General features: G+C 33.1%; 3 protein-coding genes and 1 long non-coding RNA gene across 6 annotated transcripts; 2 read left to right on the forward strand and 2 right to left on the reverse strand.

The window, feature by feature from the left end:
• Window positions 1-12,020: 12,020 nt before the first annotated feature.
• Window positions 12,021-14,706, forward strand: LOC145101481 (Prefoldin chaperone subunit family protein). Of its 2 annotated transcripts, none has more exons than XM_079038686.1 (9): window positions 12,021-12,201; window positions 12,810-13,052; window positions 13,145-13,204; window positions 13,273-13,440; window positions 13,503-13,736; window positions 13,950-13,983; window positions 14,094-14,221; window positions 14,314-14,343; window positions 14,412-14,706. In XM_079038686.1, exons 2-9 carry the CDS (start codon window positions 12,849-12,851, stop codon window positions 14,523-14,525), a joined length of 972 nt encoding a protein of 323 aa, XP_078894812.1. In that variant the 5' UTR covers window positions 12,021-12,201; window positions 12,810-12,848; the 3' UTR covers window positions 14,526-14,706. The 2 variants fall into 2 exon arrangements, with proteins under 2 accessions (XP_078894812.1, XP_078894813.1); XM_079038687.1 differs by having other exon boundaries at window positions 14,100-14,221.
• Window positions 14,707-23,639: 8,933 nt separating this feature from the next.
• Window positions 23,640-24,338, forward strand: LOC145098323 (uncharacterized). The gene is made up of 2 exons (XM_079035960.1): window positions 23,640-23,776; window positions 23,885-24,338. The coding sequence occupies exons 1-2, from the start codon at window positions 23,640-23,642 to the stop codon at window positions 24,336-24,338; spliced, it is 591 nt and encodes a 196-aa protein (XP_078892086.1).
• Window positions 24,339-29,304: 4,966 nt separating this feature from the next.
• LOC145100098 (F-box/FBD/LRR-repeat protein At4g26340-like) lies at window positions 29,305-31,102 on the reverse strand. The gene is made up of 4 exons (XM_079037493.1): window positions 30,942-31,102; window positions 30,215-30,865; window positions 29,952-30,092; window positions 29,305-29,841 (listed from the first exon to the last, which is right to left on the reverse strand). Exons 1-4 carry the CDS (start codon window positions 30,957-30,959, stop codon window positions 29,557-29,559), a joined length of 1,095 nt encoding a protein of 364 aa, XP_078893619.1. The 5' UTR covers window positions 30,960-31,102; the 3' UTR covers window positions 29,305-29,556.
• Window positions 31,103-45,325: 14,223 nt separating this feature from the next.
• On the reverse strand, window positions 45,326-60,088 carry LOC145100099 (uncharacterized). Of its 2 annotated transcripts, XR_013704818.1 has the most exons (8): window positions 59,514-60,088; window positions 59,222-59,296; window positions 58,948-59,012; window positions 58,754-58,824; window positions 55,613-55,646; window positions 54,808-54,864; window positions 54,636-54,706; window positions 45,326-45,486 (listed from the first exon to the last, which is right to left on the reverse strand). It is a non-coding gene; the product is annotated as an uncharacterized LOC145100099 (long non-coding RNA). The 2 variants fall into 2 exon arrangements; XR_013704819.1 differs by lacking the exon at window positions 45,326-45,486 and having other exon boundaries at window positions 54,430-54,706.
• Between the last annotated feature and the right edge of the window lie 860 nt (window positions 60,089-60,948).

Below are 60,948 nucleotides of genomic sequence, written 5' to 3' on the forward strand. Positions count from 1 at the left end.
CATGATTAGAATCGTTAGATTTAATTGTGTATATACCTGTGAAAGACGGCTTGATCTTTCCTTCCTTGATGGCTTGCAGGTACTCTGGGCAGCTTCTCTTCCAATGTCCTATCTTATGGCAGTGGTGACACTCTGCCTCCTTAGGGTTAGGGCAGGGCTTAGCAGGATCAACTTTGGTCCCACTAGAAGAGGCACCATCTCGGGCTTTAACCTTGCGATAGTTCTTTGACAAAGCCTTCCTCTTCTTTCCCTTTCCTTGACCAATAGCCAAGACAGGAGCAGCGGGTGGATTGGGAGTTGGTGCAACAGACTTGTCTTTGAAGTTGCTCTCAGCAACCCTCAAGAGACCTTGGAGTTTGCTTAGGGTGACCTCCTCTTTGTTCATGTGGTAGGTCATCCTAAATTGATTGTACATCGGAGGCAAAGAGTGAAGCACCACATCGATCGCCAAGTCTTCCCCAAAGTCAACATTTAACTTGCGAAGGCGGTCGACATACCTTTGCATCTTTTGCAGGTGCACGGTAAGAGATTCTCCATGACCCATCTTAGCGGAAATCATGTTAGTGAAAATCTCATAACGCTCTTGTCTTGTGTTATGGTGGTATCTCTCCAATAAGTCTTGATGCATCTCGTACGGGTACATGTCCTCATAGGACTTTTGGAATTCGGAGTTCATGGTGGCTATCATGATGCAATGTACCTTCGTTGCATCGCGCTCATGGGTTTCAAAAGCGGTAATTTCAGCCGGAGTAGCGATTTCTGGGTTGATTTTCTCGAGCTTCTCATCGAGGACATACTCCTTATCCTCATAGCGAGCAATGGTGCGAATGTATCTTATCCATTCGCTAAAGTTCGTTCCATCGAAGGTGACCTTTTGGCAAAGGCTCATCAATGTGAAGGAACTGGCAGCAGCGTTGTTTGCGTTCGACATCTACAAATAGAAAGGACAAAGATAGATTAGAATATGAATCCCTAATTATCACCCAATAAGAAAAATTAGGGCTATGATCCAACAACAATATTTACATATTAGAAAAGGGATGCCGTAATCCAACATGCAAATAATATGAAGGTAAGTGAATGACGATTCACTAATTCTCCACCATAAAACCTAACTATTGGTCCTAAAAGTATTGAGAATTCCTAGGTTCGGATGAGATTCATTGAAACTATTCAATGGCATGTTTAAATCTCGATATGCCCCTCTTGTTTGTGACTGGGATACCGAGGATCACAAAGCGGGTGTGAATTACCATGCAAATTCACATGGTGCCTTCATTGTAACGATCACCTATTCGATGTGCCGGTAAACCACACACACTCCATCGAACTATGATAAACAATGAATCACCCTTTGCCACCTTTGCTTAGAACCAATTAGTGTGCCGGTAAACCACACACGCTCCACTAACTTCTTAGCAAGGGTGCAAAGTGTAATTTCGTGGGGTTGCATCAATTCACTTTTCCTAAAGTAACTAAGATTGGGAAATTTAAAAATGTGTAGTTACTTTGTATTACTTTTAATGAGAGGATGAGGTTGCCCTATCCTACCCGTTCGACTAACGACCATCCACCGATCAAGCAAGCGGTGGGTGTGAGTGTACACCCATTAAGCGCCATTTTATAGGCCGCAACCTTATACCCACCTTATAGATTGGCTTCGTGAATGAGGCCTACTAACGGTAAGACTAGCATATTTAGTCATACACACATATATATATATATATATATATATATATATATATATATATATATAATTCTTGTAATATTATATTAGTATAGGGTTGTATTTTAAACTTTTTAAAATCTAGGGTTTGAAATTTAAATTGTCTAAATAAAAACTTTTAATCACAAAATGTAAATTTTAAAACTTGAGGACAAGTTTTAAACATTTAAAACATGGAGGGTCAAATAACAAATAATTTTAATTAACAATTAATTCCCTAATTATCTATATTTGATTTATTCAAGATTTCATGCAAGATAATTACCAAATTAATCAAAATAATTAATTAATTATCATATAAGGAAATTAAATATTTTATTAGTTAATAAATATCTTTAATTAGATCAAGATTATAGTCATATATATATCAAAAAATCGGATTAGGGTTGATCTAATATGATTAAGGTAAGTTTCCATAAGATAATCATGAAAAAATCCCGAATCTGGCCATTCCTGACGTTTGGACTCGCCGAGTGCACCAAGGGACTCGCCGAGTCAGGCCAACTCGCCGAGTCCACTATGGAACTCGCCGAGTCCATGACTCAGAAACACAAAAATCGAATTTTGCAGTTAAGTTTCAAACAAACAAGCAACAATTTAATAGAAACCAAGCTAGGCTCTGATACCACTGATGGGTTTTAGCCATAAGAACTTTCCTATATGCGCATGCAAAACCCTAATGCTTGGATCTAGGCTTTCTAATTAAACATGCTTTGAATCCAAGACTTCTAATGACTAATTAGGAATAATAACAATACTAAATCAGATCTAGAATCATACCTTTGAATCTCTTGTTTGATCTTGTTGTCTTGGAGCTCTAGAGTCACAATTGTCACTCCTCTAATGGCTTACAAACACCAAATAGCAAGGAGGATGATTTGGGAGAGAGGAAAGGGGAGGGAATTCGGCCAGGGGTTCTCTACTTTAGATCAAGTGCCGATTTCCCTTTGCCATAGGGTCTATTTATACTTGTAGACTCCTTAAGGGTTACATCTTAAACCCTAATTGGATAATCTTCTCTTAAAGCTATCCAAATCCATTCCTTAGATAGCCTTGGACGATTTGAAGCTATCCATAGCTTGTAGAATCCGTCCACTATCTATCCAATATGGATTTACAATCTAAAGTTTAACTATCAAACAATTGACAGTTTATACCCTCTTATTTAATTAACCTCTTTAAGTCACCAAATTAATACTAATTAATTTATGACTTATATTAATCAAATAACAATATTATTATTCTTTATATTATTCTCATAATATATTAATAATATTTATTCTCTCTTAATAAATCATCTTATCATGTTGCTATGGTGAAGGCAACCCAAAAGGACCATGCACAACCGGGTCAAATACTTGCCTAATATAGTTGCAGCCTTAGACACTATTCCAACAATCTCGTCTCGTGCGGCTTCAGTTGCCACGATGCGTAGGTTATCACCCGTCCTCTCTGTATGAGGACCGCTCCCATTCTTGTGATGGATGCATCACAGAATACTACAAAACCTCAACTCCCTCTGGGAGAGTCGAGACTGGAGCCTCGCAAAGTCACTGTCTGAGGGTCTCAAATTCCCTCTGCTGCTCAGGGCCCCACCGGAAATCCACCCCTTCCTCGTCAGATGAGTGAGGGGTACTGCAATCTTGGAGAAATCTTGTATAAATCTTTGGTAGTACCATGCGAATCCCATGAAGCTCCTGATATCAGAGGGAGATTTCAGAATTTCCCACTGCATAACCGCCTCGATTTTGGCTAGATCGACCAAAATCCCCTCCTAGTTAACGAGATGTCCAAGGAACTAAACCTTTCGTAACAAAAACTCGCACTTCTTGACATATAGCCGTTCTCGCCTCAAAACTCCCAATAGCTCCCGAAGATGCTCCTCATGCTGCTCTCGGGTCTTGGAGTACACCAAGATATCGTCTATGAATACAATGACTGAACGATCAAGCATTGGTCTGCAGACCTGATTCATCAGATCCATAAACACCGTCGATACATTGTTGAGCCCAAACGGCATCACCACGAACTCGTAATGTCCATAACGAGTTCGGAATGCGGTATTCTTTACGTCTTCCTCCCTAACCCTGACCTGATGATAACCGGATCTCAGGTTTATCTTGGAGAACCCATGTGCCTCCTGCAACTGATCGAAAAGATCATTTATCCTCCGGAGTGGATAACGGTTCTTCACCGTCAACTTGTTTAACTCGTGGTAGTCAATGCACATCCGGTGTGAACCATGCTTCTTCCTGACGAAGAGGATCGGTTCTCCCTACGGAGAACTTCTCAGACGGATGAACTACTTGCCTAGCAGTTCTTGAAGGATCAGCAAAGATCTTATATCCGAAGGCCATATGAACCTTAGCCGAGGAGCAGTTGTCCATAGAGTATTTCTTCAAAAGTTCAGTGGTGTATTTCTCTTGATGAATGAATATTCCTTGCTGAATTTGTTTGACTTAAAGACCTATAGAGAAATTAATCTCTCTATTCATGCTTATTTGAAATTTGTTTGTCATGAGCTTAGCAAATTCATCCACCATTCCTTGATCAGTCGATCCGAACATGATATCATCCACGTATATTTGTACAAGCATAAGGTGAATACCATTTGATTTTCTAAATAGTGTGGGATCAATCACTCCTCTTTTGTAGCCTGAAGAGGCTAGGAATTCAGAAAGAGTCTCATACCAAGCTCTAGGGGCTTGCTTCAGACCGTAGACTGCTTTTTGAAGCTTGTAACAGTGATCAGGGAACTCGATACATTCAACGCCGGAAGGTTGTTGAAGATAAACCTCTTCTTTCAATTCCCCATTGAGAAAAGCGCTCTTAACATCCATTTGGTGTACCTTGATGTTTTTGTGGGAAGCATATGCTAAGAAGATTCGGATTGCTTCCATTCTAGCCACCGGAGCATATGTTTCATCGTAGTCAACGCCTTCCAGTTGACTATAGCCCTTAGCAACTAGTCTTGCCTTATTTCTAATAACTGCACCAGATTCATCTAACTTGTTCTTGAACACCCATCTTGTACCAACAATAGTATGGCCTTGTGGAATGGGAACAAGTTGCCACACTTTGTTTCTTTTAAATTCTTCCAGTTCTTCTTGCACTGCAGAAATCCAATCTGGTTCCAATAATGCTTCTTTGATAGATCGAGGCTCGACTAGGGACATAAATGCTGCATAGTGACAATAATCAGATAAATTCTTGGCAGATCGAGTTTGGATACCTGTGGATGGGTTGCCAATAATTTGACCTGGTGGGTGATCCTTCGTCCATACATGTAGACGAGGCATCAGATGATCAGCAACTATGGTAGAAGGAATGTTTTCAATATCAGAGGTTGCTTCAGATGAGGATGGTAGTTCCCCCTGGATTTGAGAACAGCCTGCAGAATCATCTTGGCTTGTTGGAGCAATAATGACATTTTCTCGAGTAGTTTGGAGAGGTTCCCCCTGGATTGTTGAGGGAATTCCTCTGGAACCTGAGAAGGTTCCCCCTGGACTGCTGATGGGAGAGTAATGATCCTTGAGTCGGTTCGAGTGTCAATATTCTCTATAATTTCATCATCCGAATCCGAAGATACGTTTGATGGTAATAATTTTCTGAGAATGGGAACTTGAGCATCATCAAGTACTGGAACCTCGATGGTTGTTGTTTGAACCGGAGTAGAGCTTTCCCCCTCAACCGGAGAGGTGAAAGTATTGAGAGATGCTACTTCGGATAGAGATGGACCAGAAACATCAGCATGTTGTTGTTGAGCAATTGGTGATACAAAAACTTCGGATAGTTTTTCCGTTTCAACAGGGTCGAAAAGATCATCATAATTAACTTCAACCAGGTTTAGAGGACCTGAAGAAACATGAATGTCACTTTCCATGATGGCAGTGGTTTCCGTAGATGGAGGGGTGTTGTGGATGTAAGAGTCATCGAACTTCACATCGAAACTTTCAATGATTAGCCTCGTTCGTCTGATGAGAACCTGATAAGCAACCTTATTTGTGGAGTAACCAAGAAAGATGCCTTCATCAGACTTTGGTGCAAATTTGTTGAGCTGATCTTTGTTGTTGATCACAAAACATCTACATCCAAAGATGTGAAAGAAACGAACATTTGGCTTTCGGTTGTTGAGGCCCTCATACGGTGTCTTGTTTAGGCCCTCATACGATGTCTTGTTGAGGCGTTTGCACACAATGCTTTAGTTCTGAACAAAGCATGTTGTTGCTACAGCTTTAGCCCAGAAGTAGAGAGGAAGATGTGCGAAGTTGAGCATGGATCTGGCTGCTTCGACAAGAGTTTGGTTCCTTCGCTCTACACCATTTTGTTGAGGTGTATACAGAGCTGAAAAGTTATGAGAGATACCTTTTGACACCAAGAAGTTGTTGAGAGGATGATTAGTGAATTCAGTGTCATTATCACTGCGGATGCGTCTTACAGGAAGCTTGATCTGGAGTTCTATTTCTTTGATGAAGTTTATTAGAATCTGCGGTGTTTCGGATTTAAGTCTGAGGAAGATACCCAAGTGAAGCGAGTGAAATCATCAACTATAACCAGTATATATTTTTTATGATGGAGACTGGTTACGGTTGATGGACCGCAAAGATCAATGTAGAGTAGTTCAAGTGGTTCAGATATAGAAGATTCAATCACCATAGGGTGACTTACTTTTGACTGCTTACCACATTCACAAGCAGGACATAGAGTGTCATTGTTGAACTTGACAATGGGTAGTCCTCTGACCAGTTCTTTAGTGACCAAGGTGTTGACGTATTTGAAGTTAAGATGAGCGAGCTTGCAGTGCCATAACCAGCTAACTTCGGATACAACTTTGGAGAGAAAGCACAACTGTGGTTTTCCAATCATGAGAGAGACATCCAGAGGATACATGGTGCCTTCGGATCGTGACTTGATTAAGCAGGTGCTTCTATCACTCGTCATGATGTAACAGAATTGATCATCAAACTCCACTCGATGGCCTGCCTTACATAGTTGGCCAACACTGATGAGATTGTGTTTAAGGCTTTCTACATAAGCAACCTTCTGAATTGAGAAGTTCCCCGTAGTGAGTACACCGTAACCTCGGATGATTCCATTCGCATTGTTGACGAATGTAACATTTCCACCATTGCATATAGGCCTGAAATCCCGAAGGTATTCTAACCTTCCGGTCATGTGAAAGGAGCAGGCACTGTCGATCAACCATTCTTCTTCTTAATCCTCCTTGCACAAAGCCTACAGAAGTTAAGTGGTTAATTTGGGCACCCAAGCGAGTTTGGAGCCCGGAGTCACATACGATGTTTCAATCGATGCATGATGAGAGGTTGTAGGGACAAGTTTTAAGTCAACTTTCAAGCTTAGTCCTGGGTGTTTGAGATTTTTTGATGTTTTGTGAGATTGTGGATAGTTACGAGTCTTTTGAAAACGATGAGAGTTGTCATGAGAGATCTTTTGACACTGACATTGACACGTGAACTTTTTATCATTTTCCCTGACATTTGGCTTGGTTTGTGGTTTTGAGGAAAAAGTATGCTTTTGTCCAGTCCGAGGATTGTAAGATTTGACCTTTTTGTTTGTGTGTTTTAAAAAGGTGTTTTTGTAGGTCTTGCAGGTGTGTAGACACGTGCAGGCCTTTTGTGAGGTGATTTCTTAAACTCTTGAGGTGACCTTTTGAGTGCCGGAGTTGGCAAAATTCCTTTCTATTTTTGATTTTTTGAAAGTGACTTTGGAAGGGTCGGAGTAGGTAGAATACCTTTCCATTTTGGATTGTCTAAAGAATAGACCTGAAAACCATTTGATCGAAAAGACTTATCCTTAGAGTCAGATGATTTCTGAGCAGTGTCAGAAACAGTGAAGTCCTTCCTTTTTGTTTTCTTGGAAACAGTTGATTTGAAGTGATAATTTGAGAAACCAAGTTTTTCTGGACTCTTTGACTTGGGACATTAAACAAATTTCTTTTGTTTTGAATGAATTTCCCGTTGCTTTCCATGGGAACGAAATTCTTCTTTAAAAGCTCTTTTTGCTTCGGTCTTAGGAGAACCGCAGTCAGTGACATTTAATTGTGGTTTCCTTAAATCTTTTGGAGATTTTGAAAAACAGGGACTTGATTCATCCGAACTTGAGAAGTCATGACTTTGAGAACATTGACCAAATTCAAAATTTTCGATTGGTAATTCATGATTAATTGGTTCAATAGTCATAGAACTTTTGACTATGGTCTGCGGTGTAGTGCTTTGAACAACCGCATAGTAAGTTTTGGTGGACATTTTAGTGGGACATTTGATACTGGGTAATGGAACAGATTGCAGTTCATGACTGCGGTTAGAAACACTGCAGTCAGACTGCAGAGATGGGAAGTCCAATGCGACTTCAGGACTTTCTACAACAATTTCCTCATCAACTACGGATGATGTTTGAGAATCTGAATGAATTATGTTATCAACATTATTAGAAAATTCAGGGAGAATTTCCTCGATAACACAGTTATTACTCAGATCATGGAGTTTACCGAAATGAGCTTGGATATCCTCAGGAAATGTTTTGTCATTGACTGGAAACAAAAAGTTGCGGTCTGGAGGGACGTAGGGACGTTCCGGGGTGAACCGGGGTGAGGAGTCTGGTACGGTTGGGTACCCATTGGACCAACCCCAATTGAAAGTGTTATCAACATTCCCATTATTAACTAGATTCTCAATGGCTTCACTTTCATTAAAAAGCTTTTCGATTAAAAGATTTAAGCGAACAATTTCTCTCTGTGCTAAATCTCTCTGATTTTAAAGCTATCTCTAGTTGTGTTTCACTTAACATTCTAGCATCAAGTCCTTCTCTAACATTGCCATTTTGAGTCTCTTATTGTCCAAACGTCCTCTAACGTGGAACATCTCCTGCGATGCGATGTTCTTCTCATCTAAGGTTTTATTGTAGTCTGTAAGGACGGCAGCACATGTGTCATTGAGTGTGTCTATGAAAGGTTGGCAGTCATGCATGTTGTAATTTAAAGTTTGAATCATAAGTTTTACCTATTCCACATTGCTGAGAGTTCCATCTTTTGCCATATAGCAATGGTTCTTCTTTAGTTTGGTTGAGCCGTCTTCATCAGCAGTTGCTACCATACAGATCTTGCCTTTTCCTTTACTGTGATCGTCTTCATCTTCATCTCCTGATGACCACACTTGATGATTCCTTTTCACTTGAGCAACATAAGCTTTTCCCTTTTCTTTGTCCTCCAGTTCTTGAGCCATTATGAGATAGAAAGCTTTGTCTTTTACTACGTTTGCCTTGCAATCCTTGGCAAAATGGTTTTCTTTGTTGCACTTGTGACATATAACAATGTCACTTTTGTCTTCTAAAGGAGTACCGGAGTCAGTTGATTGAGACTGCGGTGGTACGTCTTTAGACTGTGTCTGCTGAGGCTGCGGTGGAGGGAGAGGATTCTTGGTGGAACGAAAGTGATTATTTTGAAAGTTGCGGTTAAAAGGTGGTCGGTTGTACTGTTGGTTTTTACGAAATGAAGGTGGTAAGCGATTGAATTTTTGACTGATAAGGGCGATGACATTCTGAAACTCTTCTTCATTGTCATATTCTGAGTCAGCTTCATATGACTGTGGTGGTGAGTCATACGAGGTGGGATATGTTTGATTGTGAGGTGATTGTGCTACAAGAGCAAGTGGACCTCCGAAGTCTGAACAGTCCTTGAGTACAGTGGACTCTTGAGCTTGCAATTCTCCATAGAGCTTATAAAGAGACAAAAAGTGAATCTTCCTATCTCCTTGAACAATCATTTTGGCTGTTGTCTAATGTCTTCCCAAGCCATTAAGAAACTGTAGATTTGTTTCATGATTGTTGCGGACGGTGCCCGCATTGGATAGTTTTGTGACAATCAAGTTGAATCTCTTAAAGGAGCCTTCCAAACTTTCACCGGTGTGAGCTTTGAAGTTGTTGAACTCATTGAGTGTCGTCGTGAGCTTCTTGTCTTGAGCTTGCTCTGAACCTTCATACAGATTTTTGAGAACATCCCAGATCTCTTTTGCTGATTTGCAGTTTATGATAATGTCGAAGTTGTCAGGAGCAACTCCACAAGAGATTTCATAAAAGGCAATAGCATCATCTTCCATATTATCGAGATCATCTTTGGTGGGACGGTTCAAAGCTGGTTGACCTCCTCCTAGCCTTGTTGTGGCTCCGTCAGTTTGGACTGGTGTAAGGACTGGGACATGTGGTCCTTCTTCTATAGATCACCAAACATCTCTACCAAGTCTTCTAAGATATCTTTCCATCCTTTGTGACCAGTGATGATATTCATTCGCAACCAGTATTGGGGCTTGATTAGAACCACCAACACTGTTGGAGACATTCAGTGATAACGATTGTGCCATTTTTGAAGATTTTTTTTGAGTTTTAGAAATGAGCTTCAGTGGTATAGAAAGCTCTTCGAAAAATCAGAGTTCCGATTTTCAAAAAGCAACCACTGTGGCTCTGATACCAATTGTTGAGAGAAAAACTTTGAGACACACTTGAACAAACGTTAGAACAAGTATATAGCGGAATAGTTAATCTCGAAGGATCTGTTAGCTCAACAATAATATTAAGAGTTAGAAGTTAGTGAGTTAGATGCGGAAAAGTAAAAGAATGTAAATGACAACAATTGTTATTTCAAGTAAACACTTAAGCTGATTCATAACGAGGAATGCATTCAAACCAAGTTAGTAAGTGAGATCAAACTTAGTGATTAAGTCACAAGTGACTTGCTCCGAAGAGAGATGGTGATTGATTATGAGAGGAAGAAGATTGAGCAAGTAATATAGAATGAGAACTTTTGAGATATATAGTAGAATTAGATGAGTGATTCTCTTCATACTGATTACACAAGAAATGAGTTCTATTTATAGAGACTCATAAAGAAAACAAGTTTACAACTCTAAGTGTAGCCATGCAAGGCATATTGAACATTAGAGTGTTTTACAATAAAGACAAAGTAAACTAAATGAAGATTGCGGTACTAAAGACTTCGGATGTTGATAGTTGAGGAGATTGCTTGACTGTGGTGGCTTTGTGGCTGCGGTAACTGAAGTTTAAGAAAGTCACTTTTTTGATTCAACAATAACTCCAAGGCTTGTACCTACCGCCAAGTTTTACCAAAACGCCGTCTTAACTCATATATGTATATAAAATAGAAAAATATTTGAAAATACATATAAAAATATTAATTATATACAAAATTGCCGCCTTAAGTCACACCTTACAAACGAACATGGCTTGCCAAGGTTAAAAAAAATGCTTGATGCTTACATTGCCCATATTATTAGAACGTGGCTTGCCAAGGTTAAAAAAAATGCTTGATGCTTACCATTGCCCATATTATTTAGGGAAATGGACTTAATAAGGTAATTAACTTTTCGGTTTGTTCACATCTGGGTAACTATCTTTTTTTTGTACACATTTAGGTAACAAACTTTTTGTAAGTGTTCACATATGACCATTATGACCGGCTGTAGCAGGTTATATCTGGTCATAACCAGTCATAATGGTCATATGTGAACACTTCTAAAAAGTTCGTTACCTAGATGCGTTCAAAAAAAGATAGTTACCCAGATGTGAACAAACCGAAAAGGTAACAGTAAAATACGCGAATGGTCCCTGTAGTTTGGGTAATTTGTGCGTTTGGTCCATAACTTATTTTTTAACTTAGATGATCCTTACTATTTATTTTTGTTGTGTATTTGGTCCCTGTGCTACCTCAAAAGATTATTGTGGAACCCAATTTAAATTTCTCAAATGTGGTTTCAGATTTAGGGTGAAGAGATGCAGATATATGAGGTCTATTAATTTTTTTTAATATATAAAAAATAAATACATAAATAAGAAAAAAAATAAAAAGGGCACAATAGTCTTTTGAGGTAGGACAGGGACCAAATGCACAACAAAAATAAATAGTAGAGATCATCTAAGTTTAAAAAATAAGTTATGGACCAAACACACAAATTACCCAAACTACAGAGATCATTCGTGTATTTTACTGTTACCTTTTCGGTTTGTTCACATCTGGGTAACTATCTTTTTTTGTACACATCTAGGTAACGAACTTTTTGAAAATGTTCACATATGACCATTATGACTGGTTATGACCGGATATAACCTGCTACAGCCAGTCATAATGGTCATATGTGAACACTTCCAAAAAGTTCATTACCTAGATGTGTACAAAAAAAAGATAGTTACCCAGATATGAACAAACTGAAAAGTTAATTACCTTGTTAAGTCCATTTCCCTATTATTTAGAACAAAAATACCTCAATTTCCTTTTCTCATTTTCACTTCGACAGCCCCTTTCTCTTCTTCTCAGTTCTCGACGTCGACAGCTTCTCCCACTTCCGACGTTTCTCTTGGCGCCGGCTCCTTCCGCCCCGCCGTCCAGCGCTTTCCAGCGACACCCTGCCGGTGGAGCCCCTCCTCTCCGACAGAGAACGACACCTCCGGTAAATCTATCAGCGATTCTGTTATCGATTTGGATTTTTTTGCTTGTTTAGAACCTCCATCATCGGCGCCACTGCATTTTTTTCCATTAGGGTTTATCCAATTTTATTTTATAGTCTATAATCTCTAGTTTTTATTGAAGTCTTGGGAGATATGGAGTCAAGAAAAGTGAAATCAAACGAGCTCTGTTTAAATTTTTGGGCGAATTTACAGGGAAACATGATTGTGTGCTTGCACTGATTTCTATTGAATTGAATTTGTTGTGGGTTGAAGGAATTCCAGATTAGAATTGCACCCCCTTACGAATATGATGGCTGCTCATAGTATTATATATGGAATAAGTTAGGATTCAAATGTATTTTTATAGATGTGTACTTAGTGAAAAGAATATGGTTTTGGAAGCATTAATGGTTTCAAGAGTTGTTATAAATAGGTATGAGAAAGAAAGAAACAAACAAGTACATTACATTACCCTTTTGTTGATTCTTTTACAAATTAAAGATGGAGCTTGTTCAAATGTTGTACATTACCCTCTTATTGATTCCATTACTGATTTTTAATATTCGTTTAAAAAATGACCATATTACCTTTTTATTGATTCTTTTACAAGATTGGACACAATATTCAGAGGGAACAGGGTGGGTGGGCCATGGGAGAACCTGTGAAGGGAACAGTGACATCCTTATCTTCAATATACTCACCTGAGGATGCCCAAAAAGCATCAGTACGTGTCCAAGAACAAATATCTGAATATCAAAAACAGGTTCAACAGCTCCAAGGCTTCCTCAATGACAACACAAACCTTGTCAATCTTGTTAAGAAGCTCCCTGATCAATTGCACCATGATATAATGGCAAGTCTTCTACACCAATAATCAATTTCTCATTTCATTCATAGTAATTTCAGTGTTTGTGAAAATGTAGATATTTGTGGCATGTTTTTCAGGTTCCTTTTGGGAAGGCAGCATTCTTTCCTGGAAAATTGATACATACTAATGAATTCCTGGTAATTTTATAATTGTGGTGTTCATCAATTCTCTCTCTTTACAATTCATAATTATAAGCCATATACAGGTTCTATTAGGAGAAGGTTACTATGCTGATAGAACATCAAAACAAACAATTGAGATTCTGAAAAGAAGAGGAAAGGATCTAGAGTCACAAATTGAAAACCTTAATGCTGTAATAAAGGATCTCAAGTATGAGGCCTCCTTTTTTGATGAAACAGCTACTGAGGCTGCAGTAAGTCTATATTTATTTTTCTAATATAAATCTTGATACACAGTTATTAATTATATAAACAGGAGGGTGTTGTAGAAATAAGAGAAGACTATGTTGATGAAGTTTCTGATGAAGAAGAAAAGGACACACCAACACCAGGTGAAGATGATTTTGCGCGTATCTTATCCCGGATTGATGAACTTGAAAAAGAAGAAATGGAATCAGAAATGGCTGAGGAAGCTGAAGATGAAGATAAACCTGATTTAAGTCACCTTTTAAGTCATACACATATTGAACCTGAGGTTATACATTCAGAGGTTAGATCTTGAGTTATTAAATAATAAGTAAAGTTGAGTAGCTAATCTTTCCTCATATTTTCTTATTATGTTTGAATGATTTTAATTCCATTTTTATTACAAGTGGCAATTCCAGTCTATTTACATGAAAAAATGTCAATTTGGTTTGTGTTTACTTGATATGGGTTAAAAGTCAGCTAGTTATTAATTACTCCATTTACTTGAAAACTGCAGCCAAAAGAGTCATCAGCTCTTCCTGTATCCAAAAGTGAGTCTGTTTTCTTTAACATCTATGGTTGTATTGTATATTTTGACCCATTTGTCTGTTTGAATTTCATTATTTTTCAAGATCATTGTGCTCAAAAGTTGTTTGTTCAGATTCAGATTTAGATTTATCTTCAAATATAAAAGCTCCAACATCCAGTGCATCCAACAACACTCTTCCAAGAGCTGTAGAGCAAAAGAAATTGGAGAGTTTGCCCAATACACCTGTGTCCAAAAACGAGGTATAGTAAAGAATATTTGATTTGTTTGCATCATGATGATGATGATGATGTTATTAATTATGATGACAACTGGCATATGATATGTTTTGCAGGTTTTGAGCACTAGAAATGATAGTAGCAAGGTAAGTTTTGTGGAAATTCAAGCATATTTAGTTTGTTTAATGAAAATATGAAAATGTATGGTTTGTAGGCATTTACGGGTTCTATTGTGGAGCACACTCATAACACGGAGAAAAGTCAAACCGGTCAACCACCTGCTCCTGCATCCAAACCAGTATCCAGATTCAAGATGCGAAAAAAGTAGTCACAAAAAGGATTTTGTTTATTTTCATGTGTAAGTTAAACTAAAAGATTCTATTTACTGCTAATTCATTTAATGATGTACATTTTCTTTGTTAAGCATTAGATTAGATGAATTGAATTGATTAGTGCAATGGAGTATGTTTCTTTTTTACAAGTAAAGATAGATACATGATAATCCTAAACTGTTTGTTCATTGCATCCTACTTTTCTAACAATGTCATCCATATACAAATTAATTTCATTCTACTTTGAAATTATATCATATCGTAGCAATGCCAACCAACCAAATACAAAGTATGAAAAACAAATAATAACAGCACAAAGTACAAACAAAAACATGAACAGATGTTGAAAAAGAAGATTCCTTCGATTCCAAACTGCTTCATTAATCCACTTTGACAAGTCTGACCTTTGCACTAAAAGACGAGAAAGACCTAACAGGAATGATTTAAGTTGTGATGTTTTGCAACGCTCCATTACTCGATCCACAAATTTTGAGAAGCATTTCAAATCATATCCAGGGTTATAATCATTGAAGTCAAGGTTTGTGACCAATGTCAACTGTATTTCCATCTTGTGGATAAATGCTTGTTTGCACAGCAAAATTATTAGGCATCAAAGAGAGTATATGTGAAAGAACATCTTCAGGCAAAGAACTAATCCTATCGTATAACCTAAGAAAAATGGCTGAAGAAATAAATCGGCCGAATAAAGTAATTTTTGTCTTAGTTCCATACATTTTGTGTTTACTGAAAAGTTCTTTTTGCTTACTCATGCTCGAATGTAGTTAAAAAACATTGAACGTGTTTGTCATTTTGGACATTGAGAAATTGAGTTCTCATTTTCATTTTGTTTAGTCATTAGGTTTATAAATTTGCTTCCAATATATTTTATATGTTTGTATCTTGTTGTATTTTTTTATATTCATTTTAAATGTATTGGGTATGTATCTATTTTGTTGTACATTTGAACTATGTGTATATATTTCCATCATTTTGAAAGTTTTGCATATTTAGCATTGCTTCATGTTTTACTTTTGTTTGTTTGCTTAGAAATACATTAAATGTTTCAAATGTTTTTGAGAGAAACGACCCTGTAATGTTGCCGAACTTCCTAGAACTTGATAAAAGGATACGCCGGCCATATGCTTCTAAAAAAAACCCCGTAATGCTATGGAGACAAGGGATAACAACTTATAAAGGCTTGAGATCAAATGAAGTGAATTAAAAGACAAATACAAGGATTGATCTTCCTGACTTTAATCAAAGGTAAATTCTTTCTACTCTTGATGATTCCTTGCTTTGGTGGTTAAGATGATTCCCTGCTTTGGTGGTTAAATTGAAAGCGGGTTGTGAAACCGAGTTTTAATGTGTTCTTGAATGATGAGAATTATATTAGACCGGGCGGCTCAACCAGTTTCGGGGCTCTAAGCGAGCCAAAAATTGGGGCCCTTGGGTCTTTACTATATTAATGTTATAAACCCAACTCTTTTATGTAGGCTTGAGACCCGTAATAATAAACCAAAAAGTTTCTAAAGTTAAACCGGAAGTAATGGATTGTCAGATTATGGATTAATGGAATACCTGAGAATACAAGATAATTGAAAACTCAAAAGTGAAAACTCAAGTTTATTACTGGCATGTTCCAACCATGAAGGCCTAACCTCGACGCCTTGATTCTATAGTATATATTCAGTAATCAAAAATGATAAAAGAGTACATGAGAATTAACCTACAAATCAAAATAAAAATCTAAATTAGGTTTCTTATGAATCAAAATCCTTAACAAATTTTCAACCTGGTTGGTTTCCCTCTTCTTAGTTGATGCTTCAAAGCCAACCGAGCACACAATGACACACATATATATATATATATATATATATATATATATATATATATATATATATATATATATATATATATATAGATTCAACACACATATTGACAATTTAACATAGATTATACACACCTGTAATGGTGATTGGTGAGCTCAGGACAAGCAAATAGCTGCTATATTCGGAAAAAAAATTAGTACAAGATAGTGACTAGTTAGGTACCTTAAATCCTCTATCAGAATGATGCCAAGAACAACCGGTAAAAAAGAGGGAGGAGAAGGAGTGTGTTGATGGTCGTCCTACACCAATGACCAATCTAGAGTACACTCAAAAAAGTTCTAATAACAAAAAAGGATTAAAAAAGTAGAATCTACAATCAGAAAAATAATTATTTCATAAAAATAAACCTAAATTTATGAAGGGTTAAGCAATACCAATAGAGATGGTGATGATGATCGAAATCAAGAATCAGAGAAGGGCAAGAAGGCAAAACCGCAGAAGGCTACCGTGCGTTGGTTGCGTTTCAATACTTAGTCTACCACCGAGACATTGATTGAATCAGACAATCGAAATCTAGAATGAAAGAATGGAGAAGGTAGAATCGAGAAGGGATTGAAGGAAGAAGAACACTAGAAAAAAAAGTTGTGTTTTGTGAAAATCGATCGCGTTTTGTGGAAATTGAAGTATCGTCGGTTCCACTGATTTTTGAAAACAGGGGCCTTTACAATTGGGGGCCCTAAGCCCTTGCTTAATTTTTTATAATATAAGGCCAGCCATGTTTATTACATGTTTGGTTGCTTAAAACCTTCAAAATAAAGCATGTAAATCTTATTGTGAAGATTTGAAATTTGGTGAATCAAACCCTAATTTGGGTAAATTACTTGAAACTTCGAAGTAAGATTTTACGCTTACAAATTGATATGAATAAAAGCTATAACGGATGAGAAAAAAATAAATACAAAATTGCAAAAATGGTCCCCTATTAGGGATGAAAGTAGTTCCAAACCCGGACCAGTAGACCCGGATCCGGAAAACCTGAGAACCGGTTAACGAGATTTTATAGGACCAGAAACCAAACCGGTATATAGGAACCGGTTCCGGTTCGGTTCTGGGTAAAGTGGGTCTAGAACCAGAAAACCCGGAAATATCAAAGTGGGTCAGATGGAACCGGGTAAAGTAGGTTTAGAAAACCCGAGAAAACCAAATTTTTTTGATAATTACTTAGTGGTTGAACTTTGAAAATTTTCAACTTTGATATCCCAAATTCGGAGGACTGTAATTCATTGAATATTAAACTAAAAATGACAAAATTGTAGTCTAAAATCATGTATAAACTCTATAATACAAGTTGGAAAAAACCTCATGATAATTCGACTTCAAACGAATTGGATATACATGTTTTAAAATTTCGCAGAATACAAAAATAAAGCTGAAAAAAAAAATCGCAGCTTTGATAGCCCTAGTTTGGGAGACTATAAATCAATAAATATGAAACCAAAAATTACAAAATTATAGTCTAAAATCATGTACAAAATCTATACTACACTTTGGAAAAAACCGCATGTTATTTCGACTTCAAACAAATTAGATATGCATGTTTTAAAACTATTAAAGAATACAAAGAAAGCTGAAAAACATAAAATTTCCAGCTTTGATATCCCGACTTTGAGAGACTATAAGTCAATGAATATAAACTCAAAAATAACAAAGCTATAGTCTAAAATCATGTACAAACTATAACCTGAACTTTGGAAAAAAAACCTCATGCCAATACGACTTCAAACGACTGAGATATGCATGTTTTAAAACTATCACATAATACACAAAAGCTGAAAAACATAAAATTTCCAACTTTAATATCCTGACTTTGAGAGACTGTAACTCAATGAATATAAACCCAAAAATGACAAAATTATAGTCTAAAATCATGTATAAATTATAGTCTAATCCGACTTCAAACGGATGAGATATGCATATTTTAAACTTTTCATAGAAACCGGTTCCGGTTCTTAAACCCGATTTACCTGGAACCGAAGGACCTGAAACCCGGATTACCCAAAACCCGGATAGAACCATTCTTTAAACCCGGGACACGGACCGATTTTACATATTTCGGTTCTAACGGTTCCGATTTTGGTCCGGTTTTCCGGTTCTGAATCTTATCCCTAGTCCCCGTGGTATGTCAAAAATTGCAATTTTGGTCCAAAACGTTTTGGAGTTGCACCACTGATCCAAAATAATTTTTTGTTGCGAGTTTGGTCTACTTTGTTTTTATTTTAAATGACAGCTTTTCCCTTTTTTATTTTCACTTTTTTTCTATATTACAATAACTATAAAAAAAAGAGAGAAAATGTAAACACCCCCTCCCCCCCCTATTTGTCTTTTTTGTTTTTGTAAACACCCCTTTTATCACTTATCACAACAACATTGGTCAACAACACAAGCACCATTACAAATTTGTACCTTTAATATAGGGGTGAGCATAATAACCGAAAAACCGAACCAAAACCAAATTAACCGATATAACCGAACCATTTTAAAAACCGTTGGTTCGGTTTCTAATTTTTATTAACCGATAACTAACAGTCCGGTTATGGTTTTATAGGTTAACCGAACCAATATTAACCGAACCGCTAACTTTATATTTTAATTTATAAAAATTATAGATTATATATAAAATAATATCGTCAAACTTATTTAAGATCCATTAAAATTTTGAAAATATAATCTATTAATCCTCACTTATCAGGAAACGAACGAGCAATCAAACCATCAAAAATTGATTACGCAGACACACATAATCTTCCAATCATGCATTGAGTTAGATTATTGATTAATGTTGTAATTACTAATCGGCTAACTCTACAATTTGTCAACATTATTCACAATTAGTTTAATCTTCGCACTCATAATCTTAATTGAAGACTTCTCACACCGTTAATCCTAATCAAAGATTGTTTTGACTTTATAGTCCTATTTGAAGTATTTTTTTGACTTTATAATCAAAACTTCTAGGTAAGTTAAGTTTTTGGTTCTTCTTGACACTGTGATATATTATGAATGTATTTTTTTTTTGGCTTTTTTTTATTTACTGTTTTTTACTTTATCACATTGAATATATATGAGTGATTGACTTTTTTATCCAATAACACATAATATGAATGTTTAGCTATTTTATTTTATAATTTTTTATTTAATCGTATTAAACATGTATGAATGTTTAGCTTTATTTTAATATTAACATCATTTATCAATATATGAAATTATAAATGTCAAAATTTTTAATGTTTTATATTTTTGTGGAATGTTTTTTTTATTTTGAATGTGACTATGTGTTATCTCACTCTAAGTATTAAAGGTACAAATTTTATTTTGTTACTATAAGCTAGGTTACAAACATTGGCGTCGATGAATTTTTGGTATTATATTTTCATTTTTTATGCCAATATATACTTTCGCCATTTATATTATTTTGAACATTATGGTTAACCAATACTAACCATTAACCAAAACCGTTAACCGATAAAAACCATTAATCATAACCAATATTAATCATATCCAATGGCTACAAAAATGCATTAACCAATCATAATGGTTATGATTCTATTTTAACCAAAAACCAAACCACACCGCCCCATACATACCCCTAACTACAAGAAGTCGTCATTGGTAGCACAACCAGCACCACCTGAAGCCGTCGTTAGTAGGAGGGAGACGAAGAGATACACTCGGAACTACGAAAACGAAGAGAGACATGAGAGACTTCTCCGTCCATCCACAGACGAAGATCGGAGTTCTTCGTCCACTACCAAAGTTCTACAGAGGCGACAACGATGAAAACTCGAGCCACAGACAAGTTGGTCGTTGTCGAATCCTCAAATCCAAACACCTCTACAAACCCTAGCTCGGGTCTGCAAAACCTCGACATGTGGCGACACTGAAACCTTGACGAAGACGTTGGAAACTCGATCACAAACTTCGGCGCCGCTACAACGGTCCTAGCTAAAGCCTTATCGTCGGTGATGAACAACTATGGTGGCACAGGCGAAGTCGTTGACATCTTTGGTTTTCATATCTACATGGTTGCCGTCGGTTTTAAAATCTATGAAAATCAATGGAGCACCACCCACCAGTTGGTCGTTGTCGGAGATCATCTAGCATTGTTTACCCTTCGATTTATCTTTGTCGGGAAATCGATGGTGGTGGTGGTTTTGACATGTAGTGGTGGTATAGATCGGCGATGGTGGCGGTGGCGTTCATAAGTTCCGACGAGTGGTATTATATTTTCATTTTTTATGCCAATATATACTTTCGCCATTTATATTATTTTGAACATTATGGTTAACCAATATTAACCATTAACCAAAACCGTTAACCGATAAAAACCATTAATCATAACCAATATTAATCATATCCAATAGCTACAAAAATGCATTAACCAATCATAATGGTTATGATTCTATTTTAACCAAAAACCAAACCACACCGCCCCATACATACCCCTAACTACAAGAAGTCGTCATTGGTAGCACAACCAGCACCACCTGAAGCCGTCGTTAGTAGGAGGGAGACGAAGAGATACACTCGGAACTACGAAAACGAAGAGAGACATGAGAGACTTCTCCGTCCATCCACAGACGAAGATCGGAGTTCTTCGTCCACTACCAAAGTTCTACAGAGGCGACAACGATGAAAACTCGAGCCACAGACAAGTTGGTTGTTGTCGAATCCTCAAATCCAAACACCTCTACAAACCCTAGCTCGGGTCTGCAAAACCTCGACATGTGGCGACACTGAAACCTTGACGAAGACGTTGGAAACTCGATCACAAACTTCGGCGCCGCTACAACGGTCCTAGCTAAAGCCTTATCGTCGGTGATGAACAACTCTGGTGGCACAGGCGAAGTCGTTGACATCTTCGGTTTTCATATCTACATGGTTGTCGTCGGTTTTAAAATCTATGAAAATCAATGGAGCACCGCCCACCAGTTGGTCGTTGTCGAAGATCATCCACCACTATTTACCCTTCGATTTATCTTTGTCGGGAAATCGATGGTGGTGGTGGTTTTGACATGTAGTGGTGGTATAGACCGACGATGGTGGCGGTGGCGCTCATAAGTTCCGACGAGTGGTGGCAGTGACCAATGACCTTTAGCAGAGAGTCGGAGGTCCGGTGATGACGAATATTTGTGTTTGCAGGTTTGGGTTTGAGTGTATGTAATGCAGGTAGGATTTTTATTTTTTATTTTCTTATAAATATAGAAATTAAAAAGAAAAAGGAAAAAAAATGAAAAGATAAAGGTACAATTGTCATTTTAAAAAAGATTAAAGTCAAAACCTTTTGGACCAGTGGTGCAACGCCAAAACATTTTGGACCAAAGTCCCAACTTTTGACAAACCATAGGGACCAAATTTGCAATTTTGTCAAAAATAAATAAATAAAGTGCTTTGCTATAATTGAGTGCTTTCATATGTGTTAATTACAACATTCCAATTTTATTTTTATTTTGTCAGATTTCAATATTACATTTTTGAAAAATGACCTCATTTTATAACAATTAATGTCATCTAGATATAATTTTTCATTGCTATAAGAAAAATTCAAAGTACAATGTTGTAATTTAGTAGATTTTCACTATTATGATGTATTTGTATGAAAAACAAATAATAGCAGCATAAAGCACAAACAAAAACATAAACAGTTGTAAGAAAAGTACATTGCAATTTTTTGCATTTAGCCCATTCCTCAAAGCAAAAACACAAACAGTTGTAAGAAATCAAGGGAAAAAGTAACCAGGTAAAAGTGGAATGCAAAGCACAAACAAAATAGTAAGCATGATATATATATATATATATATATATATATATATATATATATATATATATATATATATATATATATATATATATATATATATATATTCTTCTAGTTACCCCGTAGAAGAATTAAGCCATTTCCCAACAAAATGAATCTCACAAAACCTAGAAGCTCTTGAAAATGTTGGGGTAAAACATGGGTAGATGCAATAGGTGATGTGTGATAAAATGATGAGAGGCCTCGATGTTGATGTTGTTGATTCTGTCATCTAGCGGAGTATGGATGACGACCACGGACTCTTCTAGACAGTCCAGTGGAACACTAGCAGGCTCGCAACTTGTAGATGTTTGTGAATGATATGTTCACCGGTGTACTCCATCCCCCACATGGTTGCCTTTAGGACATTTATTGCTGAGGAATCCCCTTAGCAGTAGTGTCCGTCCCGATGATGATCCTTAGGCTAGGTCCCTTATGATAGGTGTTTAGGGACGTAAAGTGAGGATAACGGGAACGGGTAATCGGGTTATTGTTGATCGATGAAATTAATAAACTTATTTATTGTGGGTTGAAAACCCTATGTGCTCACCAGGCTCCCAAGCCTGACCCACTCAGTTTTATGTATTACAGGTAGTGGCGCATGAGCATAGGTGTGATGTTTTGGACGAGGGATTACGGATATAGGCCTGTAGATATGAAATAATGTAGTAAGGCTTATATTGTACTGTTTATGCTTTTGATCTGTACGAACATGACATCCCGAGTCTTTTAATGAAATACATTTCTATGGAAATGCTTTTGATAAATCTTTATCATATTTTTGTTTTGGGACAAATTCCGCAACACTTTCATTTAAAATGTAACTCTGATTTTTAAACAAAGCATAAACAAACCGGTCTTTTCTGGCCGTGATAAATCTTTATCATATTTTTGTTTTGGGACAAACGGGTCGATGTGTTCGACGGGGACGTCGAACCCTATAATGGGGGGTGAAAGTGGGTTAGATCTGATCCCACATCGGCTGGGAAGGAGAACTAAGCATTCCTTATAAGGGGTGTGGATACCTTCCCTATCACAACGCGTTTTAAAGCCGTGAGGGCAGCAGATCCCATAAGAACTCTGCAGTTAAGCGTGCTCGGGCGGGAGTAGTACCAGGATGGGTGACCCCCTGGGAAGTCCTCGTGCCGAGTGGCCCAAAGCGGACAATATTGTGATACATGCCAGAGGGGGGTGTTACAATTTTACACTCCTTGTGGTTGCCATTCTCTCAATCTAACATTATGTGATATGGCTAACAAATGTGTTAAAGGAAAAAACTTTTTTGGATTCATCCAACGCATTATACTATCTTTGCAAATTCTATTAAGAGGTGGGAAATTTTGAAAGATAATGTTAAATTTTGGAGTCTTAAGTCATTATGTCAAACTCGTTGGGAAAGTCGGGCTGAGAGTGTAAAGGCTATTAAAATGCAACTTGTGGATGTCAGGGAAGCTTTACTTCAAGTTGGAGAAAATGATAATGATGCTGCAATTGCAAGTGAAACAACTTCACTAGCAGAAAAAGAACTTAGTGACTTTGAATTTTTGGTATTAACTGTTATTTGGTATGAAGTACTAAACCATGTGAATATTGTAAGTAAGAAGTTAAAATGAAAGGATATGCATCTTGATAATGCTATTACAGAAATAAACAAATTGATTGGGTACTTTAGGGATTATAGAGAAACTGATTATTCAAAAGCGATTGTTGAAGCTAAGGAGATTGCTATTGAAATGGGTATTAATCCAATATTTCCACAAAAACGTTTGATTGAAAGGAAAAAAAGATTTGATGAGAGTTCAAGTATGGAAGAAGTTTCATTTACACCTAAAGAGAATTTCAGAGTCAATTATTTCTTGTACATTGTTGATCAAGCCATTTCTTCTCTTGAGACAAGAGTTGAACAATTCAAAGAATTTGACAAAGTATTTGGTTTTTTATTTCCACATAATTTGAGAGGAATTGAAGATAAATATTGTCATCGTCTTGAAAATGCACTCAAGTTTGAAGAAAGATCGGATATTAATGTCGATGAACTTTATACGGAATTGAAATTATTTGAGACATTGGAAACCAATGAATTTAGCAACCTTATAGATGTTTTGAAGTTTTTGGAAAGAACTTGATTATTTCCCAAATGCATGCATTGCATATAGAATATTGTTGACTATTCCAGTAACGGTCGCATCTGCAGAAAGAAGTTTTTCAAAATTGAAGTTTGTGAAATCTTACTTATGCTCCACAATGACCCAAGAAAGACTTAGCGGTTTGGCGATGATATCTATCGAGAACGAACTCTTAGAGAGTATAGACTACGAAGATTTGATCAACCAATTTGCAATCAAGAATGCTAGAAGAGCTTCACGGATAGTTGGTTAGCTGTTACGATATGTAATTACTTATTAAAATACTGTGATTTTGCTATGTTTATTGATATAAGTTTATTGTCCTTTTAATAAAAAATTAGTTTATGAAATTTAATTCGTTACATGTTAAGGCCTAAGGGCCTTTTTTATTCGCCTCGTCCTGGGCATTTGAATCCTCAGGAACGACCCTGCTCCTTATTGTGTTATCTCTCTTCTCTGAGCTTCTTTTGTTCGAATCTTCTCAACGAGAACGGAGATGAAGATTTTTTGGATCATGTAACCGTCGGCTCGAATCAGGAGCTGAAGTAAAGGCTCTTCAAGCAACAAAAGAAATATGAATATTATTAACATGGGTTCCTTGACTTTCTAGACTATACATCGCCATTGTCAAAGCCTGTAAAGCAGGAAGGGACAGAAACACCGGTTTATAACCAGGATCTTTCACATCCATCAACGACCGTGATGCACAATTGCAATTCACCAAGATTGTCGAACTTCGATAGTTATGATTATCCAAATCAAAGGTAATTTTTTTGTGCATCGTCTTTCAGAGCTTCAGATTCAATTAGTTCAAATCTCATCAGGCAGAATAACACTCCAGTTGGATATAACCTCCTTGTTAATTTCATTCTTTTTTTTTTCAACTTGCTGTGGATTTATTATCTTAAATAGTTGATATATGTATTGGAAATTGACATTTACTAGGAAATTTTAGTTGACATGTTTGAACTTAAACTCGCTCCCAATCTATATTATGTGAAATCATTGTTTCTTGGTTAGTTATTTGAGTCATTGAAGAACGTCATTGCTTCAAAGCAGGATTTATGCAGGGGAGGTAGGAATCGAGGGGCTTATGCTTCACAATTTGATCAATTACATGATGATATGATGATGATAACTACAATACACAAGGTAATGGGTCTATTGATGACTGGCGGAGGTCAGGATGGTTCAGGCAGATCTGCATAGGGTGGTTCAAACTAGAATACAAGATGATGTACCTGTTTTCGTTTTCCTTGTTATATTTTGTATAAAGCCCTTTTATATCTTTGGATTTTTTATAACTGAAAACTATTTGTATCATTCAGGCAACAGTTGCGTATTATCTGCTCTTTGATAACCAGTCTCGTGTTGTTGGTGGGTATCTTGGAGTTGAACTTGCAGAGAATCTGGTGCGTCATTTTCATTTTTCTGCTTACAAATTTGTAATATATTTTATGTATATAAAAAAATAAAGGAGCTTTGTGTCTGTATTGATGACAATGGCAAAAGGGTAATTTTAAAGATTAAATGCAATAAATAAAAAACAGGGCAAAAAGGTAGATGGTTAGTTAGTGTCATAATTCTTTAAGCTAGATTTTTTTTACTTAACCCCTTTAACTCATTATGTCCAGATTAAGTAAGAAAGAAACACACCCCAAGAAGAGTCTTGAAAGTGTAATGTTCTATTAAGAAAGAAAGTTAAAGTAGAATGTTATAATCTAGTGCAGGAGGGTGATCTTGCTACCATGCATCTAGACAACATACCAGAGCTACAATGAAATAACTTTGTCAGGCCTACCTTACCCTGGCAAGTTGGAATGCAGGTGTTTTGGTTGATTTTTGAAAATTCCAGCAAATCCACGGGAGATAATGACACGGGTTCTTGAAATCCTGAGAGATTAAACGTCTGCTGGAAAAAGATTGGGCTTTATTTAATATTTTTTAAATGAACGATTTGATTAGAGGGTATAAGTGTCATTTTACCAATATAAACATCATTTTAGCCTGAAAATTTCTCCATTTTTTCCTTTTCTTTGACAGTTACAACAGAGGAGCTTACTTGTTTCTATCATCCTATATAATGTACACGCATAGCACTAAACAACAATGTGATGTAATAAAAAAGAACACCAAAGAAGCAATTGTAACTTGTCTTTTGGGGTTTGTAATAAATTTATAAAATTCCTTTTTCTTTTCTAAATTCATTTTCTGATTTTCATTTTTATATACATTGCAGGTACTTAATACACTTGATGCCAAAAAATGGAGGGTAGTTTTTGGTGTTATAGACAAAATTTGGGTTAGTGGAGAAGTCTAGCTGACTTAGTTGATCGTCATGATGTAAGTTTTTTTATAAATATATATTTTTCATTAAAGATACTAAAAGTTTTATAAATTCTATGATTTGGGTTTATTTAGGGTGGATGTTTGAAAGGTAATATTATCACTTTTTTGTCCTAAAACAGTCGGTATTTGATATTTAAGAGTCAAATATGTAACTTTATAAAAATTTACCAAACTTGCTCCATATAGATGTTGCTAAGCATGAAGAAGTTTTTGAACCCAGGCTCTTTTCACACTATTGATTAAATTGTAAAACAGTATATGTCACGTATGTACTAAAATATCCATATATATCTTGCAACCTGGATATCATCAAAATTACGGTAATATGCTAGTGAAATTATATTTTTTTTTGACATTTTCATTTTTGTATTTGCCCGATAATTGCTAGTGTTGGTTCTATATGAGGTTATTAAAAATAACATGAAGTTTGAGAATAAATTCAACTGCAATGAAGTTAAAAAAAGTTGTTTGTTTAGTTGTTTTTTATATTTAGTGTCTATGTACTAGTAGTTCTATATTTAAATTAATTTGACATTGATGTATAACAATGAAATTTTTATTATTTTTCATGTATTATAATTTATTAGTTTTTTTATTATTATTAGTTTATAACCAAAAGAGTTGTTGATCTTAGTAGTATAATTCCAAAATCACATTAGTATTAAGGACACAAAATATGTGTAATAAATTTTTTTATTATACTATGGCGGCTGAAAAAGAGCCACTAAAAGAACATAAATTTTAGACATGAGTTAGTATTTACCGACACATAATATATGACATAAAAACTTATTTTTTATAGTGACAAATAACAAAGTGCCACTAAAGTCCAAAATGTTGCAGTGTCAAAACCGAAAAGTGCTACTAAAGAGTTTTTTTGGAAGCGTTTATAGTGATAATTTTTATTTGTGTCAGCGGATTCTCCAAGTGGCCTTTAGTGGTATTTTTTGGTTTTTTAGTGACACTTTTTATGTGCCACTAAATGACATATTTTTTATAGTGTCGGCTGGTCCAAATAATTTTCCTCCTTATAAAATTAGATTGCACTTGAGTGATTTCGTATAAAAAATTATTTTCCTTGCCTTAAGAAAAAAAATTAAAATACAATGCTATAAATGAGTTTTTACTTATAAATGTTCCTTACAACATTCTACCTTTATTTAGTCATATTTCGGTAGTACACTCTGAAAAATCAATCAAATTATAACAATTTCATCCAAATACAATTTAGTTTACAATACTATAAGAAGTATAGACAGTAATTTAGTAGATTTTCACTATAAGTCTTTTAATAAGAAAAAAAAAATCACAATGTTTTATAAGAAAGAAAAAAGAAAGTGATACTGATATTGAAAAATACACAAATCAAAGTAAACTGCCAAACTTTGCATTTAGCCCTTTCCTCAAAAGAAAAAGGGAAAATGACTCTTGAGGGTAATTAACTTTTGCGTTTGTACTCATTTGGTCCCTTTTCTTTTTTTTGTATTCAATATACCATCGAACTTGTTGTTGGTGTTTACCATAGCCCTTTTGACCGACTTTTGACCTGTGATAGCCGGTCAAAGGGTTATGGTGAACACAGACAACAAGTTCGATGGTATATTGAGTACAAAAAAAAAGAAAAGGGACCAAATGAGAACAAACGCAACAGTTGGTTACCCTCCTGATTCATTTTCCCTTTACTCATTTACAACAAATCTCACATCATCTCCTACTGATATTAATGACTTTTATGAGATTCATTCTTGCTTCTCTTCAAAACATAACCTACGAAAGGACATTATTCATACATGTACAACTTTGTAATGCACTTGAATATTTATTAAGGGAATCTTGACTAAGCAGACACATTTCATGACTACATTTACATTTCCAATCAAATGATTTATCGTATCATGGATTCTAGACAAGTCTACAAACGAGTGGAATCACAAGTGCTATGATTTTTGAGTTTACTTAGCTTTAAGATCGAACTCATGGGATAAGATACAACATCAATATGTACAATACACCATAATATTGTACATATTGATATTGTATCTTATCCCATGAGTTCGATCTTAAAGCTAAGTAAACTCAAAAATCATAGCACTTGTGATTCCACTCGTTTGTAGACTTGTCTAGAATCCATGATACGATAAATTATTTGATTGGAAATGTAAATGTAGTCATGAAATGTGCCTGCTTAGTCAAGATTCCCTTAATAAATATTCAAGTGCATTACAAAGTTGTACATGTATGAATAATGTCCTTTCGTAGGTTATGTTTTGAAGAGAAGCAAGAATGAATCTCATAAAAGTCATTAATATCAGTAGGAGATGATGTGAGATTTGTTGTAAATGAGTAAAGGGAAAATGAATCAGGAGGGTAACCAATTGTTGCGTTTGTTCTCATTTGGTCCCTTTTCTTTTTTTTTGTACTCAATATACCATCGAACTTGTTGTCTGTGTTCACCATAACCCTTTGACCGACTATCACAGGTCAAAAGCCGGTCAAAAGGGCTATGGTAAACACCAACAACAAGTTCGATGGTATATTGAATACAAAAAAAAGAAAAGGGATCAAATGAGTACAAACGCAAAAGTTAATTACCCTCAAGAGTCATTTTCCCAAAGAAAAATATTAACAGTTAGGCAATCGTATCACCACCTAAAGGTAGAGAGATTGCTTCCACAGATATCAAACAAGAGCCAACCATAGTTCATAGAGGAGAGCTAGAGAGGGGAAAGCATATACAAGTAATTAAATTTACAAGAAAACATGGTAAAAGTTGATGTCGGAGAATAGTTGATATGATTATTGCTGAAAGATAGAAAGGTTAAGATAACCAAAGCACAAGCAAAAAATTAACTAAAAATTATTCTTCTAGTTACCCCGTAGAAGAATTAAGCCATTTCCCAAAAAAATGAATCTCACAAAACCTAGAAGCTCTTGGAAACTTTAATAAGCGTGCACACATTTCCATTTCATCCTTCATGCGCATACTTCCACATATGATTGTTATTGTCTTCAAAACCTCTGAATTCCCCAATATGTATTCAAGGAACTGTATATCACACTTTCGCCCCTTGCACTTTGTAATTTTCATGGTTCTAAGGTGTGAAAGCATACAAGTGGGAACTGACTCAGGCTCAATCCAGCCATTATCTTCCAGCTTTAATTTTATCACATAACCAGATACACAACCAAATGTTATGTGTGGAATAATAACTTAGGAAACATTGAATAATAAGACACGCCAAAGCTTAGAAACAGTTCAATTACCTCCTCAAAACATAAATGCTCCAACTCAGGAGAGCTTTCAAGAATTTGAGTAACTAAGATCCATGGAGATTTGAAATAAGAATCCTTCAAATCCAAATGCTTCAAATTGAGAAACTTGGGCAAATGTGAATGTACAAATTCCTTCAACAAAAACAGCAAATTAAAAGTCGAACATTGCATGCTCTTAATTAAAAAGCCGCTTAGTAATGGAGAAAGTAATATTATATACACTGAAGTTTTTTATAAGGGAATGGGAATCTTACATTAAGAGTTGAAGTGAACAAAGAAAGTGATTTAACTCCACTTAATCCTTTTAGACGCTCAACCTTCTGACGATAATCTGTTAAACCACCATTAAAAAAAACAGTTGCCTCAACCAAAGACGACAAATCTTCCATCACAAAACCTGGGCAGATGTACCCACCAGCAAAAAGGTATTTAAGATTAGGGACATTTAAAACAACTTTGCTTGTATATAAACTATTGATTCTTAATTCGAATCGCTTCAAAGTAGGGATGTTGAAATTGTAGTCTTCTTCATCATCAGGGCATAATATCTCCAGAGATAAACTTTCAAGTACTGGGCAGCCATGGATGAATCTGAATAAGCTGACACAAGATATCCTAGAAACATTGAGATCAAGAGTTTCCAAACCAGGAAGCATCACAGCTGGAGACTCGCCATTAAAAACATCTGAATCATCAAAACTCCCAACTAATCTTAATTTTGTAAGTGTCTTGCAAGTAAACAGGCTGAGAGGCAAACCAAATTTCCTAACTTGTATGTCAACCTCACTAACATTTAACCTAATTGCCTCATTAATCCACTTTGCAACATCTGACTTTTGCACTGAAGTACGAAAAAGACCTAACTTGAATGATTTAAGTTGTGATGCTTTGCAATGCTCCAATACCTGATCCACATATTTTGAGAAGCATTTGAAATCAAACCCAAGGTAATAATCGTTCAAGTCAAGGTTTGTGATCAACCTCCAACAGTATTTCCATCTTTTGGATAAAGGCTAGTTCGCACAGCAAAACTTGTAGGCATTAAAGAGAGTATATGTGAAAGAATCTCTTCAGGCAAAGAGCTAAGCCTATCTTCATTCTTACTTCTCCAACTCATTTTTTTTCTTCAATTAGGGTTCAACTCTCACCTGCAAAGATGAAGAGTAAGATTGAATTAAATGTAGACAATCCAAGAAAGAATTATGGATACTTGGATTTGAAAACACATTTACTAAAATTAACAAGGAATTGTAATTGTTTACTTTAAATCAAACGATCTGCATATTCGTTATACAGTTCTTGGAACCCAGATCTTTTTCACTTACAATTATGCAGAGACGCAAATCAATTTCAAGAAGAAAAGTGTTATAACGCAGAGCGTTTGGAAGTAAATCGTCATACATAATCGGACTCCTGTCGAAAACAATTTACATGCACTGATGAACAAGAAAAGCAAGATACAAGCAGGTATTGAAATTTGAAATAATAAACTTCAAGATAAAAGACGAATTGTACATTAGCCTGGTTTATGCAGAAGTGAAACTGGAAGCGCCTAAACCTCAAAGCCCTAATCGGAAACTGATTAAGGTTTTAATTATAGCAAATATAGGGGTGTTTGGGATCAAGTATCAAAGGTGTAATAAGCTTACAGAAGTAGGAAACTCCGTGTTGTCTTCCTCCGGTATGTCGCCGCAAATGAGCAGACGTTGCCGCTAAAGGGCGTCGCCACTAAAAGTCGTCAACAATAAACCCCTCTTCGTCTTCAGTTTCTTTACCGGTTGATCTGTATTTCCCTCGTTCTCTATGATCACCACGGTCGAGATCATTGCAATTTCACAGACAAACGGTGTTCTTCTCCTTCCATACTGCCGGAAGCCCAGCCCAAGCGACGATTTTAGCTCATCAATGACATTTATCTCCTTCCACATTAACGATATTTTAGAATGTTTTTATAAATAATAATAATAATAACTTTTAGTTTTGCTACAATTAATATTCATTAGCAGTTTTTTTTATATTATTATAACATTTGTTTTGTATTAGAAATGAACGGTTTCATAAAACTTAAAAAGAGAACAACAATTAGTGGCGATAGGGCACTAATGGTCACGTATAATAGTAGTGACGACGGGGCATTAACGGCAATGCAAAACATTAGTGGCGACAATTTGAGCATTGAGCCAATAACGATGACAATTTAGCGACGACATTTTGCTCCTTTAGCGGCGACGTGCGTCACCACTAAAGGCCATTATTCTTATAATTTTATTGAAAAAAAAAAACAAATTATGATTTGACTTTTTATTTAACTGTATGATTTCTATATTCACCATTTATATTATTATTATTATTATTGAATTTAGTTAAATAGCTTAACATAATCATAACTTATCTTTTGATGATAATTAAATTGTGTTAGGTTTTATTCAAAAAACCGGTTTTTAAAGCAATAAATTTTACAACAAAAACATTATAAAGTCTGAATAATATAAAATAATTGTATTCTCATCAAGGATCATTTTGTATGAACATGAAAGATTAAAACACAACCATAAATGGATTAAGAAAACACAACAATAGAGGGATTAAGAGTTAACAACCTTTGAAGATTTTGAGGGGCTGTTTGACAGGATCTGAATTTTTAAGATCTGAATTTTTAAAAGGTCTGAATTTTTAAGAGGGTCTGAATTTTTAAGATCTGAATTTTTAATATGTTGTTTGGTTGGAACCTCTTAATTGTTGTGCTGAATTAGAAAAATGACCATTTTACCCTTCTATATAAGTTTTTGCTATGTTCAAAGTTTCTGTTTATAAAATAATCGAATCAACCTCTTGAATAATTATAAGGAAAAATATAAATGCCGTACACAATTCAAATTAAGCATAAATCAAAATTAAACACAAATACAAATCAAATAAGGTCCAACTTCATATATTTGATCAATATCAATACTACTTGTATACATAGAATCCAAACTAAAATCACAAAGCAACGAGTTCACATCAATAACCTTTCCTTCATATCTTTTTCCACTCCTTTTGTAGAACTTTTAAAACTCATATATTTGCTTTCAAAATTCTCCATCAATGGAGATAATTACAAAGTTGCAGGTTCAGGAGTGTTTCTTGCACATCATACATTTCAAAATTATAAATCACACCACCAATAATGATCACAACAACAGTTATAATAAACAAATCTGAGAGCTAATTTCACGAGAATTCTAAATTCCAAGACAATATATAATAAGCACAGTTCCTTCCTAGAGTGTAAACACATATTTTTTTTTTATAATCAATCGCTCAATAACATATAATAGAAATCAAATTCATCAATTAACAAGAGATATGATCAAACAAACAATGATAGAGATCAAATTTTGAGAGATTATTATGTTCTAAAAGGGAACGAGTCATAGATCAAAACCGATTTAGAAGGAGCTACTGGAACCCGATTCAGAGCAAGAACCAACGATTCAATATTTTTAGGGCACAGACTATTCAAGATTTTTAGAGCAAGAACAAAAGGAAAAAGCTTGCTTTGGATGAGATTTGAAGGAACAAAATAACTTTTTTACCTAAATGTTGTCAATGAGATTTCATGGAAGTGGAGGGCTTCGCTGGTGGCGGGACTGGCGGAAGCGATGGCGGCGGCAGAGGCGCCAACGATGGTGGAGGGTTGCAGGTCCGACCAGCAGTAGAAGGGAGAAGGTAAGATGCGTCGAGTGAAGTAGAATAAGAGAGGGAAAGAATCAGGGTTCACTGCAGAGTCGTTGTTGGTGATGGAGGAGGGTGAAGGTCGAAGGTGGGTCTCGCACAAGATGTTTCACCGAGGGTCTCATAGGCGTTTTGTTGGAGAAGGTTGGGAGGGAAAAGCAGCCTGTGAGAAATAAAAAGAGCAGGAGGAGCGATGGGTAAAAAAGGAACAATCGTCTCTTATTTTTTTTCAGACTCTAGTCCATATCTGAACTATTAAGAGGTTTTTAAAAAATTAAGAGGCAAAAAATAAGATGCTATCAAACAAGCTATATCTGAATTTTTAAGAGATTACCTCTTAATTTTTCAATTAAGAGGTAAACAAACATGACCTGAATCCTCTTAAGAGGTTGGAAGTTGCTTAAGGTGTTGTTTGTTTTTTCGAAGCAAAAATTCATAAAGTCTGCGGATCACTTCTACAACCCTCTGCGGTAGAAGAGGTGGACCAAACAGTTGCAGACTGTAGTAAGAAGCGTGTTTGTTTTTTAACATCTGCATCTGCTGCAGATATTAAAAAATTAAAATAAACTGATTTTGTAATCCGAAAATAGTGTTTTAATACCGAAAATTTAATAATGTATGACATTTCGGTAAGAATTTATGATATTTCAGCAAAAATAATGATATTTTAACAAAAAAATAAAACTATTTTAGCATAAAATAATGATATTTTATCAAGAAATTATTATTATCCAATAAAAAAAAAGTTCAACAAGAATAAACAAAAAAAAAGTGAAATAAGAATTCAACAATATATAATCAATATTTTAGCAAGAAAAAAGAAGAAGAAGAAGAGGTAGGAAAAGGCAAAACAAGTGTTGCGCCAAGAAGAACACATGCAGAGGTTTTTAATCTGAAGACTTCTGAAAAATATACAGTTGCGAGATGAAAAGTGTTGCGCATGTGCTGCGCCGCGCAACAATACGAGGTTTGAAGAGGTTTTTTCCAAAAAACAAACAACACCGAATTATGACAAGAACCCAAATTATAATTCATCTACATATGTACACCAACAATTACCAAGAGACTTGATTGATAGTTCTTGTAACAAAAGACTCTTAAGCCTTTAAGACAAAAGACAATTTTTGCCTTAAAGGAGAGAATGAAGTATCACCTTTCTTCTATCTTTGTCTTAAGTATTAAGAGAGAAAAATAAAAGAGGGATGCAAGAGTTTGATGGTTTTCAAGTAAGTAAAGAAGACCAAGATGAAAGCCTTCAATCTTGTATCTTTACACAGTAGGTCGTAACATTTTAAACCTTTCCACACCTCTAGCAACCTATGCTTAATAATTATGTCAAGACATGCATTATAAGCGTAACTTTCCCATTAAAATAACCAAAGGAGACAACTCTTGTCTTCCGTCTCCTCGTTCGGCCAAGAGGAAGAAAAAAAACAAGTTTTTATAAATAAATAAATAAATAAGCATTATAAGATATAAACCTCATGTACATTTATATAAAAGACAAAACCCTTTTAGTCCAAAAAAATATACATGAATTAATATATCACTTGATACTTAATATTGACAATTAATATTTTCATAAAATAAAAAATTTCCAATTAATTACAACATTATAAATATACAAGAATCAAATTCTTACAAATAATCTATTTATGTCTACTTATAATTGTAATTGGTGTGACCTTATAATATCATATATTATTAATAATATCATTTTAAGATGATTTTTAGGCATATAGATATTTCAGTTTGATCTTAACCAAAGAGAATTGATGTAAACTAGTTTTTGGACAACTAGAAAGACCATTTATTTTGTCAATTCTTCTTAGTTACTATGGCTTTTGATTTCAGGAAAAAAAAAAAAACTAAACGACAATCCATCCTTGAATTGATAATCGATTTATAGGGCAAGAAAGAAAAAACCTATTTGAGAACCAATGGGAGGGAGAAGGGACGGTGGTTTTAGAGTTGTTGTTGGGGATGTCAACATCGGTGTCGCTGGCAGGGATTGCATCGTTGGCAGAGGGAGGCCGACGAAGGGTTGCAGATTGGAGATGGAGCGGGAGGGAGATGGGCGTGGTGGTGTTGATGGAGTAGAAAGAAGTGAAGATGATGGTCACTGAAATGTTATTAGGGGCATAAAGGAAGACACGTTTCTTCTTTTAATTCAGACATGGTTTCACATCTGAAAAATTAAGAGGTTTTTTATAAATTAAGATGCTACCAAACACAATAAATCTGAAAAATTAAGAGATTGCCTCTTATTTTTCCAATTAAGAGGCAAACAAACAGCCCCTTACATGTAACAAAAAAAAAACAACCCATTTTAGTCTTTTACACAAGATTATTTTTCTCAAGACTTTACACTAAGTGAAAGGTTAGTAAATTAAACATCAAGGTAAGGGTTTGTGTTTGTAATTATCAAAACAAAGTAGAGCTGTGTCGTGTCTAAGTGCTAATCACATGCACAAACAATTTCCTCTTCGTCACGCATCTCTAAAGCGGAAACACGAGATACGACAATATAAAAGAGTCTCATAGCAAAAGTTAAAGACAACATCACCATAGCACTAAGTATTTAAATTTTACAATCCACATTCAAACGTAATTCAAAAGACAAGTTTCCAAATTTATCAAATCCACACGATGCAACATGCTCTAAAATGATGAGTCTTTACAGGCCACTTACTACTTATTCCTTGAAAAATGAGATGTCAACTACATAAATAGTTGGTGAGTTCACATTTTCGGAAGTAAATATGATAATTGATAATTGATTTCTAAAATAGTAAAAAGGTTTGTGTGCGTATAATGTTCAAACGATGAGTTCAAAACCAAGCCTACGATTGTAATACGCCCTATCAAGATCTATTTTTATCGCTAACATAATAATACAAGGTAATATGTACTCCACGTACGGGGTGAGTGACGAGTTGTCAAATCCTAATAATGCTATCCATAATGACCATCGGCTCAAAAAGTTAATAAGTTGTGAAATGTTCCGGTGACATAATCACGATAATACCTCATGTATCAACATTAACATACATATTTAAAGCATATAACAATCAAGTTTGGTACGTTTTAAAACTAAGTACAACATAATTTAAAGAATAATAACATGTTTTTTTGCCCAAAATCATGAAAACAATAAAAAGTTTTCATATTTAAAGTATGCGTATCAACATTAGCATACACATATTTAAAGTATGTGTATCAACATTAGCACTTGGGAGTGTTTCACTCTTTCCTTTATATGCTAAGTACATCGGCTACCATGTTAGCTTTGCCTGGGTGATTTCATATTTCGCAGTCGTAATCGCTAGACAATTATACCCATATTCTTTGTCGCATATTTAACATTTTCTGATCTAAAAATATTAAAGAATTTTGTGATTAGTATAAACGCACTTAGTACCATACAAATAGTGTCTCCAAATCTTAAGAGCAAAAACTATTGCTCTTAGCTCTAGATCATGGGTTGTATAATTCTTCTCGTACACCACGAAGTTCTCTTATCCTTCTGGTAATGCCAGAATTGGTGCATTGGACATCTTGTTCTTCAGAATTTGGAAGGCTCTCTCATGTCTTTCTTCCCAAAGAAACTTTTTGTTCTTTTGAGCAATCTTCCAAAAACTCTCAATGAAGCGTCTGTACTACCCAGCTAATCCTAGAAATTGTCGTATTTATGTTGGGGTCTTTAGGGCTTCCCACTTTAGTGAACATAGCATACAATTTATGCTCCTTAAGTAGTTCTAATATTAGCTTCAGATGTTGCTCATGATCCTCTTTGGTTCACGAATAGATTAATGTCATCTATAAACATGAATTTGTCTAAGTAGGGTCTGCAAACCCTATTCATCAAATGCTTAAAGATAGTTGGCGTGTTTGTTAGTCCAAAAGCCATGACTAAGAACTCATAGTGTCCGTAATGTGTCCTAAATGTTGTCTTGGGGACGTCCCCTTCATGAACCCTTGTCTAGAAGACCGATTAATGCCATTTACCCAGAACGAAGACCGATTTAAAAAATATGAAGCGCCCAGTAACCTATCAAACAAGTCATCAATTCGAGGAATGGGATAGCGATTCTTGATCATCAACTTGTTCAATTCTTTGTAATCGATACACATTGGGGGCTTTCCAAGGTAAAGAACTTGGTCGTATGAACCCCTTGTCTAGAAGTTCTGGAAGTTGCTTCAGTTCTTACATCTCGGATGGTGCGAAGCGATATGGTGTTTTTTCTACATGTGTTGCACCACCGAGATATCTTTAATCTGTATGCATGTACGATAAGATTTTCACCATTCGGGAGAGGTATTCTAATGATTTTCTCATAATAACACAGCCATGCCTACTATCACGTCAAAGCTACCCAACTCTATTGGAATAAGGCCAATGCTAAATAATTAATTAGCTAAATTCTAAGGAGACAAAACTTCTATTTGCTCCCGCATCGAATAATATTGACGCATAGTTATCGTTTACGAGGAACGTACATGTTATCACTTCAGGGATTTGACGAGCTTCTTTTGCACCAATCACAAAAACTAAACCTTATGGTTTCCCTGATTAACCTGCCTCGTCGGGTTCTGACCATTGTTACCGGGCCTCTTGTTAAGTTTAGGACAAACATTTCGAAGGTGATTTGTACTCCCGCATTCGTAGTACGCCCTTTTTCCATCCATATTTAGCTTACAATACCTAGTGTACTTTGGATGTGAACGATTGTATTGTCCTCCTTCCTGAGTTTTCACCACAAGATTCCTCACAGCCTTTAGCTCACGATCTTCTTTTCTCTTTGATTTTTTGACTTTCTTACCATTAGAGCTTCCCTTTGCTAAAATCACATACCGAATCATGTCGTTAGTCAACCTATTCGCTAGAACTACTGCACTTTGAATGGTAGTTGGGTTTGCTGATGTAACCATCCTCGGATCTCTGGTGCCAAACCCCAAATGTAGCGGTTAACAATGCGAGGCACCAATTTTGCAAGTTCATGGAAGCGATCTATCTCAGTTCCAATCATTGAATGGTTCAAGAATTCATACTCTAGCTTTTGGAATTCATCTTTGGGACAATACTCTTCCATAAGTTGCTTCTTTAGATCTTCCCAAGTTAGTTGGTATGCAGCCTCACGACCCAAGGTTTGTACTTGAGTTTTCCACCTGGTCAATGCCCTATCTTGGAGTAGACAGGATGCATACTCCACATTGATGAGATCGGGGCATTTGCTGATGTGGAGGACTAACTCGGTACTGTCAATCCTTTTTAGTAATCCAACAACGCCTTCTTTTTTCATGGAATTCCTTAGGGACTTGTAGCTACATCTCCTATCATTGTTACCCAAATTTCATCCTCTGTTTCCCTGGTTAGCATTATGCAACATCTGGCGTTCTAGGGATGTATGCGGTTAAGCCTTCTTGAACATAAGAAAAGAAAATATCTATAAATATTTGTTTAGAATAGTGGATAATATTTAGTTCATCATCATTTTTCAAACTCTGTACGTTGTCAAAATAATACTTTGCATTATTACTATGCATATAGATTGGGAGTCTACAAAAGATCTTTTATCCAATTACTGTCAACCAAAAAGTTTTTGAGATTTGATTTCAATTTTTATAATTCGTGAATGTAGTAATGATTTTCTTCACTTTTTACAAGTACAAAAACATTACATTATAACTAAAATAGAGTTTTGCTTCCCCAAAAGATGACACACTTGGGTTTCAGTACATAGCAAGAAACGACACCACCAAGATCAGCATCAGTCCTCCAAACACATAACACGTAGTCATCAATCCACTTGTAATCCCCTTTACAGTCTCGACAGCCTCAATATCCTCTACCGAATACTGAAACTAAATATCCATCCCTGACATCAGCTCTGTCAACAAGTTTTGTTGCCATGCGATCGTCGTACGACTCTCGTGTAAGACAACTACCATCGACACGACCCTCCGAGACTCCCCAGGGGTCATGCATTCTTGACGGATAGGTATTCCAATGACAAAGTCCTGTTCTCGATGAGTCAACTGCTACACTCGGTCCTGGTCCACCCGACTCTACGTAAGAGGATCCTTCAGAAGACTCGGAAGCCTCACAGGAGATTCGTAGTGATAGTGTGCCAGGAACGCGGGACATCGTCTGTATCAGTGTTGCCTCAATTACCGCTCTATTGACTACGCACCAAACTAGCTACAAGAAAGAGTCTACCAATACCTAGGAGGACGACACTGATTAAAGCAGGACCGAGGGGACCTTTGTAGGGTTTCATTGGAATACATGTCCGTCAGGAAGGTATGACCCCTGAGGAGAAGAGTCACGGAAGGTCATGTCGATGGCAGTTGATTTACACGAAAGTCGCACAACGATTGCAAGGCATCAACACTTATTGGCAGAGCTGATGTCGAGGATGGATATCCTGTTTCAGTATTTAACAGAGGCTATTGAGGATGTCAAAACTGTAGAGGGGTTACAGGTCGATTGATGACTACGTGTTATAATGCAATGTTTTGGTACTTTAACTATTTTGGAAGTTGTGAAGAAAATTTTACTATTATATCCACAAATTATAAAAAGTGAAATCAAATCTCAAAACTTTTTGGTTAAATGTCAGTAATTGGATAAAAGATCTTTCATAGAATTAATGTAAGGCATGTGACACAAACAAGCTTAAAGTCTCAAATCATTAGCGCTCAAGAGAAAGCTTTGACCGTTGATAATCTAAGAGACGTAGTGTCTCATAGATCAATATACTTTGTTCATCCAGGAGCGGACAAGATGTATAAAGATCTAAAGGAATTCTATTGGTGGCCTAGAGTGAAAAAGGATAGCACGTTATATGTCGGAAAGTGTCTAAATTGCTCAAAGGTCAATGTTAAACATCAGAAACCATCAAGATTATTGCAGCAACCTGAAAATCCACAATGGAAGTAGGAACAAATATTCATGGATTTCATCACCAAAGTCCCTAGAACTTCCAGAGGACATGACTCAATTTGGGTTGTAATAGATCGACTGACAAAAACCGCGCATTTTCTCCCTATCCGAGAAGATTACAGTATGTAAAAAACCGACTCATATCTGCATCGATAAAATTATGGCACGACATTCATGATAGATATAGTCACTTCAAATCACAATTTTGGCAAATGTTGCAGAAGGCTCTAGGTACAGAAGGCTCTAGGTACCCTGATAAATTTGAGTACAATGGATTTCAGAGGAAATTGGGAATACTCATTTGCCTTTGGTCGGGTTTTCCTACAATAACAGTCACCACACGAGTATCCAATGCGCTCCATACAAAACTTCATATGGACGTAAATGTCATTCTCCATTATACAGACTTAAAACCGCCAGAGGGTCAGAAAAGTTATGCAGATAACTGCAGAAAACTTTTAAAGTTCCAAGTCGACGACAAAGTGCCTTTAAAGGTTTCACTTTGGAAAGCGCTGGTACATTTTGGGAAGAAAGGAAAACTGAGCCCCAGACCCTTTGAGAACCCTTTGAGATTATTGAAAGGATCAGTTCGGTAGCGTATAAACTCAAGAAATGTATAGCTGATGAAACATTGATCGTACCTTTGGAGGAAGACCAAATTGATGTTAAACTTAACTATGTCGAGGAACCAACAAAGATCCTTGATAGAGAAGTAAAACGGCTTAAGCAGAGCAAGATTCCAATTATGAAAGTGCGTTGGAACTCGAAACGATAGGGCAGGTACATTTGGGAACGTGAAGGCTTCATGAAGCGCATTTACCCTCAAAAATGCTGACAAATGTCAACATTAACTAAAGTTCGAGGCGAAATTTTCTCAACCGCGGGATACTGTAACAACTATCAAATTCAGGTCATTCGTTGACTTGAACATTTTGTATGAAACATGTAGACACATAGTATCCTTGACCTAATAATAGAAATTAGGTCAGACTTGTAGGAAGTGTGGAATTTTAATTAAGACATCGTTATCACAATTTCAAATCACTGAGTAGAATGCTGTAACTGGAAAAAATTTCAAAGGAAAATGCATAGATGAGGTACAAAAAAAATGTTTAATGCTTTGATGTTAATGTTGTAACATAAAGAAAAGTAAAAGTATAATGCTGAAAATAGGATGATTTTGAAAATGTAAGGTACTACGCTACTAAAAATGGGAAGATTATTAAAAATGATATGTGCAACTCTAAAAAAGGGACAATTTTTTAAAATGCAATGTGTAGTAATAATAAAACTGAAAGTTTAATGTTAAATTGGAAAAAAAAATTTAAGTAAAATGCATAGATAAGAAAAACAAAAGTTTGATGTTTCAATGTTGTAACAGAAAGTAAAGTGAAGTATAATGGAATGATGAGAAATTTAAAAAAAAAAAACAAAAAAAAAGTTAAAAGTTTCAATGCTTAAAACGGGATGATTTTTGAAAATGCAATGTGCTATTAATAAGAAAACAAAAACTAGGATGTTATAATGGAAGATTTTTCAAAGTAAAATGCATAAATGAGAAAAAAAATGATGTTTCAATGTTGTAACAGAAAGAAGACTTAAAGTACAATGCAAAATTTGGCTGATTTTTAAAATTAATATCTGCAATGCTAAAAATAGAATATTTTTTAAAAAAAATATGTGCAATGCTAAAAATGAGAAGATTTATGAAAATGTAATGTGCTATTACTATGAAAACTAAAAGTAAACTGGGTGATTTTTCAAAGTATAATGCAGTGAAAAAAAAAGTTTGATGTTTTATTGTTTTAACAAAAAGAAAGTAATCTACTATACTAAAAATGGGACGATTTATGAAAAGTAAAGTACAATCTAAAAACTGGATGATTTTAAAAATGAGATGTGATATGCTAAAAATGGGTTAGTTTTTTTAAAATGATGTGTTACTAATAAACAAACCATAAGTAAAATGCTATAATTAAAAAAAAATTAAAGATCAATGCAAAGTATGATGTTTCAATGTTATAAGAAAAAAGTGAAAGTACAAAGCTTAAGAAAGATGTATTTTGAGAATGCATGTTCAGATGTTTAGTGGAACATACCTGGATTGAAATGAAAATATTTTTGCTACTTCTCAATACACTGGAGTATCCCCACTGTAAGTGACAAAAAAATTGGAAATTAAACCCTAAAAAAAGTAGTACAATGGAAAGAAAGAACATCAACAAATAATGTGTTTTAGAACCAATAAACCTTAAAGAAACACAGTTACTGAACTATAGCATTGTAATCTGTTTTTTTTATATATAACAAAATACGAACTAAGTTTTTAAATGGATAAATAATTTGATGTAAGGAGAAAATAAAGGAAAACCACTTATATCATTTTACTAATCTTTTTGTAGCTAGCTTCACCATTTCCTTGTCTCCCATAACATGTGAGACAGATCCTAGAAACACATACCACAAAACATAAGTCAAAGTGTCATATATAACTAATGCAATCATTATAATGTGTAAACATTTTAAATTTAAAATGATACAATAAATAAGAGTTTGGAAGCATAACTTTAATAAGGGGAAAACAAGAACGCAATGTAGTAATAAAAAGAAAAACATAAACTGCATTCTTTTTTGTTGTGTTTACACCTTGAGAATTATACGAAAGTAAATTGCATTTATAGAAAAGAGGCATGTTACATTAAGGCATTGTATTTCAGAAATTCAAGTGTACCTTGATACACATAAAAACCGTATAGAAACGCAAGTTTTCTCAGAAAAGAAGGAAGGGCATAAGAAAAAACAATCTCAAGAGGAAAACGACTTTGTAATGTTTCCTGAAAAGTGGAAGAGAGAAGAAAGAAGAAATATGGAAGAGTCCGACCTTCTCTTTTTCAAGTCAAACGTTTAGGCTATATGGTGTTCTCTCTTATTTGGGTATGCCTATGTGAAATGTTTATTTTTATCAATAATCATTTATTTTTGGAAAATTGAGTAATCCAACCACTTTGTAATGGTTTTTTAACCGCAATAAGAGTAATTTTGAAAAATCATCATTAGGTCCCGAATGACCCGTATTTCAATCGGATAACCGGATATAGTGATCACAACCCTGGTAATGTGGCTCCCTATAAAATAACATTTTGATCCCACTAATGCCAATTTTCAGGTTTTTCTGAAAGGATTTTTCTGAAAATGAACAAATCATATATGGCTTTCTTGTTAATAGGGTTTGAGTTTAAAGATTTTGCTGAAAATTTTTCCTTTTATATCTACTAAATTAATTTAAAAAAACTCATTTATTTATTAAAAAAACTCAAAAAAAAGATATCATTTACATCATTTTCACTAGAAAAACTCATTTTTATTTATTAAAAAACAGGAAAATGATAATTTATTTATCATTTTGGGGTTTTTTGTGTTTTCTTCCATAAATATCATAACAAAAATCATGACTATATATCAATTTTAGCATGTGTTTTTATAAGTATTATAGCTCTTGTAACATTCTTTGCAATTATTTAAGTTACGTGTTGTAAAACAACTTGAACTTAATTTGGACACTTATAAAAAAATGGAAACTCTCTTCATTTCCATTCTTTATACCTAGGTCACTATTTTTTTTTACACACATGCCCTAAATTATTACAGCACAGCCAACTGGAAGACATAAAATGAGTAAGCATATAAATACATAGATGCAGCATGAAGTTAACATTCAATTTGTTTTTACTCAAGGCCTAACATGTGAGGACCATAAACCAGAGGATTTCGTTATATGGACAAAATAATAAATCATGATTTTAAAGCCAATCATCCTGTCTTACTCAGATAAAATTTTCAATTACCAAAAAACAACCAGAAATCAAGATACCACAACTAACTAAAAAGTTGCAGAGATGAAATTTTAGCCTAAAGTGGCATCTGGGGTAAAGCATCAGAAAGAAGAGGGTCATAATACACATTACCAAGATGGAAATAAAAAGAGATTATTGACTCAATTTTTCATTGGGGCATTTTGTGAAACACTAAAAAGACACAAACAACCCAAAATAATACTCCATAACCAGATTCCTAATCTAATAAAAAAATATGTGAATGCTACAAAGGTAGTTAACACCTCATGTAAAGGTTAAATTAAAATCAATAGGATTAAAAAAAGTACCTCAAGATAAACCTTCTGTCCCCTGTGGCATTCTCCGATTTGTGTGAAAGAAAAAATGTCAATGAAAAAACTTCAATATGGGAAGCCCACGCAGAATATCGTTCTTGATTTCTCTGTTTTGCTTCAAGATTCCGGAGGTTTTATTTGCTGAAATCAAACGAATGAATATTTCAAGTGTTCCCTTCAAAGAGGTTGGGGTAAAAGTTGATATTGGGGGTGAGAGGCTTCGGTTTCAAGAAACAAGGCAGTAGAGGAGAAGTTACAAGTGAAATGTTCAATCAAGAAGGGAAAATAAGAAGGAAGCAGCAGGCTAGGTGGCGTGAGATGAACGATTAAGTACTATTTCCTTTGAAACTTGTAAGCAAGTCAGATGACATATGTTTGTAGAGTGGACACCAATGCCTGAAGAAAAAACGGAGTGCATGAGAAGGAGAACAATTCTTGATATCAATTTATTTTAGAAGTGAGATTGTTTATAGGAGCACAAGAGAAAAACGATTAATATCAAAAAATTCAAGTGTACCTTGATACGCATAAAAACACTATAGAAACCGCAAGTGTTTCAGAAAAGGAGGAAGGGCATAAGAAAAGAATGACCCCAAGAGGAAAACGACTAACTTTCTCATAATTTCAAGAAAGAAGAAATATGAAAGAGTTCAGGCGTCTGAAACCCTCTTTTTCGAGTCAGTTAGTGCTCCAACCTGTTTGAAGATCATGATTTTAATTAAACAAAATCTTATGCATTAATTAGGCTATATAGTGTATGCCTATGTGAAATCTTTTTATTTATCGATAATCATTTATCTTTGGAAAATTGAGTAATCCAGCCACTTTGTAATCGTTTTTTAGAAATAATAACCACAATAAAAGTACTCTTGAAAAATAATCATTCGGTCCCATATGACCCATTCCAGACCCGTATTTCAAATGGATAACCGGATATAGTGATCACAACCCCGGTAATGTGGCTCCTTTATAAATAACATTTTGAACCTAGTTCAAACTCATATTCATTCCACACAACATTTTGGACACCAAACCAACTCAAACAATATCTTCTAGCAATGGAGATATTCATTTTTTTGTGAGTATCTTCCCATTACTTTTATAATGGGAAATCTGCAATAGAGTCCCTAATTTTGGCTCTATTAACGCAAAAGTCCTTCCTCTTTTTTTTTCAATTTAGCCCCTAAAACCGGTAAACACTTGCTAAAAAACCATTGTTCCCGGCTAATGCCCTTTTTCAGGGTTTTTCTGGAAAAATACTCATTTTTATTTATTAAAAAAACTCAAAATTAAGATATCATCTACATCATTGTCACTAAAAAAATAGTCATTATTATTTATTAAAAAACAGGATAATGATAATTTATATATCATTTTGGGGTTTTTTTGTGATTTCTTCAATAAAGATCATAACTAAATATCATTTTTAGCATGTGTTTTTATAAGTATTATAGCTCTTATAACATTCTTCGCATTTATTTAAGCAAGTTGACATTTAAGTTATGTTTTGTAGAACAACTTGAACTTAATTTGGTCACTTATAAAAAAATTGAAACTCTCTTCATTTCCACTCTTTACACCTAGGTCGCTATTTTTTTTACACACATGACCCAAAAAATTCAACAATAAAGGTATAGTATGATTTGATTCAAGTAAATGTATGTGCTATTAATTGAGAAAAGACATATATATCCAATTAGTTTGCATGTACCCTTTAACTATTGTAGCTTCTATAACGTTTTTTGTAACTATTTAACCATGTTGGGATTTAAGTTATTTGTTCTAAAACAACTTGAACTTAATTTGATCAATTCTAAAAAAAGTAGAAACTCCTTCCATTGCCATTTTTACACCTAAGTCACTTCTTTTTTACACCCAAGACCTCAATACCATCTATATTAGTTTTGTTCATTAATTTAGCAGATTTAAAAGAATGCTATATGAGAAGGTTCTTTAAAACGATACTTGATGCTATTAAAAAAACTGAAAGTAGAATGTTGTAATTGGAAGATTTTCAAAATGTGATGCGATGATGAGGAAAAAAAGTTTGATGTTTCAATGTTATAACAAAAAGAAAAGTGAAAGTACAATGCCAAAATAAGATTGTATTTTGAAAATGCAATATGCTACTAATGAGAAAACGTAAAGTAGAATTTGCTTCTAATAAGATAATTGAAAGTAGAATATGCTATAAAAGGAAGATTTTTCGAAGTATAATGCAATGATGATAAGAAAAAGTTTGATGCTTCAGAGATATAACAAAAGAAAAGTAAAAGTATAATGCAAAAAATGGGATGATTTATAAAAAAGATATGTAAAATGCTAACAGTAGGATGTATTTTGAATATGAAATGTGTTACTAATAAGAAAAATAAAAACAGAATGCTATCATTAGAAGATTTTTAATATTAAAACGGATTCATGAGAAAAAAAGAGTTTGATGTTTCAATGTTGTAACATAAAGAAAAGTGACAGCAAAATGCAATAAAGATATTATTTTTGAAAATGCAATGTGCTACTAAGTAGAAAACTAAAATTAGAACCCTGAAATTTGTAGATTTTTCAAAGCAAAATGCATAGATTAGAAATATAAATGTTTAATGTTGAAAGGAAAGAGATAGTACAATGATAAAAATGGGATGATTTATGAAAATGATATGTGCTGCTAATAAGAAAAACGAAAAATAGAATACTTTAGTTGGAAAATTTTTAAAGTAAAATGCATAGATGAGGAAATAAAAGTTTGATGTCTCAAAGTTTCAACAAAAAAAAGAAGTGAAAGCACAATGCTAAAAATGAGATGATTTTTGAAAATGCAATGTGCTACTATTAAGAATACAAAAGGTAGAATGTTAATCATTAGAAGATTTTTAAAAGTAAAAAGTTTCAATGTTGTAAAGTAAGTGTACAAAGTTAAAAAATGGGATGGTTTTTTTAAAATGATGTATGCTGAAAATGCGATGATTTTAAAAAAAAATGTAAAAAGCTAATATAAGGGCGTATTTTTAAAATAAAAGGTACAACTAATAAGAAAAGTAAAAGTAGGGTGTTATAATTGGAAGAATTTTCAAAGTAAAATGCATAGATGAGGTAAAAAAAAAGCTTTAATGCTTCAATATTGTAACAGAAAGAAAAGTAAAAGTATAATGCTAAAAATATGATGAATTTTTAAAAAAAATGTGCTACTAACAAGAAAACATAAAGTGCAATGTTCTAATTTGATGATTTTTCATAGTAAAATGCATACATAAGAAAAAAAGAGTTTGTCGCTTTATGTTGTAACAAAGAAAAGTAAAAGTACAGTGCTAAAAATGGTATGATTTTTGAAAATGCAATGTGCTACTTTTAAGAACACGGGAAGTAGATAGCTAAAATTAGAAGATTTTTCAAAGCAATGCATAGAAGTATAATGTTCCAATTTTGTAAAGTAAGAGTAGAACACTAAAAATAATATGATTTTCGAAAATGATATATGAAATGTTAAAAACTACGATGGTTTTTAAAAATAATGTATGCTAAAAATGTGATAATATTTAAAAAATATATGCAAAAAGCTACTAATAGGATAAATTTTAAAAATGAAGTGTGCTACTAATAAGAAAACTAAAAGTAGAGTGCTATAATTAAAAGATCTTTCAAAGAAAAATGCATAGATGAGAAAAAAACTAATGTTTCAATGTTGTAAAGTGCATAGATGAGAAAAAAGAGTTTGATGTTATAATGTTTTTATAAAACGAAACATAAAAGTACAACAATTAAAATGGGATAAGGAAAAAAAAATTGATGTTTCAATGTTATAACAAAAAGAAAAGTGAAAGTACAATGCCAAAAATAGGATGTATTTTGAATATGCAATGTGCTACTAAAGAGAAAATATAAAGTAGAATACTATAATTGGAAGATTTTTCGAAATAAAATACATTGATGAAAAAAAAGAGTTTAATGTTTCAATAACATAAAGAAAAGTAATAATAGAACGGTAAAAATAGGATGATTTTAGAAAATAGCATGTGAAATGATAAAAATAGGATGGATTTTTCAAATGATATGTGCTAATAAAAAACCTGAAATTAGAATGCTATAATGGTTAGATATTTCAAAGTATAATGCAATGATGATGAAAAGAAAAGTTTTATGTTTCAATGTTAAAACAAAAAGAAAAGTAATTGTAATGCTAAAAATAAGATGATTAAAAAAATTAAATGCTAAAAAGTGGATGTATTTTTAATATGAAATGTGTTACTAATAAGAAAAATAAAAATAAAATGCTAGAACTTGAAGATCTTTCAAAGTAAAATGCATAGATGAGAAAAAAAAGAGTTAATGTTTCAATGTTGTAACAGAAAGAAAAGTGACAATAGTATGCTAAAAATGAGTTGATTTTTTAAAATGAAATGTGCTACTATTAAGAATACAAGAAGTAAAGTAAAATGCACAGATGAGGAAAAAAAGGTTTAATGTTTCAATGTGGTAAAGTAAGAGTAAAACAAGAAAAATTAGATGATTTGAAAATGCATTGTGCTACTATTAAGAAAACTGAGAGTAGAATTCTATATTTAGAAAAAATTTCAAAGTAAAATCCTTAGATGAGGTAAAATACAGTTTGATGCTTCAATGTTATATAAACGAAAAGTGTAAGTATATTGCTAAAAATAGGACACTTTTATATTTCTATGTGAAATGATAAAAATGGGTTAATTTTTAAAAATGCAATGTGCTACTAATAAAAAGACTGAAAGTAGAATGTCTTAATTGGAAGATTTTTCATGTAAAATGCATAAATAAGAAGAACATGTTTGATGTTTCAAGGTTGTAAAAGAAAGAATAACTAAAGTACAATGCTAAACATGGGAGGATTTCTAAAAAAATGTGTAATTCTATAAAAGGAATAATTTTTTAAAATGCATTGTGCAAGGCAACTGAAAGTAAAATGCTGAAATGTTGACGATCTTTTAATGTATATTGCAATGATGAGGGAAAAAAGTTTGATAATTCAATATTATTACAAAAAGAAAGTGAAATTAAAATGTTAAAAATAAGTTTTGTTTCTAAATTGAAATGATAAGTAGATTGCTATACTTGGTAAAAAGATTCAGAGGAAATTGTATAAATGACGAAAAAAATGTTTGGTAACTTAAATGAAAAGTGAGTACAATGCTAAAAATGGGGAGATATTTTAAAATGAAATGTCCTATTTTTAAGAATACAAAAAGTAGAATTCTATGTTGAACACTAAAAGTAGAATCCTATAAATGGAAGATTTTTCAAAGTAAAATGATTAATATAGAAAATATAAGTTTGATGGTCCAATATTGTAACAAAAATGAAATGACTTTCGAATTATATGTGAAATGCTAAATATGAAATGGTTTTTGAAAATAAAATAGGCTTTCTAATAAGAACATTGAAATTAGAATGCTATGATTAGAAGATTTTTTGAAGTATAAAACAATGATGATGAAAAGAAAAGTTTGATGTTTCAATGTTATTAACAAATAGAAAAGTGAAAATATAATGCTAAAAATGGGATGAATTTTTAAAAAGATACGTGAAATGCTAGAAATATGATGTAATTTGAAATGAAAGGAGCTACTAATAATAAAATTAAAAGTATAATGTCATATATGGAAGATTTTTCTAAGTAAAATGCATATATGAGGTAAAAAAAAGTTTAATGCTTCAATGTTGTAACAGAAAGAAAAGTAAAAGTATAATGTTGAAAATATGATGTTTTTTTAAAACGCAATATGCTACTAAATAGAAAACATAAACTAAAATGTTTTAATTGGAAGATTTTTCAAAATAAAATGAATATATTAGTAAAAAAGAGTTTGATGTTTCAATGTTTTAACATTAAAATAATTCACAATATAATGCTCGAAATGGGGTAATTCAATAAAAGGAAATCTGCTACAATGTGGAATACTGAAAGTAGAATCCTAAAAACGGAAGATTTTCCAAAGTAAAATGCATCGATGAGAAAAAAAAGTTTGATGTTCCAATGTTGTAACAGAAAGAATACTTATAGTACAATGCAAAAAATGGGATGATTTTTTAAATCAATATATGAAAATGCGAAAAAAAAGATTAGATTTTTTAAATTATATATGCAATGCTAAAAATGGGAAGATTTATGAAAATGTAATGTGCTACTAGTAAAATGCTATAACTAGAAGATTTTTCAAAGTAAAATACATAAATTAGAAAAAAAAAAAAAAAAAAAAAAAAAAAAAAAAAAAAACAAGTTTCATGTTTCAATGTTGTAACAACAGAGAAAAGTGAAAGGAAAATGCTAAAATAGGAATGAATTTTAAATTTAATGTGAAATGCTAAAAATGGAATGGTTTTTGAAAATGATATATGCTTGTAATAAGAAACTTAAAAGTTATGTGCTAAAAATGGGTTAATTTTTTATAATTATAAGTTCAAAAAACTGAAAGTAGATTGCTGAAAATGGGTTAATTTTTAAAAAATCAATGTGCTAATAAAAAAAACTAAGAGTAGAAAAGCTTAATTGGAATATTTTTTATAAAACAATTTGCATAAATAACAAAAACTGAAAGTTTTTTGCTATAATTAAAAGATCTTTCAAAGAAAAATGCATAGATGAGAAAAAAAACTAATGTTTCAATGTTGTAAATTAAGAGTACAACGCTTAAAATAAGATGATTTTTAAACATAATATGTGAAATGCTAAAGATGGGATGATTTTTTAAAATAATGTATTCTATAAATGTGAAAACTTCTAAAAAAAACATAAAGGACAATGTTCTAATTGGATATTTTTCAAAGTATAATGCACTCATGAGAAAAAAAGTTTGATGTTTCAAAGTTATAACAAAATGATTTGTGAAAGTACAAAACTAATAAAAAAACATAAAGTACAATGTAATAAATGGAAGATTTTTCAAAGTAAAGTGCATAGATGAGAAAAAAGAGTTAGATGTTATAACTTTTTTAATAAAACGAAACGTAAAAGTACAATAATTAAAATGGGATGAGGAAAAAAAAATGATGTTTCAATGTTATAACAAAAAGAAAAGTGAAAGTACAATGCCAAAAATAAGATGTATTTTGAAAATGCAATGTGCTACTAAAGAGAAAATATAAAGTAGAATTTTATAATTGGCAGACTTTTCGATGTAAAATGCATTGATGAGAAAAAAGAGTTTAATGTTTCAATAACATAAAAAAGAGTAAAAATAGAACGGTAAAAATAGAGCGGTAAAAAAGATGGATTTTTCAAATGATTTGTGCTAATAAAAAACCTGAAATCAGAATGCTATAATGGTTAGATACTTCAAAGTATAATGCAATGATGATGAAAAGAAAAGTTTGATGTTTCAAAGTTAAAACAAAAAGAAAAGTATTTGTAATGCGAAAAAAAAAAAGATGATTTTAAAAAAATAAAATGCTAAAAAGTGGATGTATTTTTAATATGAAATGTGTTACTAATAAGAAAAATAAAAATAAAATGCTAGAACTTGAAGATCTTTCAAAGTAAAATGCATAGATGAGAAAAAAAAGAGTTAATGTTTCAATGTTGTAACAGAAAGAAAAGTGACAATAGTATGCTAAAAATGAGTTGATTTTTTAAAATGAAATGTGCTACTATTAAGAATACAAGAAGTAAAGTAAAATGCACAGATGAGGAAAAAAAGGTTTAACGTTTCAATGTGGTAAAGTAAGAGTAAAACAAGAAAAATTAGATGATTTGAAAATGCATTGTGCTACTATTAAGAAAACTGAGAGTAGAATTCTATATTTAGAAAAAATTTCAAAGTAAAATCCTTAGATGAGGTAAAATACAGTTTGATGCTTCAATGTTATATAAATGAAAAGTATAAGTATATTGCTAAAAATGGGACACTTTTTTATAATTCTATGTGAAATGCTAAAAATGGGTTAATTTTTAAAAATGCAATGTGCTACTAATAAAAACACTGAAAGTAGAATGTCTTAGTTGGAAGGTTTTTTAAGTAAAATGCATAAATAAGAAAAAAATGTTTGATGTTTCAAGGTTGTAACAGAAAGAATAACTAAAGTACATGGGAGGATTTTTAAAAATAATGTGTAATTCTATAAAAGAAATAATATTTTAAAATGCAATGTGTAGTAATAAGGCAACTGAAAGTAAAATGATATAATGTTGACGTTCTTTTAAAGTATAATGCAATGATGAGGAAAAAGAGTTCGAAAATTCAATGTTATAACAAAAAGAAAGTGAATTTAAAATGTTAAAAATAAGTTATATTTCTATAAATTGCAATGTGCTACATAAAAGAAAACTACAAGTAGATTGCTTTAAGTGGTATAAAATTCAAAGTAAATTGTATAAATGACGAAAAAAAACGTTTGGTAACTTTAATGAAAAGTGAGTACAATGCTAAAAATGAGGAGATTTTTTAAAATGCAATGCCCTACTAATAAGCATACAAAAAGTAGAATTCTATGTTGAACACTGAAAGTAGCTAAAAATAAAATGGTTTTTGAAAATAAAATTTGCTTCTAATAAGAACATTGAAATTAGAATGCTATGATTGGAAGATTTTTTGAAGTATAAAACAATGATGATGAAAAGAAAAGTTCGATGTTTCAATGTTATAACAAATAGAAAAGTGAAAGTATAGTGCTAAAAATGGGATGAATTTAAAAAAAAAAAATATGTGAAATACTAGAAATAAGATGTATTTTGAAATGAAAGGAGATTTCATTTTATTAATAAAATTAAAAGTAGAATGCTATATATGGAAGATTTTTCAAAGTAAAGTGCATAGATGAGGTAAAAAAAAGTTTAATGCTTTAATGTTGTAACAGAAAGAAAAGTAAAAATATAATGTTGAAAATAAGATGTTTTTTGAAAATGCAATGTGCTACTAAATAGAAAACCTAAAGTAGAATGTTTTAATTGGAAGATTTTTCAAAATAAAAAGAATATGAGTAAAAAAGAGTTTAATGTTTCAATGTTTTAAAATAAAAATAATTCACAGTATAATGCTACAAATGGGGTAATTTAATAAAATGAAATCTGCTACAATGTGTAAAACTGGAAATAATATCCTAAAAATGGAAGATTTTCCAAGGTAATATGCATAGATGAGATAAAAAAAAGTTTCATGTTCCATTGTTGTAACAGAAAGAAAACTTACAATAAAATTCAAAAATATATCTAATGCTAAAAATAGAAGATATATTTTTAAAATCATAATGCTAAAAATAGAATATATTTTTAAAATGATAATGATAAAAATGGGAAGATTTAGAATGCTATGATTGGAAGATTTTTTGAAGTATAATAATGAAAAGAAAAGTTTAATGATTTAATGTTATAACAAAAAGACAAGTAAAAGTTTAATGCTAAAAATGGGATGATTTTTTATAATTATAAGTCAATTGCTAAAAATATGCTACTAATAAAAAAACAGAGAGTAGAATGCTTTAATTGGAATATTTTTTAAAACAAATTGCATAAATAAGAATACCGAAAGTAGATTGCTACAATTGAAAGATTTTTCAAAGTAAAATGCTTTCATAAATTTTATTTGGAAATTATGCTTTAAAAGAATTTAGAACTAGAAGTACAATGCAAAATGCCATTGATAAGGAAAAAAAAAGGTTTTAATTGGTAGATTTTTCAATGTAAAATGCCATTGATAAGGAAAAAATGTTTAATATCTAAATGTTGTAACTATTCAAATACAGGAAAGCTTTTGTTCTTTGTTGTTGTTTTAAATATCATTTTGTTTAGTTACTTCATAGCAGAACTTAAAGTATTTTGCTAATTCTTGCATTTAGCCCTTTTGGAACATACAACAAAAATATACAGACGTTTTTTGGAACATACCTGGAGTAAGAAATAAAAGTATTTTGCTATTTCTCCATACACTTGAAGTATAACTAGATTCAGTATCCCCACTGTAAATGACAAGAAAAATGGAAATTAACAGATGTCTACTATAACTAAGTTGTCAACAAAAAAAATTGAAATTGAACAAAAAACTAACAGCAGAACATACCCAGCACTGAATTAAAGTGTCAATTGCTTTCATTATAATCTTCAAAAAACTTGGTGGCTGTTTTATAAAATAAAGAGAAAAACCAATTAACTAAACCCGAAAAGAATTAGGTTTTTTATATCAAAAAAGTTCAGTGAAAACCGGGTTAACTTTATCTTCAAATGCATTAAACCCTAAAAGAACTACTACAATGAAAAGAATATCAACAGCTAAAGAAAATTTTCATTTTCAAGTCTAGAGTTGACAAGTATGATACTAAACTTTTTGTAGCTTTACCATAACATGTGACAGATCCTAGAAGCACAGCACAAAACATAAGTCATGGTGTCATATATAACTAATGCAATCATTAAAATGTGTTAACATTTTAAATTAAAATGATGTAATAAATATAAGTTTGAAAGCATCACGTTAATAAGGGAAAAATGAAAATGTAATGTACTAATAAGAAAATAACATAAACTGCATTCTTTTTTCTTGCATTTAAACATTGAAAATTATACGAAAGTAAATTGCATTTATAGAAAAGAGGTGTGTTACATTAAAGCAGTGTATTTTAAAAATAGCTACCCAATTATTACCAAGATGGAAATAAAAAGAGATTATTGACTCGATTTTTCATTGGGGCATTTTGTCAAACACTAAAAAGACACAAACAACCTATAATAATATTCCATAACCAGATTCCTAATCTAACAAAAAAATATGCCAACCCCAATATAACTGTAAGTTTAATGAATGCCACAAAGGTACTTAACACCTCATGTAAAGGTTAAATTAAAATCAATAGGATTAAAAAAAGTACCTCAAGATAAACCCTCTGTCCACTGTGGCATTCTCTGATTTGGGTGAAAGTAAAGATGTCAAAGAAAAAACTACAATATGGGAAACCCATGCAGAATATCATTCTTGATTTCTCTGTTTTGCTTCAAGATTCTAGGGGTTTGATTTGCTTCAAAAGGTAGCAGTTGTACTTCATACAGGATAGTAGATAGTGTATTACTTGAATCTGTATGAAGTACAACTGCTACCTTTTGGTTTTTGTTAACTATCTCTTTGAACATGGATTTTTTAGTTGGTTTGTAATAGAAGGAACTGCAGGATTTTCTTGAATCAGGTGAGTTCTTGAAATAACTCGTATGCCCCGTTTGTTACACATGACATGACAAAACAAATTATAATTCTTTTCCATGATCATGGTTTCTTGCAAGTGTTTTTTAAAAAGAAAAAAGATAATGTAAGTCCTCAAGGCTTGAGCTTTATGTTTCTTTCTTTCTAATGTTGTTGTTTTAAGCTTATATTAGTCATTTTCATGGGAGTTTGATAAACTCCATGATCAAGTCCGAAACTTTGTGGTTATTTATGGTTCCAATGATGGTTTAAGATGCACATCTGATCCTAGCCACTCATCTTAGGTTTCAACAAAAAAAAATAAAAAGAATATGTTTTTGCTTTTTGGCATTTTTTATTTCCATAAAAAATTAAAAAATATCATATGTAAACAAATCCATGTCAGCATAGAAACTCATTCAATATTCTAGCAAAATAAGTTACAATATTCTAACAGAATCTTACTCATGCCACAATTAGATGCTTTTTTAAAGTAAAATGCTTGGTTGGGTAAAAAATGTTTGATGTTTCAATCTTGTAACATAAGAAAAAGTGAAAGTACAATGCTAAAAATTGGAGGATTTTTTGAATGGCAATATGTTAATATTAAGAAAACTTGAAGTAGAAATATTATAGTTGGATGATTTTCAAAATTCAAAGCAAAACGCATGGATGAGTACAAAAAAGTAAGATGTTTTAATGTTGTAACATAAAGACAAGTAAGAAAAAATGATGAGATGATTTTTGAAAATGTATTATATTAATAATAAAAAAACTGAAAGTAGAATGTTATAATTTGGAATGTCTTAATAATAAGAAAACTAAAAGTAAAATGTTATAATTGGAATAAAAAAAATTCAAAGAAAGCATAGATTAGTAAAAAAAAATGATTTTTCAATATTGTAACAGAAAGAAAAGTGAGTAAAATGATAAAAGTGGGATGAATTTTGAAAAGGAAATTTGACAATACTAAGAAAAATAAATGGATGATAAAAAAAAATATGATGTTTCAATGTTGTCAAAAATGGGATGATTTTTAAAAAAGGAGTTTGATAAAAGAAAATGGGATGATTTTTAAAAAAGGGATGATTTGATAAAAATGGGATGATTTTTAAAAAAGGAGTTTGATAAAACTAAGAAAAATGCATGGATGATTAAAATAAATTTGATGTCTAAATGTTATTACAAGCATAAAAAAATTGAGTACAATGCTAAAAACATGATGATTTTTCAAAGTAAAATGCAGAGATGAGTAAAAAAAAGATTGATGTTTCAATGTTGTGAGTTGTGAGAAAAAATATTTGACATGATTTTTGAATGTGCAATCTTTAAATAATAAGATATTTAAAAGTAGATTGTTATAAATAGATGATTTTACAAAGTAAAATGCAGAGATGACTAAAACAAGTTTTATGTTTCAATGTTGTAATGTTGTAACAGAATATAAAGTGAGTACAATGTCAAAAAATGAGATGATTTTTGAAAATGCAATGTTTAAATAATAAGATATTTAAAAGTAAATTGTTATAAATAGAAAAAAAAAATTTAAGTAAAATGCATGGATGAGTAATAAGAAAGTTTGAAGTTTCAATGTAGTGACAAGAAGAAAAGTGAGAGTACAATGCTAAAAATTGGATAATTTTTGAAAATGCAATGTGTTAATAATAAAAAAAACAAAACATAAAATGCTATAATTTGATGATTTTTTAAAGTTAAATGCATGGATGAATAAAAAAAAGTTTAATGTTTCAATACTGTAACAAAAAGAAAACTGATAGTACAATCCTAAAAATGGGATACTCTTTCAAATTCAATGTGCTATTAATAAGAAAACCGAATGTGGAATGCTATAATTAGAAGGTTATTCAAAGTACAATGCATAGATGGGAGAAAAAAAAAGTTTGATGCTTCAATGTTGTAACAGAAAGGAATGTGAGAGTCCAATGCTAAAAATGGGATGGTATTTAAAAATGGAATGTTAATAATAAGAAAAATAAAGGTACAATGTTATAACCGGATGATGTTTTATAGTAAAATGCATAGATGAGTAAAAAGGTTTGATGTTTTAATATTGTAACAGAAAGAAAACTAAGAGTAAAATGACAAAAACAGAATGATTTTTGAAAATGTAATGTGTAAATAATAAGAAAACTGAAAGTAGAATGCTCTAAATGGATGATTTTTCAAAGTAAACTACATAGATGAGAAAAAAATAAAGTTTAATGTTTCAATGTTGTAACAGATGGGAAAGTGAGAGTGTAATGCTAAAATTAGGATGCTTTTTGTAAATGAAAATGTATAAATAGTACGAAAACTAAAAGTAGAATGATATAATGTGATAATTAGATGAGAAAAAAAAAGATTGATGTTTCAATGTTGTAAAAGAAAGTGAAAACACAATATTAAAAATGGGATGATTTCTAAAAATGTAATTTGCTACTAATAGGAACATATTTCATAGTTTGATGTTACAATGTTGTAAAAGAAAATAAAAAAAATGTGAATGTACAATGGTAATAAATGGATGACTTTTGAAAATGCAGTGTTATAATAATAAGAAAACTAAGAGTAGAATGATATAATTGGAAGATGAGAAAAGGTTTTGTTCTTCGTTCTTGGTTTAAAATTATTTTGTTCTTTGCTATTCGTTTTTGTTTTGAATATCGTTTTGTTACTCAGTTCATAAGCATAACTGAGAGTATTTTGCTATCTCTTGGATTTAGCCCTATGCATATTGAAGTTGTTTTGGTCTAAAATACTAATCAATGTTAAACTAATACATACAACAAGAATTTAGGACACACAGCAAAAGATAGAGTTGTTTAGTGGAACATACCTGGATTAAGCAATGAAAGTATTTTGCTATTTCTCAATATACTTGCAGTATAACTAGATTTAGCATCCCCACTATAAGTGACAAGATAAGTGGAATTAGACAGATGTTATATATCACTCAATATAATTAGAAAACTGTATCTTACATTGTCAAGGAGAAAATTCAAATATAAAAAGAACAGAAACAGGACATACCCATCACTGAATATAATTGGATAAAGAAAAAATTTCTGTCTTTTCCCATAACTTAGTGCCAGGTCCTAGAAACACATAACACAAAACATAAGTCATACATAATCAACACAATCTTTGTAATTGGTAAACTTTTTAAATGAAAATGTAATCTAATAACAAGAAAATAACAGAAAGTGCAATCTCTTTTCTTGCATATAAACCCAGGAAATTATATCAATATGGCTTTCTATTTGGGTAAATATTTTAAACACCATGAATGTTTCAAGAAATTAACCTTTGGAGATGTTAGTTTCTCATGAGGTTGGCTTTGAAGGGGGCACCATGGTTTCAGGTGGCAACATCCATATTCCTGTAAAAAAAAAAGTAACTAGGTTGTCAAATACTTTGTGTTCATGAAAAATAAAAAGACGCAAACAAACTATAATTATATTCCATGATCGAATTCCTAATATAATAAAAAAAAAATAATAATAATAATAAATTAATGCAGCATAGGTACTTAAACCCAAAAGAATTCAAACATAACTCAAGAATCTGAAAATGGGAAACAAGTGGTAGAATCAGACCGGAATAAGACACCCTCTGTCCATGGTGGCCATCGCCGGCGCAGGAGCCAGTGAAAAGGTCACGATTAGGGTGAAATCAGAGATGTGGGAAAACCATGCAGAACATCGTTCTTGATTTCTCTGATTTACTTCAAGATACCGGAGGTTTGATTTGCTGAGATCAAACAAAAGAATGCGTTGGGGCGTATAAGTTGATATTGGTGATGAAAGGCTTTCGTTTCAAGAAAGAAAGGCGGTAGAGGAGAAGTTAAGTGAATCGTTCCATCAAGAAGGGAAAAGAAGATGGTAGCAGAGCCAGGGTAGGTGGCGTGAGATGTATTATTCATCCGATGGAAATTGTAACTTGTAAGTAGGTATAATGTGGGTTTATAGAATGGACAACAAATACATGAAGAAAAATGGGTTTATAGAATGTATTTTGGATCAAGAGGAGGAAAAGGATGAATAAGAAGGAGAACGAAGACCAGAGGAAAACCCTGGTAATTTCAAGAAAACAAGTACTCCGAGGAACCACATTAGAAAAGTAGATACGAAAAGGAAGAAGAATATGAAGAGTTCAGGTGCCCTCTCTCTTGGTGGCAGACGAACCGTTTGTGAATCGGCTCCAACTGCTTGAAGATCATGCTTTTAATTAGAATCTTAAGCATTAATTGTGTATTATTAACCGGTCATTTTAATTTTTTGAAGGGTTTTTCCGTTTTATTTTTAATTATAAGAATCTTTTTATCATAGAGTATTATTTTAACTAAGGCTCGTCAGGGTGTATTCGACATCGTATTCGGCAACTTTGGCGGGGCAAGGTCTCAGCAACTCAATGATGTTTTCCCATGAGAGACAAAGTTGTTTTTTCTTTTACTCCTTAACTCAAATTTTTTTAAATCATCCAATTTCAAAAATATAATTTTTTTTTTCAAAATTTCAAATTTTAAACCCTCAATCTTCAACTATAAATATCATCATCCTTATTCATTCTCAACCTCATTCAAATTTTCTTAATTCAATTCTCCTAACTTTCTTATTTTTCATGTTCTTCAAAACATCATCGCTAATGGCTTGTGTGGTTCGTGTTTGGTCGTTTGAAGAAGAAATCTTGTTGGCTCGTTCATGGGTTGATGTTACAGAATACTCAATGCATATTAACCTCCCTACAACAACCTATTGAAGGAAAATCACCGAAAAATACAATCCCAAAGCCCCGGTCCCTTGAGGTAAAGAATAAATCTACTCCAAATGGAGGCACGCAAACGCACTTACAACTCGGTTTAACTGTATGTTTCATAAGGTGATGCATGAAACTGGAAATGGTGAAAATGAAAATACTTTGCTAGAGAATGTTCTTGAGGCTTACCATGTTGAAGCTAACAAAGATTTTCGGTTTGTTGAGTTTTGGCAAATTGTGAGGCAGTCCCCCAAAATTTGCTCAAATTTAAACTCA

The sequence above is a fragment of the Lactuca serriola genome, chromosome 4 (genome assembly GCF_051521515.1).
Source record: "Lactuca serriola cultivar US96UC23 chromosome 4, Lser_US96UC23_V15, whole genome shotgun sequence".
Classification (NCBI taxonomy): domain Eukaryota; kingdom Viridiplantae; phylum Streptophyta; class Magnoliopsida; order Asterales; family Asteraceae; genus Lactuca; species Lactuca serriola.

Bases quoted from the DNA above. Each gene is read 5' to 3' on its own strand.
- LOC145100098 (XM_079037493.1), bottom strand. The intron at 30,093-30,214 runs GTAAGATTCCCA...TTTTTGTTGAAG, and splicing joins TGTTCACTTCAACTCTTAAT to GAATTTGTACATTCACATTT. The intron at 29,842-29,951 runs GTAATTGAACTG...ATAAAATTAAAG, and splicing joins AGCATTTATGTTTTGAGGAG to CTGGAAGATAATGGCTGGAT.
- LOC145101481 (XM_079038686.1), top strand. From the start codon at position 12,849: ATGGGAGAACCTGTGAAGGGAACAGTGACATCCTTATCTTCAATATAC. The intron at 13,441-13,502 runs GTAAGTCTATAT...TTATATAAACAG, and splicing joins AAACAGCTACTGAGGCTGCA to GAGGGTGTTGTAGAAATAAG. The intron at 14,344-14,411 runs GTAAGTTTTGTG...TATGGTTTGTAG, and splicing joins CTAGAAATGATAGTAGCAAG to GCATTTACGGGTTCTATTGT.
- LOC145098323 (XM_079035960.1), top strand. From the start codon at position 23,640: ATGCAACTTGTGGATGTCAGGGAAGCTTTACTTCAAGTTGGAGAAAAT. The intron at 23,777-23,884 runs GTATGAAGTACT...TGGGTACTTTAG, and splicing joins TTGGTATTAACTGTTATTTG to GGATTATAGAGAAACTGATT.